General features: G+C 34.7%; 6 protein-coding genes across 8 annotated transcripts in view; 4 read left to right on the top strand and 2 right to left on the bottom strand.

Annotated features, from left to right (window-relative positions):
- The first annotated feature begins 852 nt into the window (after positions 1 to 852).
- Positions 853 to 16,728, top strand: LOC6649128 (plastin-1). 2 transcript variants are annotated; one of them, XM_023179220.2, is made up of 5 exons: positions 853 to 949; positions 14,540 to 15,650; positions 15,729 to 16,007; positions 16,068 to 16,321; positions 16,391 to 16,728. In XM_023179220.2, the coding sequence occupies exons 1-5, from the start codon at positions 875 to 877 to the stop codon at positions 16,580 to 16,582; spliced, it is 1,911 nt and encodes a 636-aa protein (XP_023034988.1). In that variant the 5' UTR covers positions 853 to 874; the 3' UTR covers positions 16,583 to 16,728. The 2 variants fall into 2 exon arrangements, with proteins under 2 accessions (XP_023034988.1, XP_002071258.1); XM_002071222.3 differs by lacking the exon at positions 853 to 949 and adding an exon at positions 13,112 to 13,219.
- Positions 16,729 to 19,376: 2,648 nt separating this feature from the next.
- LOC6649200 (uncharacterized protein C1683.06c) lies at positions 19,377 to 22,903 on the top strand. Of its 2 annotated transcripts, none has more exons than XM_047011285.1 (4): positions 19,377 to 19,477; positions 21,602 to 21,835; positions 21,911 to 22,363; positions 22,435 to 22,903. In XM_047011285.1, the coding sequence occupies exons 1-4, from the start codon at positions 19,406 to 19,408 to the stop codon at positions 22,795 to 22,797; spliced, it is 1,122 nt and encodes a 373-aa protein (XP_046867241.1). In that variant the 5' UTR covers positions 19,377 to 19,405; the 3' UTR covers positions 22,798 to 22,903. The 2 variants fall into 2 exon arrangements, with proteins under 2 accessions (XP_046867241.1, XP_002071257.1); XM_002071221.4 differs by having other exon boundaries at positions 19,459 to 19,477; positions 21,637 to 21,835.
- On the bottom strand, positions 22,830 to 25,600 carry LOC111519280 (nuclear cap-binding protein subunit 1-like). The gene is made up of 3 exons (XM_023179051.2): positions 23,926 to 25,600; positions 23,553 to 23,859; positions 22,830 to 23,482 (listed from the first exon to the last, which is right to left on the bottom strand). Exons 1-3 carry the CDS (start codon positions 25,506 to 25,508, stop codon positions 22,892 to 22,894), a joined length of 2,481 nt encoding a protein of 826 aa, XP_023034819.1. The 5' UTR covers positions 25,509 to 25,600; the 3' UTR covers positions 22,830 to 22,891.
- Positions 25,601 to 26,562: 962 nt separating this feature from the next.
- LOC6649198 (kinesin-associated protein 3) lies at positions 26,563 to 32,151 on the top strand. Its single transcript, XM_002071219.4, has 9 exons — positions 26,563 to 27,036; positions 27,422 to 27,539; positions 28,682 to 28,847; positions 28,917 to 29,252; positions 29,328 to 29,464; positions 29,530 to 29,715; positions 29,877 to 31,370; positions 31,443 to 31,690; positions 31,758 to 32,151. The coding sequence occupies exons 1-9, from the start codon at positions 26,609 to 26,611 to the stop codon at positions 31,915 to 31,917; spliced, it is 3,273 nt and encodes a 1,090-aa protein (XP_002071255.3). The 5' UTR covers positions 26,563 to 26,608; the 3' UTR covers positions 31,918 to 32,151.
- A 701-nt stretch (positions 32,152 to 32,852) lies between these two features.
- LOC111519329 lies at positions 32,853 to 33,644 on the bottom strand. Its single transcript, XM_023179526.2, has 2 exons — positions 33,433 to 33,644; positions 32,853 to 33,370 (listed from the first exon to the last, which is right to left on the bottom strand). The coding sequence occupies exons 1-2, from the start codon at positions 33,478 to 33,480 to the stop codon at positions 32,897 to 32,899; spliced, it is 522 nt and encodes a 173-aa protein (XP_023035294.2). The 5' UTR covers positions 33,481 to 33,644; the 3' UTR covers positions 32,853 to 32,896.
- Positions 33,645 to 58,410: 24,766 nt separating this feature from the next.
- LOC6649194 (inactive dipeptidyl peptidase 10) overlaps positions 58,411 to 60,989 on the top strand; it is a 91,832-nt gene continuing 89,253 nt past the window's right edge. Inside the window, exon 1 of the mRNA XM_023179364.2 lies at positions 58,411 to 58,494. Coding sequence (XP_023035132.1) covers positions 58,411 to 58,494 — 84 coding nt within the window. The remainder of the gene's footprint in view (positions 58,495 to 60,989) is intronic.

Here is a 60,989-nt window from a genome sequence, read left to right as displayed (position 1 = left end):
ACGAATGTGGTATCGAACTTGACAATTAAATGCCAATTGAATTATTAGAATAACAATAATAAACAGAAAAGCGTAATGAGCTTTTTATCTGGTGTTTCTAGCTTTTTTGATATGTTAATATAGCTTTTATACGCCCAGAAGAGTTGGCATCACTGCTCGGCGAAAATATTCAATGTGGTCGGGCGAATTCGTGATGTTGGTTTTTTTTTTAGGGTTGTCGAATATTTTTAAAATATCGTATTCATAAAATTGGTATTTCGATATATTTCCGACAACCCTAGTTTTTTGTTATTGTTGTTTTTGTTTTCGAAGTGAACGCAAGCGCGAGGTTGTGTGTACGGCTCACCGTTCAAAAAACTAAAAGTAAAAATAAAGATCCCACCAAATCAATAAATAAATATTGTTAATATTTTGCAAGTAGCAAATAAAATATTTAATAGAAATCGCAATAAAAGTTAATTGATCGATTGGTATTTTTTTTGGATAATTTTTGTTTTGTTTTCCAAAGTGCATACGATAATAACAACAAACAACTGTAATAATAATAATAATAACGAATAGTGTGTTGCTTTGTTGTTGGTGTGTGTCGGGCTTAGAAGAACAACAAGAGTATCTATAAATTTAAATAGCAATTAAACGATAAATTAATAATAATAATAGTAAAAAGAAAGTGTCTCCGCAACACACTCACACACCCAAACAAACACACACACACACACACTAAAGAAAAGAAGTGCGCGCGGCAAACAATAAGAAAGAGAAGAGAAGAAACAAAAGAAAAACGCCGACAGGCGACAAAAGTTTTTTAATTTATTAAACGAATCATTTGTTTAAATATTAAGAAAGCGACAACAACAACAACTACAACAACAAAATGGCCACACTAAATAAATTTACAAAAACTTTATCCATTGATGAAAAGGCCGAGATTAAAGAGAAATTCACAGAGGTAAGTCGAAGAACAAGAACTCGATTAAACATTTAACAAATAAACAAACAACAAAGAGGCAAAAACAAAATGCCAATTGCATGAGTCATAAAAAAAAATCAAGTGAGATGAAGATGATAATGAAGTAGCAGTGTAGAAGAAGATGAAGAAGAGGAAGAAGCTGGGTCCGTTAACCGGTGCATGTGGGCGTCGTCAGCAGCGACGCGTTGTCGGCGACAGCGACTGCAACGTTGGCCTTGCAAAATCAACCCCCCAGGAAGAGAGGACACACACACACGCACTCACATTTCGCTGCTTTGCGTGTGTGAGCATGTTTGTTTGTAAGGGCAGACAGTTAGGCAAGTGAGTGAGTGAGAGAGAGAGAGAGGGAGGGAAAGGAAGTGTCTGGGGGCAAAAAATAGATATGAACAAGCCAGACTCTAGTGGGGGAGAAATGAGAAGAAAGTTGTGATTTTCTTGGAAAATTTTAATGACACAATTTAACCCAGCCCCCCTCCCCCCATTCTAAGAAACTGCAGCACACGCCCTGCCTCCGCCCCCTTTTGAAGTTTGCAATGCAAATTTGTCACCATGCCGCTGTCTTCTTTTGGGGGCTGCTTTGGATGTGTAGGGCGAGGGGAGCTACGCGCAGACGCATTTTCTCTTAGCTCAAGTTCAATGCCGCTGCCCTTTTCTGTGTGTGTATATGTGTGTGTGTGTGTGTGTGTGTTTTTGTGTACAGGGTGTCTAGATTAGAATTGTAGACTTTGCCAAACCCTGTCTACATATGTATGTATGTATGTATATGCATAACAAAGTATGACTAAGCTTAATAGCGCGCCCCCCAACGCCCCCCTCCACGGCTTTTCGAACCCTCCCCATACCACTACCAACAAAAAAACCCATCGTCTTTCACTTAAATGTTAAATTTCAACCGAAATTCGCAAAAATCATATTTGAATAAGTTCCAACAAAAAAAAAATGTATGACAAACACAAAAAAAACGGCACGTAAAAGACTGCCATGTTAATGATGATGATGATAATGATGATGATGGAGAAGAAGGTGGAGGTTGGAGTAAAGAAAAACCAGTTTCTGCTTAAAATAAAACACAAACCAAACACACACACACACATAGACCGACAGGGAGAGAGAGACACACACACACACACAGATACAGATGCTACAAACACAGATGCAAAAAAAGTCAAGCCACTTGGTGGAGAGCGTGAAAAACTACGTCGTCGTCGTCATCAGCGTCACAGTCACAGTCTCAGCTAAGCCAAGTTCTGACTTGAAAGGGGGAAAATGGGGGAGGGGGAGAACTACATCTTTCTAGCAAACAGATTCCTGGCACAGTGTTCCACTACCGATTAAGTCAGGTCGCTGGCTTGAAATACTTTCTACGTCTAGTTTTTTTTTCATTTTTACATTTTTTCCTCAGAACAAATCAGAATTTTTTATTTTAAAGATTTCTATATGTATTAAGATAGCTTTGAAGAGTATTTCAAAAATGAATTCCTTCAAAAAATAAAAGTTTTTGAGATCTCTAGAAAAGACGTAACTACGATTTAAAAAAAAATGGGTAGTTAGAACTACATAAATAAACAATTAGACTCCGATTATACGGCACGGAAAATCAAAAACACGGTAAATTGAAATCAATTTTTTGTGTGCAGAGATTGTTAAGAATATTTATAACAAAGTTTACAAAAATTTATAATAATATTCAATATATGGAGGCCTAAATTTGTTTTTTCCAAACGTTTCTTAACGTGAAAATTAAAAGATTCATTCTCAAATCGTTTCCGGTTGTTTTTTCCAAACGTTTCTTCACGTGAAAATTAAAAGATTCATTCTCAAATCGTTTCCGGTTGAATTTTTTAGATCTAAGTAGACAAATTAATACGTTAAGCAATGAAAGAATATAATTAATATTGATTTTAAAAAGTCTATCGAATAAAATCTTGCGAACAATCGATTTTCAAGGTTTTCACCCATTTTTCCTTACTGTTGTCTTAGTTAAAAAACAAGTTCAAAACAATTCACAAATTAATACTTAAGTTTTACCGTTACGAGTTATGAAAATATTACAATTTTTTTTTGATTTCTTGACCACTGTAAGCTCAAAAAACAACTGCGAATTATTTACTACTTGGTTTTGCGTCTGGTTCAAGGGGGCAGCGGCCACAACGGGCAATTTTAGTTTAATTTGAATAGTTTTGCAATTGTTGTGTGTGAGAGTGTGTGTGTGTGTTTTGTTTTCGTTTTTTCTTCTTTCTTGTCATGCATTCAGGTGGCCAGCCAACCAGCATATTAACTTAAATTTGTTAATTTTTAAAAGGTTTTTAGCTTCTTTTGGTTTTTTCGTTTTACTTAACGATTCTCTAACTAATAAAATGAAAGTAAAATGCTTGAAAGTAACTCAGAAGAGCCCTTATACTTATATTATGTACAATTCGATTTGCTCCTGAAATATCCTTGTTTTAAAACAAATTCCTAAGAACTCATGCCCTTGATCTGAAGTGCCTGCAAACATCTGGGCAAAGTTACTAAGAGACGTGTTCCCTTTTTCTTTTTTTTTTAGGGCCAAATAGGAAATAGGAGGGGGGAAAAACACTTTAAGTGTTTTTTTTTTTTTTTTGCTGCCAGATCATAAAAATCAAATTCGCTTGATTGCAATTGTGTTTATGCTTTAGCTTTAGCTCTGGTGCAGCTCCGGTCCTCCCCTCCTCCTTCTCCGATTTCTTCCTCTGTTGATGGTTTAACAATGCGGGGGCATTGTTAAGTATATGGGGCATAGCAAATGAAAATGCTTGGGCAAACATAACGATAAAATCCAAAAAAAAAAGAGAAAAAAAATATAAGGATAAACATATAGTACATATATTTAGCACAATGCCCGATGGATGGATGGATGGATGGATGGCTGGGTGGATGGATGGATAAAGTGATGTGATTCTGTGGGCGAAATCAGATTGAGTAAAGTGTGGGCGGACTTTTGTGATCTCTCCACATTTATTGCACTGATTGACACTTGAAAAGCTGCTTTCTGTTTGCATTGTTATTGCTGGTAATCAGCCATCTCTCTGACTGTCGATGTCGATTTGACACTGAACTGACGATGACGATGACGAAAGAAAATGACTAAGCGACTAAGTGCCAGCAAGTTCCGCATACATATATACGCTAATCGAAGAGTAAATTCTATAATAATTTCATTAACAGACAATACTTTTCTCCCATGAAAGTGTCCTAAAAGCTTTGGCTTATCGATATGCACATGCAATTCGTCATTCCGAGGGTTAGAAAGTGTCATAAAATCAGTTAATAGGACGAGCCAAATGTCTAGGAACATTCTCGAAAGGTTTCATAGACATTAGTAGATGTTCTTAAATCCATTAAACACTTGGGAAATTTTAAGGGTACAGCCATCAACGACTTTTCTTCCGGCTTTTCTTTCTTTCTGGCTACTTGCTGCTGAAACGGCTCTGCAGGTTGTTCCATTTATACGATCTTATTGAAATTTGGGGATGTAATGTTTCTTATTGAAAACTATCACACCCGTAAATTTCATAAAGATCCATGGTCGATTTTTCGTTTAGTACCTAAAAATATAGAGGGTCAATCCGGACGATTTTCATATCATATCTTAATCCAGTTAATATATATGTACATTTAGCTTAAATACCAAGTTTCATATCAAGAGATTTCAAATGCGCCTACAGGGATAAACAGGGAAAGGGAACAGAAAATATAAGAATATGTTCAAAAACAGAGCTGCCACACTTTTGCAGATATATGTAAGTACCTAAACACATACATACATATGCATGTACACCCACATAAGTGAGAGGTTTTTTTTGTTGTTTGTATTCTGTCTTTGGTTTATGTTTCGGTTTGTTTTTTTTTTTTTTTGGTTATTTTTACGTGGGAGTGTCAGTGTTAATTGCTGCAAAGCCGCACATTTTTGTTGTTGTTGTTTTGTGAGTGGCAGCCAAACGATGAAGTAAGTAGTGTGTAGTGTGGGTTGGTGTGTAGATGAAGCCAAAGTGCTGGTGAGGAATATTATACATATGTATGTATATACAGTATTTTTATGGTTTATCGGGACTGCCGTTGTTGTTGTTGTTTGTGTTGCATGTTTTTGTGTGCAGGCACATAATTCATTTGCCTGCGTTTATTAGGTCTTTCCCCAGTTTCTCCGTTGCCTTCATCCCTTCCCTTCAAACTGCCTGCCTGCTTGTGTTGTTGTTGTTGTTGCTGTTCCCATTCACATATCTGCAGCAGCTTGGCTTTTATCATCATCATTGTGCATTCAAGTGCATTTTAAGTGCCATAAGGTGGTGGTGGAGAATTCCGAGGACGAAGACACACATACACACACTCACACACACACACACACACACACACACACACACACACACATACACACGCAAAGCTACTTATGCACTTAAACATACTTTGCATTTCCATAAAAGCGCCCTCAACATTTGCTGCATTTCTTTTCCCCCTCTCTCTGTCTGTCTCTGTCCCAATTTTCTTATTTTTATTTTTGTTTTTATTTCTATTTGTACTGCATTTGCAAAAGATTTTTCAATATACATACATATAAATTGTCACTTAAAACGTCGAAACGCACTGTACTTCTCTACGATGATATCATTTTCCATGTGATTGATCGTGGAATTTATTCAGCATTCATCGTGATGAAGTGTCGTGAGACATTAAGACATTTCAAGAATTCACATGGCCTTTGTGGTGGAGTTTCTTAAAGCGTTTTGTTGAATATAACTGAAGTAAAAAGTTTTTGGTGACCCCGACGTATGTGAAATTGTAGGTTCAACCCTTAAATGCATCATTTTAACAGCAGAGTCTTTATAACACTAATATATGTGAATATTTTGCCACTCGGAAACATATTTGTTACAAGTTTTCATCGACTTAGTACTAGAAGTGCTTGGAAATTACATGTTTTCTTATTGGAAGCTTGTAATTATTGAAATTAAAATCTTATTCTTGTAAATAAAAGACGATTTTAAGTTCTTTGCTTTGTTCCTACTATTTGTTTTTGTTTGTAAGCATTGTTTATATATAGAATGTCTAGGATTGTGGAGTATCTTCAAAACGATTAGTTGAAACATTGAGTATTTTAAGTATTTGGTGACCCCGACGTATTGGTTAAACTAAGCCATCTCCTTCTCCCTCTCCATCTGGCGCCTGTATATTTCGGTTGCTTGCCCCAGTGTGCGACGCTTGGTGAGCTAGTGAAAGTGTATTTAATGCGTTGCGATAAGTTGCAGCTGCATAGGCCAGCTTGCTTCCACATCTTTTGCTGCAATGTTGCCACTTGTCATTTGTGTCCTTATGCAAAAAGTTTACTTAACGTTTGATTTTTTTTGTTTTTTATTTTCTCGTTTTGTCGTTATATATTTTTTTTGGTTTCGTTTTGTGTTTTGTATTTGTTTTGCGTGCAGAGTTTCTTGAACTTTGCTGGCCAGTTACCTTTTTCGTTTACCCCAAGAGAGAGATGACAACGTTTATTTTTGTGTGTGTGTGTTTTGATTTTTTTAAATTTATTATTATTATTATCAATTTTTGCCATTTTTGAGTTTTCACTTTACTTAACATGCATATATATATATGTATATGGGTGAGTGAGTGAGATGGGTGAGAGTGGGCGGGTGGAGGAGGAGGTGCTGATGGGGGACATTATGGTTAACAGAGACTTGAATGATTTAATGCCTCATTTCCAATATTTGCTCGAGTGTAACGGCTCCACCTCGGCGTGTGTGTGTGTATTTTTGTCGCTGATTAACTGTAAATTTGTCATAATGAAGTGCAACATTGGCAGCTTTCACACAACGTGGTTTTTTTGGTCGCGTGCTTTCTCCTCACCTGATGTAACTTTGATCATTTATTTATTTCTCTCTCGTTTAATTGCTGAATCAAGCATAACTAAATGCTCATCAACACCACCTACACACTATAGGAAAAACAGCAACAACACACACACACACACAGAGATCACATCACAGCACAACGGCTGCCAAATGAACTGGAAATAACTGGTCATCACGTCCCTTCCCAATTATTCGTTAAAGTGTTTTTCATTTTAAGAGGGGACGACCAAAAAAAAAAAAAAAACAAACGCTTCATTGATTATTAAATTCTGCAGAACCTTTTTCTTTAGCAACAAGTGAATAATTTTTAAATGAACTAGTTCCCCAACCATGAGCAACAAGTTAGTGAAAAAACTAGTTCCCACACATTAAGGATCTCTTCCTGAGAGACATTTCAGCATATATATGACATTTTGAGAGACATTTCGAAAATATATTTTATGGTAATATTAGGAACTTGAAGATGAACTTTTTTGGTGACCCCGACGTAGGCTTTTAGAAAGTACCTAAAACTTTATCTTTTCTCTTCCCTTTCTTTCTCACTATTTCTCTATAACGTTTGGAAATTCTCCACGCAGCACTTTATATATACATACATACATATATTATTGTGGTCCGATCCGCCCAATTTTTACTTAAAACAAAGGGGTGAGGGTGAGAGAGTCATTTCCTTGCATTACAATCTTTTGATTAATTTAAAGTAATGCTTTACTTTGTGACTTGATTTAAATACACACACACGGACACTCAAATGAGAATTTCGTTTAGTGTAAAATAAAAATGTTGCTAATTAACAAACCCCAACTAACTAAATGATCATTTTTCACTACGGTTAGTGATTAGTAAGTGACCGGCAATGAGTCACACGTTTGTAATTTATCCTTGTGACTAATGGAAGTCGTCTCATATATCACATAAATATACATACATACATATGTACATACATATGTACATACATATGTACATACATATGCACGTACAAACATAAATGAATGTACTTGCAATCAGTCGACGAGTGGCCACGCCTTGGGCAAAAGAAACAGCACAACAACGACAACAACAACAAAATAAATATGTATATAAAAAAAAAATCCAATATTTTATTCGTACAAGTTTTTCTTTTTACAATGTCTTGTCCGGCATGACTATGCGATAGTTCAAGACATGCCCTCGCAAAGTCCATCAATTGGGCAAACCCCACCACCCTTCCCGCCCTTTCTACCTCCCCCTGCACTCCCTTGTCTATTTAACGGATATGTGTCACAGTGCTGATTATACAATTTACTTAGCATTTGATGTTTATGCTGTCTTTGTTCGTTTCATTGCTCATATCTGTTTTTATCTTTGTTTGTTTGTTTGTGGTCGCCCTGCCCTATGTTGCCCCCCTGCCCCCCGCTTCCTGCGACCTGCTTATACGGTCGTTCGCATTGCAAATTTCTACATAAAAATTTATTACATTCAAACTTAACTCTTGACTCTTAACTAAACTCGACTCAGACAGACAGACATAGACACGAAACACAACAAGGCATAGAGTCAAATTTGTGTTGTACGTGTTACAAATTTCAATTGACTCGCAACAACAGCAACAGCAGCGGGCGGGGCAGACCAGGCGAAACACAATCTCAACCGCAATGACACCGTTTGACTCTTTTAGCCAGGCGACAAAAGTCTCATTTGAAAAAATGTGTTTTTTTTGTTTCAGTTTCAAACGAAAAATATTGTAATCAGTGAAATGTATTTACTATGTACTCTAATGAAACAGGTGAAATCAACAGAGCATTCCATTCAAGATTTATAATTTATGATGGCAAAATACTTAAACAAAGTATAGAAAAACGGACTTGTTTATTACTTTTCAACTAATCCTTGCAGAGTTTATTTAATTCCAATATATGTATTGGGAAAACCACAAAGAAATAAAAAAACGATCAAAAAGGTCGCCAAAAACCAACGATTTAACTTTTTTTTTTACAAAAAAAGATTCAGTTGTATAGTTAAAAATTCGACCTTTGACATTTATAGATTAAACTTTTTAATAATATTAATATTTTACTTTAGTACACAATAATAAATAACAATAAATAACAAATTGAAAATTAAGTTCGCAAAAAAAATGTTTTTATGATAGCTTTTAATACTAACTTTCAATTCTTTTTGTGGTTTTCTTTGACTTTAATCGAAATCTACAAAAGCTTACAATTTTATTTATGTTTCAACTAGTTGCGAATTAAAAGTGTTGAGCTCAAAAAAACCGTTGTAAGAGAAACTAAATTATATTTCTAAAAATTTTGAATAAAAAAGTTCCACAATCATATTTTATTTTATTAATTGTTAAAAGTTCCATAATCATATTTATTAATTGCCAAACTAAATCTGAATAATATAAATTTTACATTATATTTTCTTTTAATTGGGAGAGTATTTACTATTTTAAAATAAATTTTAGAAGAGTTTTTCTTAAACATAATAGGAAAAAAGTATATATAGGTTAGCCTGAAGGCCTTTGTAAATTAGAATTAATTGTCTTTTACAATTAAATAAAAATAATAATAGTATACATACATAGGCATAATTTGTTAAACTTGTCAAAAGTAAACATTTGATATTGTTAGAACACTTTGTTTTCGTTATTTTTGTCGGTTGTTTAAATAAAGACAAAAAACTTAAAAGAACTAATAATAAAAAACAAAAGGTAAGCAACTATTTGCCTATACTTCTTCTATCACTTGTCATTATGAATTTTTGTTGTACAAAATTGATTTCCTTTGACTATATTTGAAGAGTTTGTTTGCGAGAGAGAGAGAGAGAGAGTGAGCGGGGGAGGTGAACTTCTCCCCCTCCCCCACAATGTTGATTAACATGTTTCCAAATGTTGTTGTTGACTCACGTCCAATCAGCGGTGGATCCATTTTGTTGCCATTGATGTTGATGTTGATGTAATGCTGCCATTGTTGTCGAGGTCGCAGCCACACAAAAGCTGCTGCTGCACTATGGCATTATCATACCGATCGAGATATATACACGTACATACATAAATATTAGAGGAAAAGAGAGAGACAGAGAAAGAGAGAGAGAAATGGTGGCTAAGGTATGTAGGGTAGTGGAAAAACTGCGTGCTTAGCATATGAAATAGGAGTTTTGTTTTTAGAAAAACCGGTTAAACGAAAGTAACCGAAAAAAAGAAGATAAAATGAAAAACAAAAGTCTTCTGTTGTTACCTAAACCAGGTGACATTGCAGTAGTGTACCTACATACAGACATACATACATACATATGGGTTTATGTATAATGTGTCACAGGTTTTCCATATATCAGAGAGAGAGAAAGACAGAGGAGAAAGAGGAGGGTTATTATGCTTACGTCAGCGCAACGTAATCGTGTCACGAAACGCCGTTAAATACAACTTTAACTTGGCCTCTTTAGTCATTCCCAATTCCCATTTCTAGTCTCCCCTACGCCCCCTCTCCTCCCCCTTCATTCAAGCTTCTCATATTCTCTCCGTGTTGGCTTCAGCTAATGAACTTCATTTGCTGTAAATTAACTTTTAAATGACAAAATGTTCATTAACACACACACACACACACAAACTAGAGAGGAGGAGAAAAAAAAACAACAAAAATGTTTAAACATTTCGCACAACATAATTATAATTATACTTGAGCTTAAACATTTGACTTTTGTGCTGACTATCATTGTGTTTCTACTAGAAAGACTCTGCCAGATAAAATGAAGTGATATATCATTAATCTTAATATGCATATCTAGGCATAAGGACAAAGGATTTAACAAGTGTTTTTTCATACTAGTTTAAATTTCAAGAATTCATTTTATTATTATCTAAGACTATATAATAGAGGCATTAAGATCTACAAAAATAAAAAAGAGATAATTAAATAACATAATTTAAGGAGTTTGTTTAAATATAACTAAGAAATTTAACAAAATGGATAGGACATAAATATTCCTGGTAAATGGAAGACGCTACGTATTTTACGTTAAGAATTTTTATGAATTTTCAGACTTTTTAAAGTAAAGTTTTCGTCAATTTAAAAAATGGATGAACAGTAAATAAACTTTTTAGTTGTGCTACATATGTACATACATACATACATACATATATGGCTAATCCGGCACTGGTTAAACCGACTCCGCTTAAAGCGTCCATCCGGTTATAGCGAAAATTCAATGAGTTGGTTTAGTGTGACGATATTTTTGCCTAATTCAACCAGATATGGCGATGTTCCGTAAAACTCGAAGGTTCTTACGCCCACTACTCTCTTTTCTTTTAGCTGTCGAATTATCAAAGTAGCAGTCACCTTAGCAATGCAGCTGAAGGAAACAGAAAGAGCCGAATTTATACATTTTTTTAGGATTTGTGTTATTTTGTTTTAGCTCCTTTCTGTTAGAGCGTCTTCCGGGTATAACGAAGTAAAATAATCGATCCCTTGAGCGTCGTTATAACCAGGTTCCATTGTATCTGGTATCTGCTCTCTCCAAGTTATAATTCCCAAGTGGTTTGGTCGTATAGACGAAGTAGTAGAGAGAACACTAAGAGCTTTTCGATTAACTTTTCACTGTTAATAATGAAGAATTTTGAAACCTTTTATTATTGAAACTCTCACTCGATCTCTCTCTCGTCCAAAAAAAGCCTTTTTTCGATTGCTCATCCTCGTTTTGATTTCCATCTGATTCAGAGCCTTTTATAGTTGTCATTGAGGGAGAAGTATGTAGATTAATTTAACTATATACGGGATATTATGCAACTTTCTGAGAAACAGCAACAATGACAACAACAACAACAAAGTGATTCAGTTGGCACAGCTGTTTGTATGGGCAAAAAAAAAAATTGATTATTATTGCAAATATTGTGACAAGGGATAAGGAGGAGAGGCTTGAACAAATACATATGCACATAAACATGTGTACATTAAGTGCATAATGCACGGACTATATGGAGATATGCACTTGTATTTAAACTAAAAGAATTACTCATTAAAAACCATTGAGTGTCAGAAAGAAAGGGGTTAACTAATAGTGAGTAAATGCCGATTGACGCCATGGTTTTATCGCATACAAAAAAGTTCTTTCATTATCATTTCTTTCTTTTTTTTGCAAAAGGTGTACAAGTGTGTGTGTGTGCATGTGCATGTGTGTGTGAGTGTGTATGTATGAAGTAAACGAATTAAATTTATGTTTAACAAGACATAAGTTAACAAATACCAATTGGCACATAATTCCACTAGCGCTGATATAATGACTATTAAAAAACCAATTACGTTTAAATGTCGTGTCCCCCACAAACGCTAGCTCTCTCGTTCTCTCTCTCTCTTCTCCTAGGGTTGCCACAAATTGTCCCCGTGACAACCCTTTTCGTTCTGCAAAAAATAACCACCAACCTTAACAAAACGTAATCTGAGAGCGACGGCGCAGAGCACTTGAGAGCGGGACCCGATATTGACAACTGATGTGGAGCAAGGTGTTTGCTTATCACAATACAAAAAATTTGACCATACTCCACATATATATAATATATTATATATATATACATATGTATACCTGAGAACTTATATGACTTGAAAACGGGATTTCTCCTTGAAACTATTTTAGAAAAAAGACAATGAATTTTAGCCAGGTATAATGATGAATCAGGACTAATGTAATCGAATGATGACGCGGCTTCATTGCAAATACAAATCGAAGGTGTCTCTCTCTCTTTCTCTCTCTCCCACTCTCACTCTCATTCTCTCTTTTTGATTTTCTGTGGAAAAACGAAAACTCTTTCGACTCTTTGTACTGATAACACTATTCGAAATTCTCATTCATTGTTCGATTTTTGTATTGAATAGAGAAAGGCATAAATAGTCCGCAATGCGGCAGGCGTACGGTTAGTACTCAGTTTTAGCTTGGCCAGGGCAGAACAGTTGCCAGATTGTTAAAATACTAAAGAAGAAGAAAGCAATCCTTACACATTCTCGCGCGCTCTCTCTCCGTCTCTGTCTGTCTCTCTCTGTCTAGCTGTCGCTAAAGCTCTCACTCAAATACGCTCCATCTCTCACATTCTTGGGGGAGTCGTTTATAACGGTTTCATTTGCTTGTCGTATGGTGCTCTGTTCGGTTCTGATCCGTTATTTTGTTTAAATTTCTTCAATAACCAATAGTAAATTCTTCTTCTTTCCCTTGAACAACGATCGCGTGCGTGCGTGTGCGTGTGTGTGTGTGTGTGCGCGCAAATCACTTTTTTTTTTGTTTATATAAATTTGTGTGTTTATTAAGTGCCAAAAAGAAGAAATAAAAAAAGCCGAACAAAATGGCAGATATTATTAATATTGATCAACACGAGACCATTGAGGAATTCAAGCAGAATCTGGAGGAACTTTTGCCTGATGTAACTAACCAACTAAACTTCATCATCATCATCAACAACATTATTATGACCACCAAGAAAAAACTCACGTAATCATTATAACGATTTCATTCTTGACTGTTTTCTTAATCGATAAGACTCACACACACACACACACATCCAGACATATGAGTGGGAGCGAGGGAGAGAGAGAAACACCTTTGATAAAGTGCACGCGCCGCATAAACTGACCCCATCATCATTACTTCCGTTAGATGTCAGTCATATGTATGCTTATCAAAATTTTAGCCAAGGACCATACCACGCACACACACACACACTCACACACACACATACCCCTAGAGATGAGGTGAGGTGAAAACCCAATCGCCAAACTACCAACCCACCTGAAACCAAACCACCTCGCCTCACTCTCTACCATTTGCCGCCCTACAAAGCAAAAAAAAAATATCATTACCATATACGTAATCTGCAGCTATTTTCGATTCGGTTTTTTTCTTTATCTTATCGACAAAACGCCGTAGCAAACGGTGCTGGAAGCAACAATGAGAGGGGGCGAGAGAGAGAGAGAGAGAGAGGGGAAAAGAAAAAGAGCCGCAAACCAAACATAAATTCCACACAATATTCCCATTAAGCAACCTCTCGACCCACCGACCGACCTCTCTACTACCTCTCTCTCTCCACCATCCCATTTCACCCATTTCCCCATCGGTTGAACTTTTTTCTTTCTTCTTTTTTTTCACACTATCGCAAAATCGTTTGTTTGCCCAATTATAATTAAGGGAATTTCATTTTGCTGTTCGCAATTTTCTTCTGTATAAATATAGATTTTTTGTGAAGTAGTTCGCTTTCTTAAGAAATCATAAGAAGCAAAAAGAACTTGACCTTTAGTCAATTATTTACAGTTTTAATCTTTGTTAACAAAAATGTGAGAATGTGAGTCAATTGAAAGCGATGGAAAAACTGTATTCAAAATATAAGCATTCTGATAAGCATTTTGTTTTCCCCTCTTTACCTGTCTATGTCTCTCTCTCTCTCGCTCTAACGCTCTTTAGGGAGTTCCTTCCACCCCTTTAAGCAATTTGCATAAGTTATCTATCTACTATATATACATACATACATATGTAGAAATATGTAATTTGTGGAATGTGTGGAATAAATTTTAGTTCGGTCTTTATTTTTCCTTTAAATAATATGAATCATCATCTTCATCAATGATCGAGAAATCAAAACGATGACCAGCAGCGATGGAATCGATTACTCATAGCACTTTAAAGTTTAAACATATTACTCATACGATTTCTATTTGGTTTTTTTTTCTTTTTTCTTTTGGGTTTTTAGTTGGATGCCAACAAGGATGGTTTTATTGATCTGCACGAGCTTAAGGATGCCCTCAATCAGGTGGGCTTTAAGCTGGCCGGCTATCAGGTGCGTGAGATGATCGATGAGTTCAAGAACAAACAGCGTACAGCCCATCAGGGTAAATTAAATTTGGAAGAATTCGAGACACTCTGTTTGGATTTGAAGAGCAAGGATGTGGCCAGCACATTTAAGACCGTTGTATCGAAAAAAGAAAATCTGGAGACATTGGGGGGCATGTCGAGCATCTCATCGGAGGGTACAACACATTCGGTGCGCTTGGAAGAGCAATTGGCCTTCTCCGATTGGATCAATTCGAATTTGGGACACGATAAGGACTTGCAACATTTATTGCCCATCGATGCGGAGGGCAAACGTTTGTATCAATCCATTAAGGATGGCATCTTGCTGTGCAAGATTATCAATCACTCCTGCCCCGATACCATTGATGAGCGAGCCATAAATAAGAAAAACTTAACCGTGTACAGAGAATTTGAGAATTTAACATTGGCTTTGGTGTCGTCGCAAGCAATCGGTTGCAATATTGTTAATATTGATGCCCATGATTTGACCAAGGGCAAACCCCATTTGGTATTGGGCCTTCTGTGGCAGATTATTCGAATTGGTCTATTCAGTCACATTACACTGGACAGCTGTCCGGGCTTGGCTGGCCTCCTGTTTGATAATGAGAGGCTCGAGGATCTTATGAAAATGTCCCCAGAGGCCATACTCCTGCGTTGGGTCAATCATCATTTGGAACGTGCTGGCATTTCCCGTCGGTGCACCAATTTCCAATCAGACATTGTCGATTCAGAGATCTATTCGCATCTATTGAAGCAAATTGCTGGCAACGATGCTGATGTAAATTTGGATGCATTGCGTGAATCAGATTTACAACAACGTGCCGAAATAATGCTCCAACAGGCGGCCAAATTGAATTGCCGTAGCTTCCTTACATCTCAAGATGTTGTCAATGGTGTGTACAAGCTGAATTTGGCGTTTGTTGCCAATTTGTTCAATAATCATCCCGGTCTCGATAAGCCCGAACAAATTGAGGGTCTTGAATCCATTGAGGAGACACGCGAGGAGAAGAGTAAGTTCAATTCAATTCAACTCAATTCTCTCTCTTCCTCAGAGCTAATCTAATCTTGTTTTCCATGTATCCATGCAGCCTATCGCAATTGGATGAACTCAATGGGTGTGGCTCCGCATGTAAATTGGCTTTACTCGGATCTGGCTGATGGTCTGGTTATCTTTCAGCTGTTCGATGTCATCAAACCGGGCATTGTCAATTGGAATCGTGTCCATAAGCGTTTCACGCCATTGCGCAAATTCATGGAGAAGCTAGAGAATTGTAATTATGCAGTCGATTTGGGCAAACAATTGAAGTTCTCGTTGGTCGGCATTGCTGGACAGGATCTAAATGATGGCAATGCCACACTCACATTGGGTAAGTTTCCAACAAAGCATAAGAAAACTTGATTCTATTTAACAAAACTCTGAATTATAGCTCTTATTTGGCAATTGATGCGTGCCTATACCTTATCCATATTATCGCGACTGGCCAATACGGGTAATCCCATTATCGAAAAGGAAATCGTACAATGGGTGAACACACGCCTATCCGATGCTGGTAAACAATCGCAGCTACGTAACTTTAATGATCCAGCCATAGCCGATGGAAAGATTGTAATAGATTTGATTGATAGCATCAAAGAAGGCAGCATCAATTATGAATTGGTGCGCACCAGCGGCACTCAGGAGGTAACTAAACACACACACGCACACACAGAGAGAGAATAGTTGGTTTATATGCTCTATTTTTATTTGCAGGACAATTTGGCTAATGCCAAATATGCTATATCTATGGCACGTAAAATCGGTGCACGAGTCTATGCTCTGCCAGAGGATATAACCGAGGTGAAACCCAAAATGGTAATGACTGTCTTTGCCTGCATGATGGCCCTGGACTATGTGCCCAATATGGATAGTGTCGATCAGAATAATCACAACAACAGCAATTAGATCAGCTTAAATCATACGTATATATATATATATATATATACATATATATATATAAAAACCATATTCACTATGTAAACGAAACGTACATAAAGTTAACTGAAAACTAACAACAACAAAAAAAAAAAAACAAACAAAACATAAAATTCCTTCCTCTTCTACTATTTTTTTATATGCATACAAAAACCCAAAACGCCCAACCCCCCCGTACTCTACACGCCCACAAAACCACAACAAACAAAAAAAAAACATTAAACATTTTTTTAATTGTATTATTTTTTTGCTATTGTATTTAAGCGTAAAATGTATTAGTTTTTTTTTTTTGTTTAAAAATTTATATAATTGTTTAATATACATATTTAAAGAGAAGTGAAAAGAAAATCAAACAAAAAGGAAAAAACGAAAAACAAACAAAAAAAAATTACTTTAACCTTATTTTATAAATAAAGGTTTTGCTTTTTCTGATATAAGTTCAAAATGTTTAACAACAATGTGCAAGATTAAGAAAACAAATTTGTAATCAAACAAAACAACAAAAGAAAAAAGAAGAAAAAAAAAACAAAACAGAATTAATAAACTAAAATGTGAAAGAAAACATAAGAGAACGAAATTCAAGTGGGAAAATATGTAAAATATATATATATAAAAACATAATAATATACATAAATTTATATATTATATATACGCCTATATATATATATATATATTACCATATACAAAACTATACGTTTGCATAACGACAAATCGAAAGATATATATACATATGTATAGAGATAGAGAGAGAGTGAGAAAAGCTAAAAGGAAGAAAACTTTGCGACTAGTGCGGCAATTTTTCTTTATTTTTGTAATTTTAAGTGACTTTTCGTTTAATTGTGTTTTTTTTTTCTTTTTTTGTTTGTATAATTTGAGTCTAATCTGTTTGAAATTTGATTTTGTTTTCGTTGATTTGTATCGTTTATATGTATAATTTAAATGCAAACAAAAGGGAATAGGCCAATTTATGTTGGCCACTTAAAAATAAAATAAAATTCAACGTGCAATCAATCGGGCGTATATCTGACTATATATATATATATAAATATATATTTATGTATGTGTTTAACAAAACAAATTCAATTCAATTAATTTAAAGTATTTAATGCGTACGCAAAACTGAATGGAAAAACAAAAAACATAAGTCTATATAAATAAATTATAAAATAATAAAACTAAAAGAAAACCAAAACTCAAAAATTGTTAATTCTTTGTTCAAACTGTTAATCGATTGATAGTCATTAGCTAATCGAAATAGGATATATTATCCACTTGAAGTTTTTGCAAAATTCGAAGAAAAAACTTTCTAGAATCTAATGATACCAAAAAGAGTGCCAATTTTTTTTCTGGTTTCTTATCGTCTCGTATGTTGAGGTGGTTGGTTATTTTTCATGAGTCGCGACTCTCATAAAATCATTTAAAGAGTTAATAAAGGGGAACATAGAAAATAATAATAAAATCCAAAAACAAACAGTTAAAGTTTTGCTTTCTCGGTATTTTCACATCTAATCTCCCATACGAACGAAATCGCAACGAAAACTGCTTATCGTGATAAGAAATTTCACTATAGTAATTGAGAGCTCACGTGGACCCATATTTTTTATTTTTTTTGGGCAATCTGATAAACGAATCCGATTGCGTGATTGAATGGCTATAACAACGGTTAATAGCAGCAAGAGAAGTAGATGAATATTTAGAAGAGAAGAGAAGAGTGAATTTGGTTTCTCTGTGTTTTTGGTGTTTGTTTTACATAGATGTAGCCTTAAATTAGGCAACAGTTTTTGTTCTGTTTCTTTGCAAAGAACCCAAAAATGTGCGCAATACTAAATCAAGACTGGTCACTAGAAGGTTCTATATCAAAAGTTAATAGCATCAGGAGAGTAGAGAGTAGATTTAGATTAAAAAGTATTTGTATTTTTCGTGTATTGTCGCCTTAAACTAGGCAATAGTTTTTCTTTCTTTTTGCAAAGAACCTTTAAAATGCAGTGCCCCATTTAGCTTATCATTTTGATGAGAGAAATCAAGCATTTGGGAAGTGTAATTGGGTACTTAAATGGAAAATCGTTTGTTGTATATTAAAGTTTAATCAGTTTTAGAAATAAAATCTCGGTTGTGGGAGAGAAATATCCCTTATTTTACACCCCGTGGATCCGCCACTGCAAATGTTGTGCAATACTAAACAAAGACTTGACATTACACAACACTAAAAGGTTCTAGCCTTAATAAAATAGAACAATTTTAATTGAAATTTAGTTCTCTCGAGCCTGTAAGTCTCTGATATTGTTTCCATTAGACTGAGTAGGTGATAATTCAGTAGTCTAACGCCTGTGTGATTTGCATTCCAATTGAAATTGAAAATTGATAGCACAAATAAAGAATGCAATCATTACGTGATTAAAAAAAAAAACATTGAAATCACTCTACACAATACAAAAAATTCTGGTACGTGAATAAACAAATGGCTTAACGAGCAAAAAAAAAAAAACAAAAAAAAAGGAGGCAGGAGCGCATTAGATTATTTTATGGCATTTGTAATTTTGAAATTGGTTTCGCTGTTGAATCGTAACAAACTCATTACAACTAAATACCTTAACAAACTATTTTCTTTTATGAGTCTTATGATAAACGAGAATAATAATAAAACTTAATGAGTGTTATTTTTTTGCCTTTTTTTTTATATGGCAAATGCGCTTATAATAAATAATAATATAATAAATAATGTAACTTATAGGTTTTTTTTTTTTTACCGTATTTGCTGGTTATAACCATTTTACCTGATTTAAATAGCTGCATATGTTTCGATTGATCCTCAGTTTAAGCCAGACAAAATCCCGTTACCTACACATTGTAATCCATTTGCTGCGGGTAAGTCAAATATGTGAGTGAAACAGAGACAAAGAGAGGAAATTTGGCGCTCTTGAGTATTAAACGATTACATTAATCTCAGAGAGTATGTAAATCAACGGTATTTGAAAGCACTGTAATTGAATCAATGAAAGAGAGAGAGAGAGAGAGAGACAAAGGGAGAGAAGTAGACGAAAAAGAGAGACGACGACCTGCCGCAACGCAACTCAATTGACTTTATATTCGTTGTGGTTTTTTTTAAATTTTTTTTCTGATTATACGTACATATACATATATTTTGAAATTGCGTTTCAAGTAATAAGTATAATTCAACACACCCACCCACCGACCCACACCCACAACACATACATACATACACTGTGCAAAGTAAACTTTGGAAATTTCTTTTCATAAATTATTCAACCTAACATTTCATCAGTTTATCTCAAGGAGATTTCTCTTATCAGTTTAGTTAGATTAATTTTATCAAAGTGTTTGTTATCCTTTTAAAAAGACTGGTTAACATAAACACAAGTCCAAAACGCAAAGTTTATGTAAATATATATATAATTCATAAGATTTTTAGAGTTTAGAGAGTATTTAAAGTTAAATTATAGCCCCTATGCTTCAAATTATGCAATATATGTATATATGTTAATGAAAATTAATGCATGACTCAAAATATGTACTTACATACATACATATGTATGTATGTATGTATGTAAAGACAAATGTATCTATGTTTGGGAAAGGAGATGGAAACTCTTATGGATCAGGCAGAAGTTTTTATACTCTTACAATGCCCATTGATCCATGAAATCTGCCAACAAATGTTATGGCGATAAATTGTCTAGATCTACATATACATATAGTTGGGGTGAACTCTGATAACAAAGTTTTGAAGAAGTTATAAATATATGTAGCTCTAAACCGATTATGAATAAATATTTGGAGGAAAATTTTAAAAATCTGTAAAGTTTTTTAATTTGATTTCAGTCATTAAATTTTTGCCTGAATACAATTAATCTGCTAAAATTTAATATTTTTCATACTCTAAGAGACATAGAAAAAACAAATTAAGTGCATTGATTCATTTAAGTTCTCTTTTTAGATAAATAAACTTATAATATTTAACAATAAAGTAAAGTTCCTATGCAGATTAAATTTAGTATGCTAAATAGTAAGTATTTTCAAATTCTTCTATAGAACTTTGTCCATTTTTAATTATGAATGACTTTTCACAATTTCCTTATAAGCTTTGAAAAGCGAGTTTTACTGCTATTGCATACTTTAGAGGGCAGAGTTCCCCGCATTTCGCAGCCCCTAGATTCACCTATGATCTCAGCTACCTAAACACATAATACACATGTCTAAACTCTAAAACCAATCTGAATTAAAATCTGATTAATTAGTTTTATACTAAATTTTATGAATTTAAGAAAAAAAAAAAATAGTTCTATTCTACTCTTTAGGTTACTAATTGTATATGTATAGAAGGGATTCATATAATGATGTCATTTGGATACCAATTTCATTAAATATTAAATGGATATATTGAATTTTTAAAATCAAGCAACAAAAGACCGAAATAATCTGCTTATGGTTACACCTGTTGATATTAAAGTATGATGATATGGCAAATAGAGATCGATAAAGTTCTTAGATTCTAAACATTTATGTACTGCTACATTGATAAGCGTTAAAAGAGAGATAAAGAGAGAGAGAGAGAGAAAGAGAGAGAAAGAGATAAGAAAGAAAAGACGTTATGGTCAGTTTGGTATACCCCCATTTTTTCGCCCAAGTGTAATATACATATGTAGGTACGCCTAGTACCCATTTGAAGAGTATAAAATATATATATTATCGCATGTATTTGTATGTATGTGTATGTATGTATGTATTTAGTTAAAGTGTGTTTGCTGTTGACATGTTATGAAATGAAATGCAGCCGTGTTATAATACATAGTTTGCACCATCGACAACTACAATAACGACAGAACCGACGACTATGACAAAGATCCACGAAGACGAACACACATAGCTCGAGATTAGCACGTCCGAGCCGAACGAATACTGTCTGGCTGACTGGTAATGGGAATTAGAATGAGAATTAATGAATACATTCTGAATTCATAACTGGGACAGGAAAGACGTCTCTTGTTCTCACTGTCTCTCGTTAGCATTATAATGACGAGATTTGCCATACTGGATTGCGATGGCGGTAGCGATGATGCCTGGGCCCTGTTATTGCTCCTGCATGCTGAGAAGGAGCAGAAGATCAAGCTATTGGCCATAACGACAACAGGTTGTGGTAATACAACGCTCGACAATGCGGCACGTAATATGAGACGGATACTTCGTCTCTCTGACAGGGAAGATGTAAGTATTTGACTACTACCTACATATTTGGTTTTCTATGTACATACATATATCCATATCCATATCCATCTGCAGGTACCCATCTATTTGGGAGCTGTTGATCCTTTGGTTAACAGTCAAGAGGATGAGAAAAAGTATTTTCATGGACGAGATGGTTTTGGTGATTGTCTGACCGAAAATGATATCAATGATATACCCATTGAGGACTTAATCGAATCTCGGCATGCGGTGACAGCCATTTATGAATTATGTCGTGATCGACCACAAGAGGTAACCGTATTTGCAGTTGGTCCACTCACAAATCTTGCCCTGGGCTATGCCATGTATGGCCCACGTTTTGGTAATCAAATCAAGGATATATACATTATGGGTGGCAATTATCAAGGTGTTGGCAATTCATCAAGAGCAGCCGAATTCAATTTCCATTCCGATCCGGAGGCAGCACATGCAGTGCTCTTGAAAACTCGTTGTCCCATCACCATACTACCATGGGAGGCATGCACCGAGGAGCGTTTCAATATACCCATTGTGAGTAGCAAAGCGGAATACATAAATGGTATGGGTATGGGTTCTCTTTACATGGACTTTTGTTTGTTTAGGCATGGCGTTTGGAAGACTTTGGTCCACGAGCTGCTGCCTCAAAGCATGCTGCAATCAGTCTGCTCAATCGTGTGGAATCTGCTCAATGGCTACCCATGGTCGAGAAGTATGGCATTAAATCCTGGAATCCCTGCGATGCCCTTGTGGTGGCCGTCTGGCTATATGATAAACGTTTCGTCCTCAAGCAAAGCTCATGGCATGCGGCTGTTGATCTACGTGGTACTCACACCCGAGGCCAAATGGTGCTCGATCATTTACGTGAGGTGGACAAATATCCGGAAAATGTGCGCATCATCGAGTATGTTGATACGGAATTCTTTAAAAGCTTACTAGAGGGTATAGCAGGTCTTGGCTGTGACTAAAAAAAGAAAACTCTGGTTAATACCAATCTATCTATATTTTAGATGAATTTATTTGATCCAATTGGTCAACTTGATAAGTAAATATCGTTTTGTTTTATGTATTAAATGATATAAAAGTGTGTATTACTTTCGCAAAACTATGACATTCCTCCGCCTTCTCGGCAATGTTCTTGAGATTATCGCGTAGCTTACGAAAATCCAAAAGATATATAAAAAGAAATTCCTGAAAGCGACCCATTACCCAGTCATGCCAATAATCCGGCACCAGCTGCTCTCGCCCTCCAGTCTCATTAGTGGCAAAGCGCCTGGTTTGCTGGTGCAATGATAGAATTTTGAAAAATCTTTGCACAACATCCAAAAGAAGAAAACGCAAAGTTTTCTCCGTATCCACATCCATATCTATATCCATGATGGCCATGGCAGAGGTTGCAGTGGTCTTTGCGTTGTTGGTGGGTGGTGATTTGATAAAGCGCATCGTAACATGGATTAGCTCCCAAACATAGATTTTTGTCAATTCATTCTTCTGGGCAGGAGCAAAGAACCAGGAGATAATGTATTTTGCATCGATTATACCCAAGCGAAGTAATTTCTCGGTCAAAACTAGTTTCAATTGATCATTATGGATCCAGATTTCATAAATGGCATTAAGCATTGCATGTTGAGCATTCTCGGATGATGCCAAATACTAAAGAGAGAGAGAGAGAGAGAGGGGGGGAGATAGATAGCATTACACTTTTAGAATTTACAATACTCACCTTAAGTTCTGATAAATATTTCGAAAATAGTAAAAAGACATGGGTAAACGACTTGCAACCCAAATGGGCAATACATTGCATTAGGACATCAATTTTGCATAGATCACCTACAGATTTGTTTGTTTCCAATATGTGGACAACTATACTAGGTGAACTTTTATGACGTAAGGCAATTAGCAAATCGTTGGCCAATGTAGATCCACTTAACATTTTATTCATATATTTAAATTTTGGTAACGGAGCAACTCCCATGAATTGAATCATTTGTTCGGGTAATACTTGTTCAATTCTCTCGTAATAGGACAAACTGTGGGTGGATAAGTTAAATATATGAGAATGGTGACCCCGATGTTGATTTTAATGGTGTACTTACCGTAATAACTTTTTGATAAGTTCCCGTACAAAGATAATAGTTGGATGCCTTTGAGTGTTCTCATTTAGACAATTTGGTGGCAATATCGAATTGATATTCCATTCATGCCAATTCCATTCGTAACGAAAATTGCTTAAATAATGCGAAAACCAATTGACAAATCGATCAAAACACATAACATTCATCGTTGGCATTTTGCGATAAAATATATCCACCGATTCTCGAATAATGCCGGGCATTATATTTGGCTGAAGTTTGGATAACTCAATCAGAATGGCACCACAATTGATGGTCATTACTTTCTGATCCATTTGATCCAATGGCAATTGTAACATTTTACCCAAAAGGCATTCCACAATGCAATGCCTTATGGCAATATCTGGCTTGGATTGGGCAAATTCAATCAATAAATGGGCGCATTTTTTGGCATTCAAATGATGTAATTTGAAAATTTCATTCAGTTCACCATCGATCAGATGACGTTCAATGCTAAAAGCGTCTGGCAAATATTGGGCTTCATCATTTAGTCCAGTCTCTTGAAAATCAAATATACGGAATACCATCCAGGATGATAATGGCGATGGCGTAGTGGAATCGCATACAGGAATCGGATCTGGTGTTTCGAATTGTGGCAACTTGTGATTCAAAGCTTCGCTAAGGCGACTATCGAATGCGATGAAGGGACGTTGTAACAATTGATACTTATCCATCCATCCATCGTTATGGAGGTGATGGATTTGCTGCCACAGGACATCCAAGCACTCCACTTGCAGGGGATCTCCAGAATTCCAAACGCGAAGAAAAGGTGCGCAAAGATTACGCCGTTGGGTCGTTTTATTCACATACAATTGAATGGCATCAAGGAGAGCATTGAAGGCCGACTCCTTCTTCTCGTTGAGTTCGTGTCCCACCAGTGGCAGACAACTGAGGACTGTGTAGACCAGCCAGTCGTGACGTCTTTGAAGGCCAGTGTCAGATTGTTGCTTTGACGTTAGCTCTGTCATTTCACGCTCATCGAGCAGTTCTCGTTTAATGTTCAGCGATTCTTCCTTTTTAACCATAATGCATGGTTTCATCAGGAAGTTGAGAAATTGCAAAAATGAGCCAGCTGTGATCACATTGACATTCACCATGCCGGCAAGGAGCCATAGAAGACTACGCGTTGTCTCCCAGTCGCCTGTGCGCATCTGCTCCAACAGATGGAGGACGGTGAATTGCAAAGCTTCGCCACCAAATTCAAACCGTTCAACATTGATGAGGCCCACCAGGGTGGCATAGGCAGCAGACTGCATTGGATGATGCTGTAGGGATTTCATAAGAATACCAAATATATCCTTTTTATTCTTGTCCATCTTGTCAATCAAAAATGTGGCCAGCTTATCCAAACTCGGCTCCACCGTTTGTCCTCGTTGGCTGCCCAGTTTGTCCAAGCGATTGTGTATATCCTCCAGCAGCATATCGGTGGTATCGCGATGCTTACGCTTTGCGGATCCCATCTGAGCACGAACATCATCATCGTGGACATCATCGTGTGAACGACGACGACGTTTGCCCAAGTTGGTTTTTTTCGGTAAGTTAGCCATTTAGAAATTAAAATTGCTGAGAAATAATCACGAAACTAGAATTTTCCAAATGCGTCCGTTCACTGTTGGATTTAGTAATCAACTGACTGATGTAAGTTAATTTGGTTTCGACTTTATTTTGTCAAAGCCTACTTGGATTAAAATTTTCTAAATTCTTGGATTCTTTGCCTGTCAGATTTCGAATTTAACAGACTCACGAGAATTTTTCGCCAATTGGCGCCACCGGGCATTTGTCCCATCTCTAAGCCCGAGTGAAGCCAATTCCATAAAGGCGAAGCGAATTCAAATTGCAAACATTTCAAACAATTTGCCTCAATTAGATTGCGGCGAATCGAAAAGAAGAGAAGTTCGGTGTTGCCAGAAATTTAGAGGCACCATAAGCTAGATTTAAGGAAAAAATAAGCTAGAATAAGCTAAATATAAAAAAAGCTTAAAAATAAGCTAACTATAAAAATACTTGGTGTATAACATTTAATATAAATTTTATTTTATTGATATATTTCAAATATATAAACACAATGCAACCTCTTGTTCCTGTATTGCCTTGCATGCACGCCACATGTTTTTTAGTAGCGGCATGCTGCCGCAATTCGCAGAGTTTAGCCTCAACTGTCGCTTTACAAAAGGAGCAATATGGTTTTGTGGGGTCTGTTGGGACTTTGCGCAGCCACTCCTTAAATTCATCAAAGTCCAGAATTCGCGAAAATTTTGTTTATGAGTAACTTTCGGCATTTTCTCAAACTTAATATCGCTCAATATCTGTAGAATGACCAAATACGAACCAAACGAAATATAACCATAAATTTAGGCACAAAATACCAAAAGTCTTCGAGAAATATTATTTTAGTTTGAAATGATCATAAAAATACTTTATAATCTCTAAAAAAAAATCTTTATGTAGAAATTTTTCTAAAGCCAAAATAAGCTTTTTGAATTTTTAAATAAGCTAGATTTCAAGCTATAAGCATTTTAACCACTTTCCAAGCTAAATAAGCCTAAATGGCAACACTGGCCAATGCCAATTTCTCTTGTCGATCTAGTGTGAAAATAGCTAAATTGGCAGCACTGCGTGTGGGGCTGTGCAAAAAACAGGGAGTCGCATGCAATTAGTTTTGTTATTTCTTTTTCAATTATTATCGGGCTTTGTGCTATTCATAATTGTTATACATTACATATATTATATAATCAATGCCATTGCCGGCGATACGCGAAAAGAACAAGAGCAAAAACAACAAAAAGAACACCAAAACCAAAACCAATACCAACAGCAGCAACAAAAACAACAGGAAGTTTGTAGTTCTGCTACCCCATCACCTTCTCCTTCACCTGCTCCACCATCGTTACCGTTACCGCTTGCGACCGCCCCTTGCCCAAGAAGAACAAAAAGTGGTTTAACAATTGTTAATAGCAAATTGTCTTTGGCCAATTGTACAACATTATTATCGGGAGTAGCGGCGACAGCGGCACCAACAGCAACAACAACAACAACAACGATGCAAACAAATGATGATGCCAAGTTCATTAAAAAGTGCGTATGCGTATGTGTGTGTATGTGTTTCAGTGTTTGTGTGTGTAGGTGTTTAAAGTGGCAAACAGAACTCAGAGTTAAAAACACACCTGAGACCCAAGTCACCTTGCCAAAACGAGCCATTACGAGTTGTTGCTTGTTTTTTTTTTTCTTCTTTGTGTTTTGTTCAATTTTTCTTATTGATTTTCCACATTTTCGGTTTCGATGACTTTGTTTTGCGTCATGAATGAATGTGAGCGAGAAAGAGATTGAATGAGAGACAAAAGCATGAGAGAAAGAGTGAGAGAGATGGATTATAACTCATTGTTAGTCATTGACCCGCATAATTTATATGATTGATCCAACAAAATGAACAAACCAAAAATCTATACATATGTTTTTCCAGACGCTGGAAAGGCGGTTCCATTGAGCCGCATCCCACGGATAAGGCATTGATTGTTAACTATCAGCTGGAAGCCACCGTCTTTGGAGAGCCCAACAATCCCATGATCGAGGAGAAGAAGGTCTGCATATCAATAACCACCCATCAGCACAGCAAAAGGGGGTTAGAAGGGGTTACTAAGATTAAGGGGATATTCTCGGTGACACACACATGTACACACTCTATTTTGTTTAAACAAAAAATCAATAACGTAACGGGGTCGATGACGGGTTGAGAGTTATGACTTTTGAGCTTCAAGATGTTTTCATTTTATTTTTTGACTCTATTTGACTACATACAAATTTAGTATGCAAGTTTTAAGTTGTATACTGTAAATAATGAGGTAGATGTATGGGATGGCTAGGGAGGAAGTCCGGGACGCCCCGAAATATTTGTTGACTTTTTTCGGCTCTCCTTACGCTTAACCAGAGGTTCCTTGGTTCCTTTTAAGTAAGATAAAACCTCATGCTAACGAACCCTCCGATGTATCTACCCATTGGCCTGCCTGCCCTTTTCTATTGCTTCTGTTGTACATGTTAGTTTCCTTTTCCCAGGCAAATGCCGTGGGTGGGTATTGGCCCAAACCAAATTTGCTTACTAATTTGAATGAAATATGACAAAAGGAGACATTCTTTGTAGCGCCAGGTCGATTTTTAAGGTAAATCATGCCCTGCATTTAGTTTTGTCATACCTTATCTTCCATCTCTTTTACTCCTTGGAGTTTTTCGTAAGGTAAGCCACCAGTTTTAAGCTTCTGAAGATTGTTTAATGTTTAAATTAAAAATATACACCTGCAATTCTTAAAAATAAATGCGCAAGTGTCATAACTTCCCCTATAATTATATGGAAATGGATCTGTCTTGTCCAAATCAAATGAAATCGAATAGATAGATCTAGAATTTATGCCTAGAACAACGTAAACAATAACAACAAGCTTAACTTGAAACCGTGGGAACTCCTACTCAATGCACACATGTGTTTAGCAAGATTTAATAGAAACTTAAATGGCCATAAGATTGTTGAAAACCTATTAACAATTGATTAAATGGAAGAATATTATCTATATTAAGATAATATTATTGTAAAATGATATTATTTATATGGGGAATTTGATATGCCACTTTTATAAATATGTAAAAATAAAGTTAAAACTAATCGTTAAGTAGTGTCTAATGAAAGGCATACATAAGTACTAATTGACTGTGTTATAATTGATTTTCACAGCATTGCCAGAAAATTATACGATTGCGTTCGTTGAATGCAAAAACCGATCCAGCTGCATTGGCCCGTGAAGTGGTAGATAAATGCGATCTCATACATAAATCCCAGTTAAATGATGTAGAGCAAATAATATTCTACTTAAAGAATCGCAAAGATAATGCCAGCAATGGTAAGATGACACAATAGTTTCAAATTTATATGTAGTTTATTGTAAAATTCAATTGGTTTTTTGTTTCAGATATTGCAGACAATAATACACATAGCCGTAGATCGGCTGCATTGCACAATTCTCATACCCGATCATCGGCCCGATCTCATAGCAGTGTGGCGGCAATGTCGTCAAGCACTGGAAGTGGCATCTCATCGGCAAATGGCGGAGGCGGCGGCGGCAATGGTGGTGGCTCTGGCTCTAATAATCTATCTGCAGCAACATCCACACCAGATGTTAGCATCAATCATATAGATGAATATGTGGAATTGTTGTATGAGGAGCTAGGTGAACGTATTCGTGGCTCAGCCATGATACTGCAAATGGCTCGCAATCCCGATAATCTTGAAGAGCTGGAAAAGAATGGTGAGTGCAAATTGACCACAGTTAGTTAATTAAAGTAAACTAATCTGGCTTTCCCCCAACCACTTACCCTTACAGAGGCATGTCTTAGTGCTTTGTCGCGTGTCCTGCGCGAGGATTGGCGTAAAAGTTTGGATCTCTCTACCAACATTATCTATATATTCTTTTGTTTCTCCACCTACACAAAATTTCATCCTCTGATTGTGCAATATAAGGTAACGATTATATACTTCAACGATGGATTATGATGACATTTTTGATATTGTTTCCATTCCTACAGATCGGATCGCTTTGTATGGATGTGATTGACTATGAGCTACGTCGCTATGAGACAATGCGAAATGAATTAGATGTACGCAAACAACCAAATGGCTCCACTCCTCAATCGGCCAAGGCTAGCAAAGAGAAACTGAATCGTAGTACTGATGATTTCTTAGATATAATGAATGAGGAAAAGCCCAAAGAGGTGAGTGTTTATGAAAAGCAAATGGTAAATGGAGTAAGATAAGCTAAAGTTGTGGGAGAAGTTTAAGAAAGCATATGGGAGAATTGACTTTAGAGTACTTAACCAAATTAATTTTTTAGATAAACATTCATAAAATTCTCAATTATTGTTCAAATAAACAGATGGAGCCGCCACGTCGACGTATACCAGAGCTTAAACAACGCCCAAAATCGGGAAACTGGAGCAGTTTTCATGGTTCGATGTCATCGTCATTGATTAAAAGTCAAATACTTAATAGCAGCTATCATGATGCTCTATGTGCCGGTGCTAGCGGTGCTGGTGGTGACATCTCCGCCTCTGCTGTGGCAGCTATGACGCCCGAATTTAAAGCACAGAGTAATGAATCATTAGATCGCAACGATCCAAAGGTTAAGAAAGAGGAAATCGATCGTCTCAATAAGCAGTTGAAGATATTTGCCAAGAAACAAGAACAATTACTGCGTGTGGCCTTCTATTTGCTACTCAATATGGCCGAGAATGTGAAACTGGAGGAGAAGATGAGACGTAAGCATATTGTCAAGATGTTGGTTAAGGCGCTGGATCGCCAAAATATTGATCTTTTGATGCTAGTCAGCACGTTCCTCAAGAAGCTATCGATTGTGGGCGACAACAAGGATGAGATGTGTGCATTAAATATTGTCGCGAAATTGCCGCGTTTATTTCAAAGCTCTCACACCGATCTGGTGCAGGTCACCCTTAAGTTGGTATTCAATCTCTCTTTTGATGGTGGTCTGCGTCGCAAGATGATTGCAGCCGGTTATTTGCCCATACTGGTGATGTTTATCAATGATGAGAAGCATCATGGTATTGCTGTCAAGATTCTCTATCACATGAGTCTGGATGACAAGGTGAAGGCCATGTTTACTCAAACCGAGTGCGTTCAAATGGCCACCGATGCTATTATCTTGAATTTGAATGTTAAAGTCGATTTAGATTTAATAGCATTGTGTATAAATCTATCATTGAATCGACGCAATGCCCAGATAATGGTTGAGAATCAACGTCTGCATAGCCTCATGGATCGGGCATTTAAATATCAGGATGCATTGCTTATGAAATTACTACGTAATCTCTCACAGCATGAGTCGCTGCAGTTGCAATTCATTGATTATGTTGGCGATTTGGCACGCATTTTGAGCATCTGCGATGATGAATCATTCATTGTCGAGTGCCTGGGGATATTGGGAAATTTGGCACTAACCGATTTGGATTATTCACAAATATTGCAAAATTTTCAATTGATACCCTGGATACGTGAGATATTGGTGCCATGCGCTCGTCTAGATGATTTGGTATTGGATACCATTGTCTATTTGGGTACTTGTGCTTGCGATGAACTCTGCGCCCTGCTCTTCTGTCGAGCCAAAGTGGTCATTTCATTGATTGAACTATTGAAGGCCAAGCAGGAGGATGATGAGATTGTCCTACAGATAATCTTTGTGTTCCAGCAGATATTGCGGCATGAAAGCACACGCGAATATATGATCAAAGAGACGGAATCTCCGGCCTATCTTATCGACTTGATGCATGACAAAAACGAGGAGATACGCAAAGTGTGTGACTATTGTCTCGATATAATAGCCATCAGTGATACCGAATGGGCGAAACGTATAAAGGTATGACAAAGGTTTTCTTTCTCCCCCTTTCTATCATTATATTTCTAATATTTTCTTATTACATTTGCGTAGCTGGAGAAATTTCGTAATCACAATTCACAATGGCTGTGCATGGTTGAATCACAACAGGATCAGGATAATGAACATGATTATGTTGATAATGAGGATGATGAGAATGATTTGGATACATATTTACGTTCAGAATATTTGGATAATTGCGATCTGTATAATCAAGAGGGCGACAATGATAGCCAGAGTAATAATAGCAACAATCCGGCCAGCCCGGCCATGTCCACCTACAATAGCAGACCAGTTAGCACGTGAGTATCGTCTATGTTTGATATAATCATTTCTTACACTTTGCTTATTTTTTTTATTCTTATTTAGCTATAGACGCAGCCAGGATCTCGATGAGCTGTACAATATGACATCCAGTTCGAAATCTCAAGGATCTAGCGATAATAATTTTATATTCAAATCGAATAAATCCTTGGATGCTGAGGCTGGACTTCATGAGGAGCAGCAGCCACAATTGCTTATGGCATAATCAATCACGAAAATTTATATACATATAAAAGGCTAATTTTTTTTTGTTTTTGTTGCAACAGCAGCTTACCCAGCCCTCCCCTTGTGTACATGTTAGTCAGGAGTTGTTAACCAAAAAAAACACACTCTAATCATATACTCTCTATATATATATTTATATTATTGCTCGATTATATATGATTTATACACGCTTCTTGTTAACTTTAGATAAAGACAAAGACATTTGTACTCGGAACATTCAAATCGAATATTCTATTCGTGGCACGCTACGCACAGAGATATTTCTAAAATAGTTTTGCTAATTAATTAATTAATATTGTGTTATACATATGTATGTATATATACATACATATGTTTTTGTTTGCCCTTATACTTATTTATTAATTTTAGTTTCCTTAATTTGCTCAACATTTTGTGCAATAATCTCACTTCAAGTATTATGTTTCCCATTTGCTTTAGTTTTATTTTATTTTTTATTTTTTGGCTTTATTTCAAATATAATTTGATTCGCCTTTACCTTAAAAATGAAAAACATACCAAAAAAAAAAAAACAAACAAAAAAATAATAAAAATAAACAAACGAAACAAAAGAAAAAACAGAACAAAAACGTAAAGTCAAATTGTAGTTTTTAAAAAAAAGAAACAAAACGACGGGTACAAAAGCAAAGTATGAATGTTGCCCAAATTAAGAAAAAAATAAATAATTATTGAACTCTTATATACATTTATTTAATGGAAATAACTGAATTAGTTCTTTTTGCTTTGACTGGCATTAAATTATAAGTTAACGAATTCGATCTAAACTAAAACATTGAGCATATTCGATGAACAAATATGTATAATAAATTCAAATTTGTGCTAAGTTTCGTCACACGAATGTAGAAAGTTTCTCTTGGAAAAACGGAACTAATGATGCAGATTTATCTTTTCGTTTTATTTTTCAAAACTATCACAGTGTAAATAAGCCCAAAAAGTGACATTTAAAATATTCGATCATATACATTTGCCACTATTTCAAAACCACCGATGCCTTTTCCATACAACCAATACTCCATATGTAATTTAACGAGGCCACGCTTCATAAATGACACCCAATCATCAATAATCCAATATTCACCTTTGGGCAGAGGGCAATAAGCTGTGGCATCTTTCGGATAGTTTGTATTCAAGTTATCCGGATTGATATAGTTGAGGAAATAGGCTATGCTTAGCTCGCAGGGGGTAATTTGACTTATACCGTAGACCATTGGAACCCAAATGCCAACTTCAAGTGTAAACAATTTACATGAAATTTTCACATCATCGATTAAGTCAATGGCAAAATGGGTCGATCCATTTAAAAAGCGTTCACGTCCAACTAACTTAATACCCGTATAGTTGACCAAAGTTTTCTCTTCGCCTTCAAGTCCCACAAATGATTCAAGTCTGACGTCATATGTGGATTTGCCATGGCACTACAAGGTTAATATGTAAGTATGCCAGGATTAGGGATCTCAATTTCTAATTCGACTCTTACCAGCACAGTCATTCCAAAAAGATAAAGAACTAACCAATTGAAGCACATTTTCCATATACTTGTCTGAATCAATTTTTATATACTCAGCATTCGCATGTTAACTGCCAATTTGGGATGATTATGCTAACCAATTAATTGCATTCAATTGGTAATTATAGGTTTTCATTATGTCGCTAAAAGTAAACTAAAAAGGGAGTGTCAAGTTAAATTTGGAATTCCTAATTGAGTAATTCGACTAGAATTATTGATCAATAATCTAGGAAACGTAATTTACTTTATTAAGCGGGTTGACTCGTGTGACAAATTTTAATAAAAATAGATGATTTTTTTATGGATAAAAGGATTCTTCGATTTTCGTTTAACAAAAGTAACAATCCATTTTATTTAATGATTTTCATTTGCGATTTTTAATAATAAAAGTCGAAATTAATTATTTTATTTGATTAATAAAATAAAAATCAAATATAATAATTATAATTTTATTATAAAAATAAACCTTTAATTGGATGTTTCTAGTAATATTTTTTAAATAAAACAGATGGACACTTTTAACACTTGAAAATCATAGTCGGTCGCTTGGCAAGTCGCAGGATATGTCAGATATGCCTTAAACCAACAATTTCCTTTTTCTTTTTGTTAAGGAATTTTTCCTTTCAAATTGTATCTAACATAGAAAATTCAATCAAAACTTAACGATTATTTTAGAGATGTCAGAGTATATTGAGTTACAGTCATTTGTCATTCAAAATCGTTTGCAAGTTTGGTTATAAATAATTGTAAGTATATTTGATAAAGTCGGAACTATGTATGTAAAGCTAACTAAATGTTAAATGCTCTATGTATGCATGCATGTATATATGTATACAGACAATGACACTTTTCACACTTATTTACAATTCGTACATTTCATTCACATATACATATACATATATATTTAGGTATACATATATCTAACTTAAATTCGATATCCTTTGTTGGTGTATTTATATAATTAATAAGTACGTCGAAGTCCCAGACTGTCGATGGTTTTCTTCATGGCCAGTTCATTAAGATCTATATCTTGATCGTTGTTGTTGTTATTATTATTATTATTGTTATTCGAATTGGTAGTATTCTGATAGGATTCCGAGTACACATATGCGAGAGCCAAAAATTGTTGATAACTGCTGGCTGCTGATGTCGTTGGTCCTCCTTCTTCTCCTAGTCCAACTGCTGCTGCATCAATGCGTTGACGACGAACTGGTGGCGGTTGCATGACTTCGTGTTCCTCCTCCAAGCTGGGCGATATGATTGTACTGTTATTGCTATTGCTATTGTTACTTGTCGATCCTGAGGTCGTTGCTATGGGGGCTGACGCAGGATTGACTACCACTCCGAGGCCATGTCTGGCTATGGCCGCTTCAATGGCGTTTTGCTCAATGCTAAAGGCCGAGGATGATCTTCTATCTGCTGCTGTGCGTCGGGCTATTTCCAAATTGTGATTGACATAATTGTCATGCTCTGCTTCGGCCAGGAAACTGCTGGGCATGGACCAATCCCGCAGATCCTGCACGGACATATTTTTTGTTGGATATATATTTATTTATTTCAAGCGAGTTGCCAGATGCCGTACATTTAGTGTTGCTTAACACAGTCTAGTGCTGGTTAACATGGCCAAAACATGTAATAGTGTTGGAAAATTGCTGCCAGCTTTGCAACATTGGCGGCATTTTTAAAATCATTCACTTAACTAGATAAACTAAGATTGTTTTATAAAATCGCAAATAGAAATTCAATGGATATTGACGTAAATTAAAACTTAAGTTTTGACCGATCCCCACTAGTTAATTTGCTTTCGTGCAATAATGTGTGAATATATTTTCTTTGAGGCCACACTCGCTCATCTCACATCAAAAATAGAAAAACATAATCTGATTAACAAAAGAGTAAAAAAGATACAATTATCTGTTCTTTGACTTTAAATTCATATAAATACGTAAAAATCTTAATTATTGGATATCTACTTAATTTGTCAGAATCGCCTGCTGCTTTGATTATTTATCATATTTTCATAAACAAAACAAAATCTAAATAAAAGCTTTTTGCCGGCTTTTGCAGTGAGAGTGGAAATTCTGCAAAGCTTGAACATTTGATTTGCATTAACCCAGCGAACATTATTCTGCACAGCGAATTTGCCGCAACCGAAGGGCTTGAAGTAAGCCCGACATGCGGAAACATGTTGCTCGTGTGGCCCAGCATCGTTTGTTGTTGGCAACCTTACTAAATCAGCGGTTGCTGCGCAGTCGTTTCACCCACTTCATTCGTCGTCCCCCAACCGTTATTCCTTATCCATGTGTGTGTGTGAGTTACGCGCTGTGTGATTCTTCTTTTTTTTTTTGCCTTCTTTAGCATCTCTGCGGCTCCATCGAGAATGGCGAATGCCAACAAGTAGCAGCAGCAGCAGCAGCAGTAGCCGCAGTTCAGCATCGACAACACTAGCGTACGCAGCGCCCTACAGTGCCGCAGCGCAAGGACATCAGGAAGCATCAGAAGAATAACGGCATAAATAGGAAACAACGTATCGCCGACGCGAGTTATTTGAATTTCTTGGCTTCTGTTTTTGAACAAGAGTTTTGGTTAATTTGATTTGTTTTTTTTTTATTGTTTCTTTTCACCGTTAATTAATTTGTGACATGAAGTGGCATGAATTGAATTTCATTAGACTAAACCAAACATAGATACTTCAATTTAAAATCGTATGCAAAAAGTGAATTTATAAAGAAAAATAAACAAAAACATAAAGGCGGTAAGTCAGATATTACAACTAAATTGGTTATTTAAAATTTGAGTTGGCTTTATTTATTACAAATCGAACTAATTTACGTATTTAAATTAAAAGTGATTTAAGGCTAGTTACTATCGAGCATTGTAATAAGAAAATGACGCTGTGAAAAGATAGATATGTATGTATGTATGTACGGCTAGAGGCTAGTCCTTAACTTGCTTTGCATGATCTAGTATGTCGAAACCTTTTTTTATAATCTAGTACAACTAACGTTCTGAAGAGTCTACTTAAAATTTGTTTTTCTTTTTAAATTTTTTTTAAGTACTATACATATGTATGTATAATTGTAAATACAATGCCAAGATTATGTCATGATATTGAATAGAGGCATATACATACATACATATGTAATTAGTAAGTAAAGCTCATTGGGTCTACTAACTTGTAAAGGATGTGTCGGTGTTGGTAAGACAATAAGTAACCAAAAGCCCCATGAATTCTGTTAATATTCTATCTGTTAACACTACAGATCAGGGTTTCCATAGCTCTTAATTGGTTTGCTATTGATACGTTTGTAAGTATTTTATTCGATAAAATAGACTTTTTCATGTGAAGTTGCTTTATGGTTTTTCGTTTAAATATTGTTTTTGTTTTTTTTTTTTTTCGTTGTTGTTTCTCTTGTGTTTCCAATTTGTTAACCGTCAGCGGCAGGTTGGTACTGAGGCCCACCAACGCCTGAAAACATTTGCTTTGTTGCATTTAAAATGTATTTACATACACATATGTATGTTCATATGTATGTATGTATGTAGCATACCCATTTCCAGTATATAGACATCTACATATGTATGTATGCATGCATGTATTTTGGCTTGTAGATTGTTTTGTAAATGCTCCTTTTGTGGGCGAGTGTCATTTGTAAAATACAAGCAAGGTTTTTAAAATATTCATTCATATTCGTAGCACATTTAAAGTACAGTTTGTCTTGTATCGCGCCTTGTCTAGTCTCGGCTAATTATGTGTTTGTCGAAATTTAATGCAGATGCAGATTAGTTATGCATATTTATAGGTACTTTGGTACCAAGGTCAATATGGTAAAATGATTTGTGACTTACTGGTATCTGGTTTTTATGCGTTTTTGGCTGTTTTTTTTTTTTTTTTTTTGGTGAATAATGCCACGCCCCAGGGCAAATTGTTGGCACTCAAAACTGTCGCGCGCCAAAAAAAAAAAAACAAACAAACAGAACAAAAAATTGAGTTGACGTTTTTGCCCTTTTCGACAACAAAGTCAGAAATAAAAACAAAATATGGACAATTGTGTACATATTCTTGACTCTACCCTTCTTTCGCCGATCTATCCTAACTTTCTAACTCTTTGTATGTATGTGTGTATGTAAGTATGTATGTATGTAGATATCTGTGGGGGGGAAAGTGGCAAGAGCCATAAATTTGACGCCACCAAAGACCTCGAGCTGCATAACGGCAAGTAAGCATTCCGGGACAAACAGAATGCGATGCATTCTCAATGTCCTGATGGGTCCTTTAAATGCCAAAAGGAAGTACTTTAAACTCAGTTGAGCGAACACACAAATGAAATGAGGCAAATAGGAAAAGAAAAATAAGTGTGGCTGCAATTTTATATGATAAGAATGATAAAAGAATCATTGTGCCACTCTTTGACTCATTAAGTTGGCTTTTCTTTTATATGACAATAAAATAAAAGCACTCCAAATTTTGAAATGAAGTCAAAACCTTTTTGCATGTTTCAAAAATTATTAAAATATTAAATTTAAAAAGAGTGTTGCTGCATTTCTCAAACATTAAAAGGCGATAGCATTTTTTTTGCCCCTTGTTTTTTTAAGATGTTTTGGCTATTACTTTCTCTTGTTTTGTAAGTTCTTTATGAAAAGGATTATAACTAAGTTTTCTTTCAAGAACTTTGGCTGCAATATTACAGGATTAAAATGCCATTGAGTGCATTGGTAATGTGTGCGGCAATGAAGACGACTAGAACTAGCAGAGTTAACTAGTTTCCATCTAAGTTAAATGCTAACTATGCAATTTGTATAAATGTCACGCAGCTTTCCCATACTATGAAATTGAATTGTGACCGCATTCTTATTCAAAATCAGAGCCCAAAACAAAACAAAACAAAAAGAGCCATAAAAAGCGAAACACAAACACATCGAGCACAAATGAAAACAACTGCCGCCAAGGGTGTCCAAGAGGAAATAAAAATGTAAATGTAACCAGAGTCCGAAAAAAGCCGCAAATGAAATTATAACACTCGACCGGGAATGGGAATGGGAATGGCAATGGGCATAAGAACGAAAGTCATGAGATGGGAGTCTGGAGTGCTCTGGCATTGTAATGCTACTGATGGTCTACAATGTGGGCCAATGTGTTATGACCTTACCTCCCCAATACCAACCTTCAAAAAACACACGACACCAAACCAAACCAAACGAAACTAAATGAAATGCGAGTGGTAATAAAAATTGAGTGCAGTTGCCAAAAAAATATAAAAACACCAAACAGAAAACAAAAAATACATTTCTGAAATCCCTCAAAATGAAAATGTTTGTCAAGCACGACATTGCCCCTGGGATGACTGGGGCCTACCTAGCTTCTAGCTCCGCTCACCAGCAGCGTCCCTCATCGACCCTTCTGAATATGGTCAAAAATGTTTTGACCCCTAATAAAACAAAAGCCAACACAAAAAACACAAATCAAATCACATACAAAAAGTACGAGTAAAGAAAAGAAAACAAAACGCAAAGGCAAACCACCACAAAATGAAATAATTTGAATACAACAAACAAAAAGGCAAACCACAAGGTCAAGAAAAGTTACAAATAGGTGCCAATCCATAAGGAATTCGAAACATAATTGCTTACTTATTCAATAAACCTAAATGTTAATTTGTATTGGCGCCACAAAAATAGCTAATTAAATAATCATTTATAGCATCTATAATGGCTACTTAGCCATAAACAATAAATATTAGGTTGTAGCGTCATATCTCGTCTTCTATTTCTTTTTTTTACCATCGGATTAAACAAACCTTGAAATATTTTAAAGCCCCTAAAGCCCTCTCTAAAGTCTTTCAACTGGTAAGAGAAAGGGAATTCATAGGCTTTGGCAGAGTTGATCGTGCAGTATCAGCAGCCTTTTTTTTTTTTTTTGTGCCTTTTATTGCGTATACGCACAGTGTGTTACACAGTCAGTTATGGAATTCAATTGCGAGGTCACAAGGTAAAATCACAATTGTCAGGACATTGTCAAATACTCTTTTAGATGCAAAACTCCATTTTCAAGAGGTTGAGTCTCGTTATATCTCGAAACTAGACCCCATGAAACAATGTATAACTTTTTATTGTCAAACCAAAAACTGATGAAACAAAATGACTTTGAATTATAAATATTTTGCCTAATATTTTAGGGTTTGATTCTATTCATAGAGGGATCGAGGGGTATAAAATGGGAAACTTTGCCCCTTAAAGTCTGCAATGGGCTGAAAAAGCCGAAGTAAATGTAACCCTGTAACTTAAAAATTGTCTATAAATAAAAAATTTTTTCGAATTTTTCAAAAACCGAATTCGTGGACTGCTTTTTGCATACTTTAGGGAGCTAATTTCTCACATCTTACAAAAAAGTACAATTTCTTATCAGTCAAAAAATGAATCCTTAGAATTTTATCAATTTTTTTTTGTTTTTTTTGAGAACAGAGATATAGAAGTAATTTGTTTACTTTGAAGCTTATATTTTAATAAGAATGAAAGGACACTCAAGAAATGCTAAGCTTAGGTCATATATCTTAGCCACTTGTGGTTAGCTCTTGTAAACATTTAGTTGTGATCACATAGTCTGTATACCTTCTTTACCCATTGTAATCTACCAGCCTTGTGGGAGACCCTAGTGGCTTTGGAAAATGTTCTTGATTCAACATGGAATAGTTGGATAGCCATTGATCAGCAGAGGCTTTAGTATCCTTTACAGAGTACATGGCTCGTTAATTAAGTTGCTTTTCACTGGCCTTGCAATGAGCTTATCATTTTGGCAGTGACTATAAATCATTGTTTTTACTGATGAAACAAATAGTGCAAAGTTTCTATCTTTTAACAGGCTTACAAGTGCACACTATCTAGCAATCTCTTTTTTCTATTCAGTGACTGACATTATGGTTGTTCATTGATTCGTTACTAAAGCTTAAGTGATCAGCTTTGTTTAAAGTTTATCTGTAAATTGAAAATCAATCGAAAATCAATCGAAAATCGATTCTCAATGCGAAAAAAAATTCAATGAAAATCTTTGTTATTAACTTAATCTTTTCAAGTAGCTAAACAATGTGTTTTTGTTTTTCCGTTTTCCGTTTTCCATTTACAAAAATTGTTATTCTCGATTATATTATGTAGATTTCAAAACCTCAAGCAAAAAAAAGAACGAAAAAAAACCCACCGACATTTCCCATAGCGCATCATCAGCAGACAACAACAGCAACAACAAGAAAATTGTGTGTGCGTGAATCACGTTTAGAGGGTCCGTCTGCCTTCCCGACCTCCTCCCGGGTAATGTTTAGGGGGCGGGGCTTACATGTCATTGTAGTAACTAAGTTGGCATATGTCACCAAGGTGTGACTTTTTTTTATTTTCTTTATTTCGTTGTTGTTGTCGTCCTTTAAAAAAAAAAAACCCATGTGAATGAGTGTGTGAAAACATTAAGGTTTATGTGCCAAAAACCCTACATAACAGACTTACTGTTACTACTGTGTGTGTGTGTGTGTATGGGTGGATGTGAATATTGTGTTGTTTCGTATTGCCTACCGTTTGCCTGACGATTTTGTTAAATACACTAACTTGTTCCAAGGAATAACATAAAACTTTCTATCTATTACTTTTTTTCCTGATTCTAACAAAAAAGATAACATTTCATAATTTTGAAATCATAATGAAATATAAATTAAATAAAGTTGTTCATAGTGAAAATGTATAGACAAGATTGTATAAAGTGAATATTCAGTGGTAAAAAAATATTTTCGTTTGCTAACAGAACAACCCATCATAAAGAAATAGTAAAGAAAGATCGGGTTTTGTTCATTATATCCCAAATAAAAACACTCAAAAAAATGGGTCAAGTGTTACATGCCATAAATATACATATTTCAATTCAATTACTTTAATATAAAATAAAGAAAAAGAAGAAATTTATTGATTGCTGATGATTGATCAACTTTTTCTTTATCAGAATGTCCTAAATCCTGTTATCAATAAAGTTAAACTATCTTTGCATATTGTTTCAAATCAGCAATTTCGTTTTGTATAATTAAACAAAAAGTTTAACAGACCTAATAAACTGAATTTTAAAAGTTACTAAAATCTTACAAAAAAAAAAAAAATGTTTTCAATCTTTTTCCTTTCTATATATCTAGGTACATACATATATGTGGGATCGTAAATGCAATCCCACTTCTGATACCAATTTGTAGGACGCAAATATAATTCTACTTTCTTTTGTAGTATACTCTTAGGGATAGGATTAGGCTACATACTTTTAGGGATAGATTATAAGTAATTGGAACTTAAGCATAATGTTTAGCTTTAAGTACCGTTAAGGACACTAGCCATAAGACCAATGTAAATGCTTCCCTATAAATACCGGGCTTGCGGCCCCAATAAATCACTTCAAGTCAAACCTTGCTTTCGCCTATTACATGGCGTAATGTAACTGCAAATTCCTAGGCCGTTTGACTCAATATTCCATACAGTTTTATTGAACATAATTTATTATACATTTGTCACTTAACTCTTGCATTAGTATATTTTACTTTTTCGAGCAGCTACGAGGAACACGTTCGTCACGACTTGACGCCAAAAAACTGTCTCTCTTATAAGTCGATTGTTTGTCGACACCTCTGAACTAGTTCAATACAATCGATCGCTTCTCGTCTATCGATCCATTTCCACATATATGAAAATGCTTTGATTGCTCGTAAAGTTTGCATTTGATTTGCACATAATTTATATCATTGAGATGACCAATTCAATACCTTTCGATTTATGTGACCACTATACGGCTTACAGAATATTCAGTAATATTTGAATTAAGTGCCAAAAAAAAACTAACATTTCTCTCGAAAAATGTACGGATTTTATTATTTTCAAACTATTATAGACACATCTTCATTTTCAAGGTTTATTTTTGGTGCAAAGTTTTATTCTTACTATTTTAATAAGATTAAAAAACAAAAAACGATTGTTTAGTTTTTTCAACAACAAAAAATCTGAATGTGGTCAGGACCAGAATTACAGCTATGCTAAATCTAATGCCAGCTTAAATTTCGAGACTATTTCGAGTCAAGTTCTCTTTTCTCTAACTCTTTCTGTTTTAAAATTAAAATGTTTTTAAAAAGGGTCCGTTAAATAAGCTATTAAGAAAGAATAACCCTCTAAAGAATTTGTTGTTTCTGCTACTTTCTGTTATTTTTTATTTTATTTTTACTCCAGATAAACATAAATGCAATAGCCTCTCGAGGAATAGAACAATCTTAGTTAAGGATAGGCAAGTGTTGAGGACAAAAATAGAAAAGAAGTATTAGAAATATTTATATCAAACCGCAGACCTATGGTTTTAAGGGCAATCTAGAGGGTTTGGTATCTTTGGAGTTTAAATTAAATTAATCTAGTCCCTTAAATTTGTTCAACAATTAACCTTATACAACTTAATTATAAACTGAAAGAATTTTCAACAAAAAGGTAATAAAATATTTTCCTATATAATTATCGGAGACACATTTAATACCCTAATAAAATCAGAGACATTGCAAAAAGAATATAAAACATAATGATATAAAATAATTTTCAGGAAATTCAACAAAATCACTAAACAATTGCGCTTATTTAATTTACACAAGTATAAATATGTACATATGTATGTGTTGAATCAACTTAGTAAGGGTATAGAAAGTTGTACATGCTTGTAAACAGAGTTAAGGCAATTCTTTTGGTGTTTTTATTTTTTTTTGCCTTCTTGATTTAGTATAAAATTTTATGATGTTTAGCAAGTGACAGAGATTTCTATATCTCGCGACACACACGCACAGCCTCACCTATACATAGGCATATACACATATACACTTACATGGCAGACTTCCGATGCTCCCTTCCGCTTTTTGGGCAGGCAAGTAAATTTATGTAAATAACACACAAAATCACAAAATCCTTAAATTGTCATTAGCTAAGCCTTTTCGCAGGCGGGCCAAAAAGCCTAAATGGCAATATTAGGTGGTAGGGAAGAGAGGAAATGGAATTAACGGAAGGGGGTACTCACACACACACACACACACAGAGTGTTTACAATTTTCGGTGTACCTTTTAATGGCATGGTCAGAGATTTCTGCCCGGACGGTTAAGGAGGAGGGAGGGGGCAAATGCTTTTAGCGTAGGCAATGGCTTTTGGCTCAGCATTAAATTTTGTTTCTGTATGCAATTTTCTTCACTTTTCTCTCTCTCTCTCTCTCTCTTACACACTCTCTGTCTTTCTCTTTAATGCTTGCAAATGCCAATGGATAAAGAAAAAGTTATAATACAGTTTCTACGAAAAAAATTTTGAAGAAAAAACCAAAGTATAACGACAAAAATAAAAAGAACCATGAAATTTAATAAATTTCATTCAAAGGTTTTTCAGTCATTTTATTTGTATTTTTTTTTGGTTTTGTTGTTGTTGCTACTGTTTTGTTTATCTTTTGGGATATTTTTTGGTTGTTTTGACTGAATGGTTCGAGTGTTGATTGAATACACTTGCTGAAGAACTTGAAGTGTTTTTTTTTGTTTCGTTTGGGTTTTGGTTATTGCAGCATTTCCATTTGGAATTTGTACAAAAACTGTTGCCTACTTAAGTGGGCATCCGGCTATAATTTCAGTTTATTCGTTTCTTCTAGTTTTGCATCCGTTTTGCTATCAGTTTTGGTCGCTCCCTATCTATTTCGCAAAACATTTTGTCTATGTGCGTGTGCATTTCCGTTTCCGTTGTGCCATTATGTTACGATTGCTTTGATGGCTTATGGCCACGACATACTCGTACTTAGCTGGAATTTTTCGTTTCGCATTTCCCTTCCCTTCTTGGTTTTAGTCTTTGTCTCTCACTTTTGGTCATCTATTGCTCACAAATTATGTGCCAATAAAGTTTGTGTGGCCTGCTTACCAATAAAAATTCATCTCAACTTTTATGGCCCGAAGGGCATACGAAATGGGGGCGTGACTTTGGCCCGCACAAACACACACACACACAACCTCACTTAAGTGTTAGCAGAAGGGAAATCGTTTGTAGCCTTTTAAAGCTTTGGCGCCTTAAGCCCTTGTCAAATGTCAAATTTGTGTGACTCTGTGTATCTCATGGATAGGATTTATCTTTTATTTTCTGTTTTTTTGTGTTTTTGCCCATCAACAAGACAACATTTGCTACACACACACACACACACACACACACAGATAGAGAAAGCAACATAGAACAATTGCCAATTGTCAGTGTAATCAAATAGTTATAGTTGGACAAGTTTGTTCCAAGCGCAAACAAAGTGACCAGCAATGAAACTCCAAGAAGATGTTGAATCTTTACGAAAAGCATACAAATACATATATATAAACATCAAGGTTGCTGAACTTTTAAGAATTGAAGAATTTGAAATGTATACAAATTCTCATCCATAAATTTTATTAGTCAGATTCAAGAACGAGAACACGAATTTCTACCACCTTGAATTTGTGGCCGATCACAATATCAAGTTTATTTTTTGAATGTCATTTGTTTTCGTTATCCCAAAAGGTTTCACTATCTAACAGAGATTTCACTTGAATTGGTAAATTTATTGTTTGTCCTTTATCTAAATCCTGCTGCTTGTTTTGATGTGGATATAACCCCAATAGAAATGACCATTTGAATGGACTCAAGTGTAAGCCATGTTTGTCGATATATACATCATACTTATATACTTAAGGTATTTTTGGTAATAATCCGTAAAATAAGTCGCATTTCATCTGGTTTTGTTGACAAATCCTTGTATCAATAAAATTGAGACTTGAGAATTGTTTTCGTATGGATATATATATATATTTTTTTTTTAAAACGAAACCATTTAATTTAATATTTTGTACTTTTGCTGAAATATTGACGTAAATATGATGAATTTTTGCTATTTTATTTGATTAAAGCAAAATGAACTCAACAAATTGTCGACGTTTTCCCTTGAGTGGGCCTCATACACGTTCATTTTCAGTTTGGGGGCTCTCTGAGGCATTCAAAGCACGTTCTTTGGACTCATTCAACTATTTATTATTGGGTAGAAACTTAAGCATGCGGTTTCAAACGCATTAAACTCAATGGGAATAGATGGCTGGCTGGCATACTGGCTGGCTGGTTAGTCACTCAGTCTAGAGCCAGGACGCTATAGACAACAACAACAAGAACAATAACAAACTTGTTGCTCAAAGAAAAAGAAAGAGAGAAAAAAGAGACAAGAAAAAAATATACAGAGAACAAGGGAAAAGCAAACGGATTTTCTACAAATGATGACAACACCACGATTGCCCCAACCCAAAATGGAGTCCTTCATTCTGCCTCCTGCCGGTCGGTCGTTGTATGCGCAACAGGAAACTGCCGCCACAGAAAAAAAAAAAACTATTTTAAGTGGTCATCACCATCATCAACAACATCATCATCATCATCAGCATCACCATCATCAGCATTATCATCATCATCATCAGGCGGCACTTTTCTCTTGTTTTTCATTTTATTTTTTTCCATTGTTTTTATTTGCTTTAAAATTAATTGACCAAGTTTCGCTTTCCAGCATGTCCAAACCAAAACTACGTAAATAAATAACAAAGAGGAAATAAAAAAGGAAAAAATTGCTAAGAAAATCACCAATAAACTGTCACAAACATACAAAGTCAAAAGCAATTCCCATTAGTATTTTTTATCTATTTCAATTATGACAACTTATTCGGAAGTTTATCTTTTGAAACTTACTTTTTTGATTAATATTGGCAGTGAATCAGAAATGAATACAAGTAATAGATACTCCTTCATACTTGTCTCTTTTGGCTTATTTGCTCGCTCTTGACTTGTTAACTGACTTATTCAATAACCTATTCATTCATTCGATTTATTATTGACTTGATCACTCACTTGATTATTCATTTTATCATTTTTATTCTTAACCAACAAACGTGAAATGTACCTACTTATTGTTATCATAAGATTCTCTAGAAGGTCTTTTTATTTCCAAATTTTAATGAATAGATCATTTTTGGGATCAATGTCTCATCTAACACTAAACTATTAATCTAAACTCTAAAAATAAGAGTAAAGCAAAACAGAAAATACAAGTTGCATTTCCTTTTTTTAATACTTTTCAATGAGTGTTACAAAAATCGTTATCAGTCTGGTCACACTGAAGCAATCATTTTTGATTGAACAACTTGGTTTTAAGTCTCATTGAGAGACTTTTCTATTTTCATTGTTGTTGTTGTAAAAAATGCCATACAAAAAGCAGAACTTTGTTACACTAGATTTCTTTATTTTCCCCTAGATTCTTGTTTTGCTCTTTAGTATTTCTCAAGTGTCTCTTGGGTTTGGGCATTTTCCTGTCTGCCTGCTTTTTGCCTGTTCCTTGCTATTTGTTTCGGCCCCTTGGCAATTAATGAAAGAAAAGTATGACAAATTTGTCTTTGGTTTTTCTTCTTCTTTTCTTTTTTTTTTGTCTTTTTTTGTAAAATGTTTTTTTCGTATTTTTTTGACATTGTAACACTTTTATCTTAAGGCTTTAAAGTTACTGGCAGTTGTAGCTTCGTATTGCCTTTACTTAAAGGGATTTTAATGAGCTTGTCTCATTTGCGCCTAGAGCTTGGGTTGGGCTTGCATTCAGATATTTCATCGTAGCACGTTTTCTAGTAGAATTTTTCCCCAGACAGGATGCATAAATTCCAAGCAATTTAAGCTACACACACACACACAGACACACATATACATAGTCACATATAGGACGATACTAACACACAATGAAAGTTGTCGAAACAATGGGGCACTTTTAGTCTAAGTGCTCGACCCAGTGCCCCTTCATGTATGCTATAGAAATTGTATATATTTCTTATAAAACTGTGAGAGTGTGCGTGTGTGTGTGTGTGTGTGTGTGTGTGTGTGTGTGTGTGGAGGTGCGTAACAGATAATTATCCTCAAGGATATATATAATATACGATGATGTTTTAGGATATCAGAAACTTTTCGAATACCTGATATGGCAAGAGAGAAAAGAATTCTTAATATAGTCGAAGAGTAGAGAAAAGGACACATTTTAAGGCGTTTGCTGGGCTGTGCCCTTTTAAATTTTAATACCACAGCAGTCAGCATCATTGCTTTCAATTTCTTTTTGAGATTTTACACAATACCATGGACGAAGCCATCAATATAGAAGCTTGAGTTCTGATTGCCAATTTGTAGTAGTTTCTTTTGACGTTCGACAGTGCAGATTGTAATGTGCAAAGAACTGAAACTTTTACGTCTAATGAGTAAAAGATATAAAAAAGAATTGCATACTTTCAGGCGCATGTTTGGGTAATAAATACCATTCAACTTTCATGAAAGCGCAAAGCAAAAGAGCAAAAAAAGCAAGTGCCAACTTGTGTTTTGTGTTTGTGTGTGTGCCAATTGCAAGGCGTGTGCAAAGTGAAGCAATTTTTGTGGCCTAATGAACTTAAGCTGTTTACCGCCATATCGCACATCCTACACACACACACACACACAGACATACATATGTATAAGCAACCGATTCTCCATCTCCATTTCCGTCTAACCAAAGACCAAAGCAAGTCAAGTCAAGTCAAGTCGAGTTGAGTCAAGAAACAAGTTAGTTGTCTGGCACGTGACTTGGCTAATTGAAAGACGTGTTTTGTATTTGTATTTGGTTTATTTGACCCTTGCGTCTTGTGTTTCGATGTAAACACGAAAACGCAATAGACAACGGAGCGGGGGTAATCAATGTAAATTTTAATTAATATTAGCAAATTAATTTACTTAAGTGCCTCGCCTGCTTGTGATAAATTTTCATAGATTTGTTTCTTATTTTGTAAATTATTGCAAAGTATTAATACGCAAATCCTCAATTGTGATGCTCGAGAAAAAGAAATGCAAATAAGTTGATACATAAATACATACATAGATACACATGTAAATGAGTAAATATTCCCTATAGTCATTATGATGAGCGGGTATATTGTTTAACAGGAAGTTTTTAGCTATTGGAATATATGTGAAATATATTAAATTTGTAATCTAAAAATAGTACTAAAAACTTTGTAAATCGATTTCAAAATTCCATATTTTGATAATGTCTAAAAACTACACTTTACTTTTGTCCCATTTTTTTTTTGTTGGATGCTTTCTAAATATTTCCCAATTTCTTTGTTCTCTAAAGTCAAGACTAAAGTTATCAAATACTTTTTAAATATATTTTATTTATTGTTAATTATAATTACTTATTATCTCTATAATTCAGACTTGACCTAGTAGCTTGGACCAAAAGTTTTTAATCTCATACATATACATTTTAGTATTTTGTTTTTTGGTATATTTTGGAAGGATTTTTTTTTTTGGTAATTGAGTGAAATTCTTTTTTAGAATTTGTTTTAGTTTAAAATTGTTTTTCTTGCTCTTAAAAGTTTTGAAGTAAAATATTAAAGTTATACATACAAAGTTGATATATGTGTAGGTATACAGTTTTGTTTTCATTTCTGTAACTGGGTGACAATTGATTCAACCTTTTATTTTCATGCCATTGCCTTTTATCACCTTCGCTGTTTTGACATTTATCAAAGGTGAAGAAGAAGAAATTTTGTATAACGTTCATGGCATTCCACTAGGAAATGCATATACATACATGCATACATATATTGCGAGACATCAATACAAATGATTGATTATGCCATACACACACCCACCTACACCTACAGACACACTCACTTACACATTCACTTTTTACATTCGAGTGTTCATTTTATTTTTCTTTTGGTACCCACACTTTTCATTTCGCATTGAAATTTTAATGAGCTTTTGATGCAAAATGCGCGTTAAGCGGCTTGCCGCAATATTCATGTTAAATTTGCATGCGGAAAATACCAAAAATTGATAGGTGGGATGAGTAAAGCATTTATATATGTATATATAATCCCTAAATTTTAAGACACAATCAATTTAATCAATATATGTACGTATTCGAACTCCATCGAAGTTCATATAACAATTTTAAAATCTTGAATTCATTTCATCAATTTCATTGAAAAAGTTTTGATTCTTAAAAAAATGTTTCTTTTCTTCTACATTGTGAGATATTTCTCAGTAAAATTAGAACCATGTTTCTTCCCATTTGGGATGGTATATTCTCGATACAAACCATCTACTAAATGTACTGGTACACAAAACAATTGCTCGGTTTATCATCAACTATTTTACTTTTACCTAAATACAATCGGATATCAAAATAGTTTTAGCAATTTTTGCAAAGTTATAAATAACTAATAGTTTAATGGAATATTTTTATGCATTGCCAGGGAATATACATATGTATATATATTTTTTTTTTACTTTTTGTATTTTTATTTATTAGTTATGTACATATATGTATAAAAAAAAATATTTAGCTTTTCGTTTTATGGTAATTTGTTGAAATTTGTTGCCGTTGCTCTTGTTCGTGGCGGGTAATTGCATAGAATTTATTCGAATTTGTGAATTTACATTTTTGTTAGCTCTTTTTGATGGAATTGTTTAATTATGCATAAATCCAGTGGCGAAATTCGAAACAAGAACTGACGAACTTTTCGCTGTATCTAATTATATATGTACATGTGATGTTGGAACAATAAGCTTATTCCTTCTAATATATATATACATATGTACGTTATAGATACATACAGATGTTTTAACCACTTTCACACATCGTCTCACAATTAAAAATTGTCAATGCAAATGAAGGCTAAGAATCGGGAAGAGAATCAGAATGATCTTATCTAGGGCAAATCGAATGATAAACAGTTCCATGTCCAGTCGGGAAATGTAAATCCTAAACCATTTTTCGTATGGTGAACAACAAACTGGATAATCTATAAAATTTCACTAGAGATTGGTCAACTTTTGGCAAATATTATTTAAAAAGTTACAAACAAATGATGTTGTTAAAAAACCTTATCATACTTTTATTTATTGTGCTTTCATTTCAAAATTTAAGCACTGAAAATTGTTAAGATTTGCAAAATAAATATGTCATTTCTATTCAATTCTCTTTGTAGTTTCACGAAGAGATATTTGTATGCAAGTTTCAACATTGTTAGAATCAACATTTTCAACTAGAAATTTAGCTAGAAGGAAATGAGTTTTTGTGGGCGCCAATGTTGCTGGCATTGTTTGAATTTAGCATTGAAATTGAAAGACCAACACAAATTTACTTACTTATATATTTACTTGATTTTGTGTGGGTGTGTTAGTCTTCTGTATGTATATGTGTGTGTGTCTGTGTGTGACTGTGTGGGTTATTGGGACAAAGTGCAACAGTTGCAAAATTACCATCATTTGTTGAGTGGCATTGCATTTGCTTCAAAATAGTTTGCCAAAAAGCCAAAAAGCAACTTGCATTCAAACAGTCGCATATTCGTACACAAGCAACCACATAGTAGACACACACACACACACACACACATACACACACAAATGCACTTATTTCGCGGGGCGCCAAGACAAAATCAGAGAGCGACAGAGACAGTAAATATTTGGAACCAAGTCAATGAAATTAACTTGGCTGCTCGATGTCATCTCATGGCCAAAATACCATGAAGGAGCAGCAACTCATTGCCAAATTGCCTTCTCATACCAAAATGGCTAATTTTACCTTTATGTTACCACCCAAAATTGAGTCGTACGACCCCTTGCTCCACCTTTCCACACCACAGCATCGCTCGGCACTGTCAATTCCATTATAAAACTTTTTATTTGCCTGTGTCGCATGTCAAACAAATGTAAAAATTCCACAATAACCCCTTTTTTTTTGTTTTCTTTTACTGTTTTTTTTTTTCTGGAAACCGGAAAGAGAAATTTGCCAGGAGGAAAACGATTTTATATATTCATAATTTTATACAGTTATTCTACGCTATGTTGAAAGTTTAAGGCAACGAAAAAGGCATAGATTTTGCCCCTAAAAGCCTTTAGCCGCACTGAACACTTAACTTCATTCCTTCACTCATGTCGTTATGCATTATATTTCTATTGGAATTATTTGAAGATAGTGTAGAGTATAAATTGGCACATTTAGGTATGTGAAATTGATGAAAGTATTCACTTCCTTGAAATAAAGAAACAAGTGATGGAATATTCATTTTGTAGGCTTCATATTATACCAAAAGTAATGTAATCTTTTGCAGGCTATTGCATACTTTAGGGGACCAATTTCTGAAAGTTTGCATTCTTTGAGATATATGAGTTTCATCGAGACAGTCTTGAAACATTTCCAGCACATTCCAATACAGTTGTACAGCATTCAGAAGTATGTGAATACCAGTTATTATTCATTTCGTTTTTCTCACTAACTTAATTATAAACATTTTATTTCTTCATAGTTTGTTTAATTTTTTCAACATTAAGAAACTATAAGGATAAAAATGCAATTTGCAATTTTTCAAAAAGGTTCTTTTAATTTAGGAAATTATAGAAAACGTAAAATCTGATCAATTCACCAATTTTATTTAGCTATTTTTTGAAAACCGAGTGTCTAAAATAAGTTAAAGAAGAAGTTTTATATTAAAAAATTAGCTTAAAGTATTGTTGTTTTTCTGCTCTGCTTCCTTTTCTCAATTCATTCTGTTTGACTTGACTTGAATAGAAATTGTTTCCCCTTTTGCAGAAATAAAAAAACTTTTCTATTCGATCAATGGATAATTTTTTTATTTTTCCTAACTTAAATAATTTTAGTTAAATGAAAAGCAACAGGAATATTTTTTTAATGAATTTTAAAGCGTCGCAGGTGAAATTTGTTTTGGTTTATTAGATTCTGCGACTACTTACATTCTTCTACCATTCCCCCTGTCGGCGGGAATGGCGACCCACCTCCCTCTGTCATTTCCTTTTACTCTCTACTAACCACAATGTACGCATAATATTAAGTGTTTCGTTTCGTTTCGTTTTTTTTTCGTTTTTTTTTGATTATTTATGATTATTATTATGTACCTACTTAGTTTTCTGGGAGTTGTTATTTTTGCTTTTGCCACGCGCGTTACTCACTTTATGTTGCCGTGTAAATGGGAGGCACACTTTATGAGTGGGCGTGGCTGGTTGGCACTTTATTGTGTTGCGATTTCAATTACATTCTTCTGTGCTTCATGTTTTTTTTCCTTACACATTGCAAACAGTGTGCGTTGTTGTTGCTGTTCTGTTCTGTTCTGCTTATCCGGCTGCCATTTGCCATTGTCAATCAAATAGAAATTAAACGAAATAACTTACAATTGACCACCTTTAAGTTGCTTGTAAATTCTTGGAAATTATACATACTAATTTCAATTTCCGCTTGGCCTAAACGAAAAACCAAAGCTGATTTAAGCAATGGGAAATCTATAAGAAAAGCAAATGTAATCAGAGAATGAATTATTTTTTTTTTGTATTTGCTTGTCCTTGAATTTGGCCAAGTCAGTCAGCTCGAGTTCAGATTAGATGAGGGAGGACATGGACAAGGATCATAAATATTTAAATTTTCCAGAGACCTTCGTTTAAATGAAGGGAGTAAAAAGTCATTTGCCTTACTCATTAAAGAAGTGAATAAACTCATGACAAAACATTCGTCCTTTTACATAATTAGAGTTCAGGCTATTAACTTATTTAAACAACACTCGAAAGCAATCTTCACTTTATATCACTTTATACCCTGTTCCCTGCTCCCTGTCCCTGTTCTTTCTTCCCCCTAACTTTCTTAATAGTTTGATGTCACCTCTAAACGTTTGTTTCATTTGTCAATCATTGCATTTGCCCATTCTTTCGTTCGTGCCATCGTCCCCCTTTTGGGGTCTTCTTTCATTTTAACTTAAGTTGAATGCACTTGGTGAAGAAAATTTCTTTCTTCTCAAGGAATTGCAAGTTGTGTGTGGGTTTTTTGTTGTTATTTTCGCTAAACGCCAACATGTATTTATTTTATTTCATTTATTCTGTTTTTCGCGGAGCCCCACAAAACTTTGTTGCATTTTCTACACTTAAGCAAATGAAAACAAGTTGCAAAGCATTAAAAGTTTTCCTAAAGAAACCAATTTGTCGTTTTTCAATTTCAATTAAATATCTGACAAGTAAATGCTTTTCTAAAGTGTTAAATTAGTTAAAAGAATGTAGAAAATGTAAACAAAAATAAAATTTGTTAATTTCATTTTGGTTGTTGATTATGAAGCTTTGATTTTTTTATGAATTCTTCTAGTAAATAATTTCATTAAGTAAATTATTTCAAAGAGTTCCTTAAGCTAAGAATTCTACTCGAAAATAGTATGTTTTAATAAGCCAAACAATTTGCTTAGTCTAAAACATGTTTTAATTAAATTTTTTTTCTCTGTGTAATTTTGCAAGTAGAAATAGTTGTCGTCTTAGCAAAAGCGAGAAGCATTATATGAGAATGTATGTATCAGTGTTAGTGTGTGTGTGTGTGTATAGAAATTACAAATAAGAACTTGGCAGCGTCCGTTTGTCTTAATGCAGACTGCTGCACATCCTGCCCATTGCCATTGCCATTGCCTTTGCTTCTGCTTCTGCTTCTGCCGTTGTCTTTGCCCCTGCCACAGACTTTGGCAATCCTTGGCTGGCGCCCACTTAAGTATGCTAAGATTTCCGTTGTGCTGGCGTTATTTTTATTGCAAGAACAACATTGAAAGCAGCAGCAGCAGCAGCATAAAACAACAACAACAAATAAATATAAATAATGAAATACAAAGTCATATCGCACTGACAATGGCAACTGCCATCGCCTCCAACCCACTGGTTTAGATAGGCGTGGCATCACTCATATAATATATACATATACATACATACGTATATACTTATATGTATGTATGTGAGACCGTCAGCATCTTGAGATTTATGTGTGCGTGTGTGAAAAAGTATCTGCGGCTGATTGTTGTAAGTTGGTTGGTGCCGCTTATTGTCTAGCTAACGATAACACAAACATCTTCTCACGCTCACACCTTACACACACACACACACACACACGCGACAAACCGAAGCAAGACATAAAGCCCAGCTCATGGAAGACAAGAAACTGTCACGAATGATTTGAGTGTGCCGTTGTGTTAAATGGTCGTTATATTCAATTGTGTTGTCTACTATTCCCAGTCACTGTGAACTGACCAAAAATACGAATGAATATTTTGAAAATATAAATAAATACGATTTTTAATCAATTAGTTTTTTGATGTCTGAAACTTTTATATGAAAGAATACACGCTAAAGTATTTACCTATTTGAAGAATATAATATTGGAGTTTTTAGAGCGTTGTCATATAAAGGATTTCAATAAGCTGAAGCGAGGCACATCAAAATCAAGATCACAAGCTTGGAGACACTCCACGAAAAATCGATCTTTCGAATCATTTTGTACTTTTTTTTTATTGTCTTGACGCCCACCTAATGAATCTTCGAATCAGGTCGCGAAATTTTGGTAAATCCTGAAACCCTTGAAAATTATTGAATTTCCTAAGCTGAATATCTTAATATTTTGATAGAATACTCACGTCGGGGTCACCAAAAAAGTCATACCAAGCTTACAGGACTTAAACTTATGAAAACTATGAAGTGATCAAGAGATGATCGAGTAAAATCTTATGGTTGATTATAAGTTAAAGCTATTGGTAACAGGTTTTCTAATATAAATTCAAATTATATTCATTTCAAGAAAAAAAAGAAAGAAGAAACAAATATAAATTGTGAATGAATGCGTTTGTCATCTCAAAAATTGAGAAATGAAATATTATACCATATACAATATATACTAATATACACATACACATGCCAAACACGCGCGCACACACACAGACAGACTAACACACACACACACACACGTTGTGTGCAGATGTAAATATGCTTGTGGGGATAATAGACACTTGGTTTGTGAATCCACGGGATTTGAGTTGTGGCTTTCAGCCCCAACCATTTGACTGTGTTTCTGATTCTGCGAAAATCATCAAAGCCACAGAAAGCAAAATACATCAACAACAACAACACAAAACAACAACAATAAAAACAATAATATAGAAGAAAAAAAACCGAAAACAAAAACCAAAAAGTAAAATTAAAGCTAAAATAAAAACGGAAAAAAAGTAGATAAACTAAAGCTTTGACAATCCTTGGAGAATTTATGTTGTGGCTCAGTCTCTGGAGATGATGTGTTTTGCCTATTCTCTGCTCTGTTGTTTCATTCAAATCAGCTAATTGCTTATGCAGACGCATTTTTTCCCATTGACAAACATTCGAGCTCCATTGGGCTGCATTGTGTGCCACTGGGCCCACAATACAATCGAGCTCTGATTGAACATCAAAATGGAAAACATCAAAATACAAATATTGCCTATGAATAAGCTACATGGTCGTACAACAACAGAGTAAACGAAGTGCATTGTTCAACATTGTTTCGATGGAAGATCAAAAAAAAAAAAAAAAAAACAGACAAGAATTGAAAAGGAAATGAAAAGAAAATACATGGTTGCGTTTTAAAATGACAAAATGGGTAACATAAAGTTTCCATTTTTACCCTAGTTACCATAGTTTGCGTGGGTGTGTGTGTGTGTTTGTATGTGTAGTTTTGGAAATTTTCGTTCATCACCCAGTTCAAGTATTCAATGGCATTTACTCACTCACAACCAGCTGGCGACATAGAAACCATGTTGTAACTGAAACTGAGCAAAAAGCAGTCTCTGGATTTAAGTCTGCCGCGTCCCAGCCGCATTTTGCATTCGGTGGACGCCCCCGAAGGCATTCACCAAACTGCATCAAATTGAGACACAACATGTAGATGGTGTCTGGGCCCAGGTCCGGGACTACTTTGCTACAGTGCAGTTTCCATCTAGCAATTGGATATGTGGCATCAACCAAACATCCACCATGCCACCATTGCGTCTAACTAAACTTGAACTGACTTGCTCGAGTTTATGTTGCAGCAGTTTTCCTGTTGTGCGATGCTGTGTGCTTTCTGTGTTAGTTCCCAGGTTGCCTCCATTTGGCTTTGAATAAATAAGGAGGCGCAAATTAAATTTTTCAAATGGTTACCAGAGAGTTACTTGCAAGTAGCAAGTTTCAATAGATTTGCCACTCTCTGTCTGTCTGTCGATCTGATCTGATTGCGATTGTTGCCTACATGACTTTGCAATTGTTGGCATAATGTTTTGTTATTTTACTTTAAAATATTTCAAAAACTTTAGTCTCCATATCATTCATACGACATGTTGCTGTAATGTTTCCTTTAAAATCGATAAATGCCAAAAGGGATCAAACATTACTTTTTTACCCTTTGACGAAAAGTTTATACTGGTTGGTTGCTTGGTTAGTTGGTTATATCATCTAGTAAATAATTGAATTATCATATTACGTCTGGTGCTTTAAGTGCACACTACACGACTTTAAGCACAATATGGACCAAATTTGGCAAACAAAATCGACATTGGGTCAAACAACAAAGTTGACTTCCATGTCTTCACAGACAAGACAAATATTTTTATAAATTCATGGCTTTTCTTCGGGTTGAGTCCCTTGTGACTATTATTTTTTGTTCACGAAACTAAAGAAATGGGTTTGTGCAAAAAGATTTCATAAAAAATTAAATAAATAAGTCGTCACGTTGAAAATTTCAATATGCCTCATGCATTAAGTAAATGAAATGGGTACATATATCAAATTTATATCTTAATTTTCTTTATCATTTCAAGCCAAATTTATTACGATATTATGGATAAAAATTACTTTCTGTGGAGACTTTAAAACAAAGTAGATTGGGATATATGTATACCATAAGAGTCCATTCAAACCAAATTTGTTGTTGTACACATGGAAAAGGTGGATAGGCGTGGTAATAATTATTATATTTAAACATATTATTTTGAATTAATAACATTTTCTTTTTCTTATTTAAAACACTTGAAATCAAATTGAGAAAGTTTGTTTTTGATAAATGAAGCTCAGGAGCGATTATATCTAGAGTGTAATTAATTTGCATCTAAAGGGACTAAAGTTTCATATATAATATCCAATTTAAAATATTGATAAATTTAAAGTCTTGAACTTATTTTGCTTATTTCAAGCATTTCATATCAAACTGGCAAAACTTATTGTGAGGAAAGGAAGTTCTGGAGAGTGAATTTTTGATTATAATATTTATAGAGGACTATAGGAATTTTCCTTTAAAATCCCTTATAAATGATTGATCAACTGTTTGCTAACTGGAATTGTTGAATAAAAAGAATAAATAGTTAACAAATTTTAAATTTTTGAAGCCATTTAAAGAATTATGATCATGACCTTAGCGTTAAAGCGGAAAAATGTTAGAATTCTGAAATTTAATATAGAATAGAGAATTAAAATTTCGTTGTGGCTATGAATTTGAGTTTCATTATGCTGTAAATTATGAGCAAAGTAAAAAATAAAAGCGGAAAATGAGGCAAGCAAGTCAAGTTCCAGGGGCAACCATTTTTTATGACCATCATTTTCGGGGCATATGGGCCTGGGCCATGTTTTATAGTTTCGTGTTGAAACACACACACACACACACACACACACACACACGCACACACACACACACTCACCCTTGTACACAGGGAGAAAATAAATAGAGTAGGGAATGAAGTGAAATAGATCCTTGTACTGGAGCTGAAGCTGTGGGAAAAGTTATCAAGGTCACGCATCATTGAGTCGAATGGTCTTCACCCAATCAACGTTTAACGTTGCGTCGCTCAAAAGGGGCCCTGCACTTTATGATGGTACAACGAAAAAATAAAGAACGAGAGAAAAAAACATAACGAAAATGTTGTGCCATATCGTGGAATACATAAATTTATATATGTGTACCAATCTAAAATAAATATTTTATATGCAATACAGAAGACTCAATATACATATATAGGTATTTATTACATTTCCTTTTAATTTAATTTTTAGGATCCCTCAAGATGCAGACCAATGTGCAAATCGATTCAAAGAATCTACGCAATGATGACAATTTCCGTTCACGCGGTCATCACATAACAATTGAGGTGAGTGTCCTTTATGCCAATCCGTCCTCTCTTGAATCGAAAACCCCCCCCAGCCCCCACAATAGCCCCAATATATATATGTACATATAACACACTTGTTGCCCTCTTTACTTTACCAAAGAGCACATATGGAACAGCTTTGTGGTAATATGTTGACATTACATGAACTCCGACTCCTCCTGCCCGAACCCGCAGTCGAACAACGAACGGTTCGACCCACAGCCCACATCCCACATCCCATATCCCACATAGGCAAATTACATAGTTCTTCCAACTTTCACATCCTCTATCTAAAAGGTGAATGGGAGAGATGACGGGGCCGGGTGATGGGAGGAGAAGGAAATTGTTTATGTGTCTGTGTGTCTGTGTATCAAATTGAATTTGTTTGTTTGGGTCTGTCCATGCAATTTGTGAATTAATGATGTCTAAGGGTCAAAACTTGCTACAAACTTCATTAATTAGAGCAAGAGGATGGAGTGGAAGAGCGGAAATCTGGAAATTAACAAACTAATTTGTTGTTTTTGCTTTTGGTATGTATGACATATCAGGTCGTATACTTAATATTATACATACATACCTACAAATGTAAGTATGTATAAGTTTTATAGCCATCGTCGCCAAGCAGCTCAAGTTGAACTGAATACTGAAACATATGGGCGGCATGGCAAATAAATAATTTGTGTACATAACTTTGACATCATGTTTGTGTAAAAGCCTAGATTTTGAGTTGGGATAACTAAAATCTGCCATGTTTGGCTACACCTTGAAGGTTGAATGTGCAGGTAGGTACCTACATACATACATATATAGTTTAAGTGATTTACATGTTCCTGATTGGAAAAGGTTCTCAAACAACTAACTTGTACGTCTTGTCTTTTTAATGATAATGATTGTCAATATTTATAAAAAAGTTACACTAAATTATGAAAGTATTTGTAAAAGGCTATAAAATTAAGTTACAAATTTGTTGAAATCTATGGAAAGTATCCCTTAATGATAGATACATACATATTATGATTTAAAAAAAAAAATTAGTTAAATTTGCCATGGTATTCAAATTGATCATAAATTTCGATCAATCCTGTTACCATAGCTTTATATTTTAATGTTAATGTTTAATCTAAAATTAATTTTGTTTTATATATTCTTTCATATATGAATGCATAATGAATGAATTCTTAATAAAAAAAAACTCACAAAATTATATATTATTTTATTCGAATTAAAACATTATTGTTAAGGTGCAATCGGGGATCCGGCTCCCTTCTAGAAACTTACCCCTTTTTAGCCCACCCGCAAATTAAGCAACTAAATTTTTAAAATATATTTAAATATTTAAAAAAAAAATGGTGTGTGCAAGTTTTCAAATACTTTCCGTGAAAAATGAGTTTGAACTCTGGCAATACTTTATCTTAAATCATTGTAAATAATTATTTTATACATATTTATCTTCATTCTCCTGAAGCTACTGTGAAATTGATGGGTATCAAACGTTTCACTAAAGTTAAAGACTTGAATGAAAATGTGAAATTTTTATTTCAAATAATAAATCTTGAGAATTTTCTTTCTTTTTTTGTTTTTAGTGACAATCTAAAAATAAAAAGAAGTCGTAGAGCAATAAAGATGAAAAGAATTCAAGATTAGGGATAGACATTTGCTTGTTTAGTGAAAGGATCTTAACTATTTCGAACTAATTGCTACAATATAGAGGCAAATTAATGAAAATTAATACAATTTATTCAAAGTGCATTGCTTTTAAAGAAATGTATATCCATTTAAACAGAATTTTTTTAAGAAATCAAGCCCCTTATGAAAAAAAAAACCAATCATTTTTATTCTTTCAAAAACTACTTTTGAATTTTTTTTGCAGCTTTAATGAAAACTTTCTGTTCATGTTTCAAACTAAAAAGTTGTTTATTGGGTAAATTACGTTCAAAGCTTTTTGGGGGCGAGAGTAAAAAAGCTGCACTGCAAAGAAAAGCCAATTGAACCGTTGCCAGTTAAACAAAAAAATCAAAAAATGTAATCACAGTATAATTTAAGTAAAATATTAACACAAAATTGAAATCAAATTGCGAAATAATTTTATTTTTGACCTTCTGTGAAGAATTTTATCCTTTTTTATTCTTAACTTTAGCTTATGTCATTTTGTTAATAAATATTATATTTGTACTATATTATAATATTCTTAAATTTGACTTACAATTTTCAATACAAGTCCTTATATTCTAACATAAATCTAGCAAATGGAGCTATTTACTTTGATAACCCTAGTTCTAGAAAAAGGACTACTTAGAACTATTTCCCATATATTCTCACAGTAAAGAATGCAACAAGTGCCAAGTGGGAAGAGACCAACTGCTCTCTCGCATTGTATTTACTCTCGTGCAAAAAGGAGCTGTTCGTGCAGGTTCTGCGCTTGCGCTGAAGCCAAGCTTAAAAGCTTGTCTCGAAGTGGCAGAGCTTTGGCATACAGCATCAGCTGCTAGATAGAA

The sequence above is a fragment of the Drosophila willistoni genome (genome assembly GCF_018902025.1).
Source record: "Drosophila willistoni isolate 14030-0811.24 chromosome XL unlocalized genomic scaffold, UCI_dwil_1.1 Seg141, whole genome shotgun sequence".
NCBI lineage: Eukaryota > Metazoa > Arthropoda > Insecta > Diptera > Drosophilidae > Drosophila > Drosophila willistoni.
The sequence above is the reverse complement of the archived record's forward strand: the minus strand, read 5'-3'. Positions and strand labels throughout refer to the sequence as shown.

What these genes read in the sequence shown, in the direction of transcription:
- LOC6649128 (XM_002071222.3), top strand. Translation starts at nt 13,142, where the DNA reads ATGGCAGATATTATTAATATTGATCAACACGAGACCATTGAGGAATTC. An exon ending in TGGAGGAACTTTTGCCTGAT is followed by an intron (nt 13,220 to 14,539) that starts GTAACTAACCAA and finishes TTGGGTTTTTAG; the next exon opens with TTGGATGCCAACAAGGATGG. An exon ending in GGAGACACGCGAGGAGAAGA is followed by an intron (nt 15,651 to 15,728) that starts GTAAGTTCAATT and finishes GTATCCATGCAG; the next exon opens with CCTATCGCAATTGGATGAAC.
- LOC6649200 (XM_047011285.1), top strand. Translation starts at nt 19,406, where the DNA reads ATGTTTCGATTGATCCTCAGTTTAAGCCAGACAAAATCCCGTTACCTA. An exon ending in TTGTAATCCATTTGCTGCGG is followed by an intron (nt 19,478 to 21,601) that starts GTAAGTCAAATA and finishes TAACTGGGACAG; the next exon opens with GAAAGACGTCTCTTGTTCTC. An exon ending in GTCTCTCTGACAGGGAAGAT is followed by an intron (nt 21,836 to 21,910) that starts GTAAGTATTTGA and finishes ATCCATCTGCAG; the next exon opens with GTACCCATCTATTTGGGAGC.
- LOC6649198 (XM_002071219.4), top strand. Translation starts at nt 26,609, where the DNA reads ATGCAATTAGTTTTGTTATTTCTTTTTCAATTATTATCGGGCTTTGTG. An exon ending in AATGGGCGAAACGTATAAAG is followed by an intron (nt 31,371 to 31,442) that starts GTATGACAAAGG and finishes ACATTTGCGTAG; the next exon opens with CTGGAGAAATTTCGTAATCA. An exon ending in AATAGCAGACCAGTTAGCAC is followed by an intron (nt 31,691 to 31,757) that starts GTGAGTATCGTC and finishes ATTCTTATTTAG; the next exon opens with CTATAGACGCAGCCAGGATC.
- LOC111519329 (XM_023179526.2), bottom strand. Translation starts at nt 33,480, where the DNA reads ATGTGCTTCAATTGGTTAGTTCTTTATCTTTTTGGAATGACTGTGCTG. An exon ending in TTTTTGGAATGACTGTGCTG is followed by an intron (nt 33,371 to 33,432) that starts GTAAGAGTCGAA and finishes TTAACCTTGTAG; the next exon opens with TGCCATGGCAAATCCACATA.
- LOC111519280 (XM_023179051.2), bottom strand. Translation starts at nt 25,508, where the DNA reads ATGGCTAACTTACCGAAAAAAACCAACTTGGGCAAACGTCGTCGTCGT. An exon ending in CTTATCAAAAAGTTATTACG is followed by an intron (nt 23,860 to 23,925) that starts GTAAGTACACCA and finishes ATCCACCCACAG; the next exon opens with TTTGTCCTATTACGAGAGAA. An exon ending in AATATTTATCAGAACTTAAG is followed by an intron (nt 23,483 to 23,552) that starts GTGAGTATTGTA and finishes CTCTCTCTTTAG; the next exon opens with TATTTGGCATCATCCGAGAA.